This window comes from Hyaena hyaena, unplaced genomic scaffold (genome assembly GCF_003009895.1).
Source record: "Hyaena hyaena isolate Hyena2069 unplaced genomic scaffold, ASM300989v1 scaffold_310, whole genome shotgun sequence".
Taxonomy (NCBI): domain Eukaryota; kingdom Metazoa; phylum Chordata; class Mammalia; order Carnivora; family Hyaenidae; genus Hyaena; species Hyaena hyaena.
In genome coordinates this window covers 212,318-284,406 of record NW_024080940.1, presented here as the reverse complement: position 1 = coordinate 284,406, position 72,089 = coordinate 212,318, and the positions used below count along the sequence as shown (strand labels likewise).

General features: G+C 39.5%; 1 protein-coding gene across 1 annotated transcript; it reads right to left on the bottom strand.

The window, feature by feature from the left end:
* Positions 1 to 24,751: 24,751 nt before the first annotated feature.
* Positions 24,752 to 50,927, bottom strand: TARS1 (threonyl-tRNA synthetase 1). Its single transcript, XM_039248275.1, has 19 exons — positions 50,765 to 50,927; positions 45,566 to 45,646; positions 43,586 to 43,776; positions 40,619 to 40,742; positions 38,719 to 38,840; positions 38,113 to 38,230; positions 37,783 to 37,847; positions 37,621 to 37,699; positions 36,477 to 36,623; positions 35,052 to 35,150; positions 33,905 to 34,071; positions 32,874 to 33,036; positions 32,646 to 32,783; positions 31,908 to 31,985; positions 31,569 to 31,669; positions 31,374 to 31,478; positions 29,476 to 29,548; positions 26,235 to 26,349; positions 24,752 to 25,272 (listed from the first exon to the last, which is right to left on the bottom strand). The coding sequence occupies exons 1-19, from the start codon at positions 50,819 to 50,821 to the stop codon at positions 25,124 to 25,126; spliced, it is 2,172 nt and encodes a 723-aa protein (XP_039104206.1). The 5' UTR covers positions 50,822 to 50,927; the 3' UTR covers positions 24,752 to 25,123.
* Between the last annotated feature and the right edge of the window lie 21,162 nt (positions 50,928 to 72,089).

The window sequence follows — 72,089 nt, the reverse complement described above, 5'->3', positions numbered from 1 at the left end:
TGGGCAGGATGCCAAGTAAAACAGTAGTACCCTTCCAGTTTCAACCCATAGCAGCAAATTGCTGAGTGTTCTTCAGACCATAACTCTGAGGATGGAATGAGCAATCCATCCCAGACACTTCATCCAGCTGGTTAGTTTACCCTGGTCAGAGGCAGGAGGCTGGGGGCCCCTCCTGCCAGAGGGGATCAACGGCAATCTTCCAGTTACTATTGCTGCATCCCAAGCTTCCCCCAAACTTATGGTGTAAGAACAACCACCATTTTATTGTGCTCACAGATTCTGTGGGTCAGAGACTCAGCATGCAGCCTCACAGAGGATTAATTCGTCTCTTCTCCATGATGTTGAGAACTGCAAAAACTCTGCTCGAATGAGTCTGTCCAAAGCTATACATGTAGGGGCTTGACCAAATGGACCAGACGTTAGCATGGATTCTAGCAGTTTAAGGCCTTGTCCCTGGGACAACCCACCCTACCCTCACCTCCCATCCCACCCCAGTTGAGTTTCTACCTGGAAAAGCTTAAGTGTGTGGAAAGAATTTAGCATTTGTTCCAGCCAACATTTGAGGATAGGCCCCTGACATCCCTTTTCTTAGAGTATTTATTAAAAATTTATTATAAACTCTTTCTCCATCCCTTTGAGGCATGTATGTATCTCCTACAGCCTAGGAGTGTCCTTCTCCAGGACTGAAAGCCATTCCTTTGAAATATAATCATCAGGAAGGGTAGGGTGCCTGTTTCTCAGTCTCTGTGGGAGGATAGAAACCTCATTTTGAGAGAGATGACCTAATCACATTGACATTAACCACCTCTCTAACCCAATTTTAGTAACTTTTCACTCTACTACTCTGCTTAAGCCCCCACCCACTTCTTCTCCCCCTCTCTTGCTCTCCCTTAAAAACATTGGTCACTTCTGCACAAACTGGAGCCGAGTTCACAGCAGTGAGGTCTCTTCCTACATTCAAGGGCAGAGGACATAGCCCCACCTCTCACTGGAGCAGGCGCCGAATAACTGGGGCTTTGCTCAGAAACTACCACATGCACCAAGTTCCAAGTTCCCTATTCAGTAGAACTTCACCATTCGCAGATTCGTACTATTTGCGAATTTGCTATTTGTTAAAATGTAGTCATAACTCCAAAATCAATAGTAGCAACCCTCTCGTGGTACATGCTGCTTGTGCATGTTCTCAGCTGAGGTTGAACAAGACAATGCTCTGCCTTCTTGTTTCAGCTCTCGTGTAGTAAACAAGTGTTCTTTTCATGGTCTCTTTAGTGCCACGTTTTTTACAGTTTAGTGTTTTCTGGTGATTTCACTGGTTAAAATGAAGTAATGTCTCATGCTTATAGATGCAGGAAGGCTGTGACGGGCATGCCAACGTCTGAGAGAATATTAGATTAGAATGACCTCCACAGGTCATGGCATTCCAGGACTATGAAGGTCAAGGTAAAGCACTCATATGGTATTCCATTATCATTAATCTGCAAGAACTACACTCTGGCCCTAAAATCTTGCACAAGAATGCTGATACAGCTTTATTCAAAATAGTCAAAACTCTGGAAACTGGCTCTGGTGTCCATCAACAACAGAAATGATAAGCAAACTGATATATCATGAAACACTACTCTGCAACAAAAAGGAATAAATTCTAGATATGCAACAATATGCAAGAACCTCAAGACGTATGCTGAGTACAAAAAGCTGTATCCAAAAGAAGACATACTATATAACTCTTTTCTACAATAAAATTTGAAAACAGGCACAACCAATATACACTGGAAAAAAATCAGGGTAGTAGTTGCCTCTAGGGGTTGGACAAAAGGGGAGGTTGACTAGAAAGGGCCATATGAAATATTGTTGGGCTCTGTGCCCAGAATTTCTGATTTGGGACCAAGAATTTACATTTCTAATAAGTTTCCAGCAGCTAGTCTTGGAAATCATACTTTGAGAACCAGTGCTCCAACCTGGCCTTGCTTGATTGATACAGCAGACACCCCTGGTACCCATGTCACATTTCCAAGGCCCTATTTTCTTTCTGTATGAGCTGAGAGTCATCTTGCTTCAAGCACATGATGTACATCCGGCTGCTTTCTGCTCCAGAGCACCCTCACGTACATGCAGCTCAGAAAGGCAGAGGAGCTAAGACTACAACTAAGAGTTGGGGGCAACTCTCAACTAATGGGGGTAGACATCGTGGGTAAATGTTCCTGACAAATCTGGAGGGCCCTGTGTGTTTCACAAGAGGGGCTAGCATTGTTGCCCATAGCAGCAAACTCTATAACACACCCTGAGGTTGGCTATTCCTCCTCCCCTCCTCCCTCACTTCTGTTTCCTGAAACCACCCTCCATATAAGCTATTCTCATCTAAGTCCTTGTCTCAGGTTCTGGGGGGAGCCAAAACAAAGATAACTGGTGAATACTGGGAGATGAAACAATGCTGAAAATGATCACAGGGTGGCACCTGACATTACCATAGAAAAGAAAGATAGTGGACCATGTCCATCACTTTGAATGTGCTGCCTCCTTATCAAATCTAGTGCTCCACATTTCCCATTTGAACCTCCAGTGCCTATTCCATTCTTCTGTGGACAAGATCTACCTGCCCTCACAGTCTGGCCTTGGCTGGGGCAGAACCCAGGGTGGTGGCTTGGTGTCACAGGGATGAGTACAATTGGCTCACTATAAAGCACCATTTTTCCTGCTGGTCAGTCATGCCTGTTTCTCAGGACACTCCCTGGATTCTGACCTCTAGGTCTCCAGATGTCCTGCCTGATCTCTGAGCCCCTTGAGAGTCTCCTGATCACAAATTTACTGCCTCACACTTCATCAGTAGATCCTGCTTCCTTAGAAATAGGTCACTTTGCCCTGGTGCTTATCTGTCAGGAGAAACACTAGTTAGAACAGCATGTATGAAACATAGGTAGATGATCGTATATGCATGGCCCATTGCAGCAAACTGTGAGGCCACCAGCATCCAAACATGACAGGCCTGGCTACTATAGCACTACTACTATAGTGTATAAGCTACTAGACCACTCTGAAACTTACAGCCCCCAGACCCCAAAATATTAAACATGGAAACAATCAATATTGGCAGCAACAAGAACAGCAACTCTCTGGAATCCAGGGAATGAAACATTATTAACCCATAATGAGGAGGTACTTGGGGACTGCAAGCCCAGCCTTGGGTGTCCTTCAATCTCTCATGTCCCAGGCAGCCAGCCTAATGAGTTCACTTCTCCACTCCCACACAGCTTCTTCATGATGCATCTCTGGAGACTGATTCTAGAGATCTCCAGTGCAAGGGTAATTCCCTTGGTCTCCTAACTGACTTTCTCTCCCAAACCTCTCCCAGTGTTGCCTCATCTCGGACCTGCACATCCATGGTCATAGGTCATCCTTACTTCCTCTGACACAAACCCCGGGCTTAGTCATGCGTGGGCTGCCCCCTGGTGGCTGTCTTCAGGAAGAGAAAAGTTGCACCAACATACATGGCCAACACTCAAAGGTGGTATTTCTTTCCCATTTAAAATCGACACCGATTTTCAACAGGAAAGAAAGCCCTTTGTGAGAAGAAATTAGAGTGGTAGACAGTAGTGGTGCCAATCAGCTAATAAATAGGAACACCTTTCTCCAACTTGGTGGAAATAATTGTTAATGGAGTCCAATGCGTGGAGCCGCAGGGGACCAGCTTAAAACTATAGCTGCACAAAATGGCAATTTGTTTTCGGCTGATTGTCCTTGCATCTGTTTTTGATTTCACACAACAGATAAGCTAATGAAGCATGAGATTAAATTAGCTCTCCTTGACCCTCGTGGACTGAGAAATGAATTTGTTACATATTGCTGGGAAGCCAATTGCCCTTTATTGCCTTTGTGAGCCACCAAAGAGCAAGATATTAGGAAAACTGTCCTTCGTTTGTGTTTGGGCACATGGGCATCCAACACCATCTGAATGGGCATCTGAACCTCAGAGAGGAAGGAAGGAAGGAAGGAAGATGCAGGCTGACAAACACTTCTTACTTAGGGAATTACAACCTGGGAGCAAGAGGATTACTTTTAAATTAAAATTACCAGATTAAAATTAAATTGTCAGTTAAAATTAATTGTCAGATTCCTTCCTCCCACTCCCAGAAGGGGAGGTGGTGCAGCTGTGAGCTCCAGTCTAGGAATTTTCTTTTGCAAGATATTCACCAAAATGAAATCTTGCCAGCAACTCATTTGTACCATAGTATTCCTAAGACATTTTCACAACACAATTCCAAAGGCCAGCTTCCTCCAAGAGGCATTGCTAGGCTATCGTATATGTCCTCTGAGGTCCATAGTAGAAGAAAATATCCACTCTAGCCAAGTAAACAAGGATCTTCCGGGCCTCCTTAGCAGATTACTTAGCAAATACACCTCTGGGCCATGTCTCATTTGACATGATCTTGTCCAGGGTCTTTGGTGAATAAGAGGGGTCCTCCTGACATGAAAGGCTGTATAGGTAAGAAAGTAGAAAGCTGGTGTTAGTATCATTGCAGCATTCACTTGTTCATTAAGGATTTTATTAACTGCCCATTAGACAACAAGCACTGTGCTTTAACCTATGATCAATTCAAAGAAGAATCAAGACAAGTCTCCATCTTAAAGGAATTTGCCATCCAGCAGAGAGCTAACCTAAGCATCTAAAAAGAAAAAACCAAAAAGCAAAGTACAGTGAAAAGGAATAAAGCAAAAGATACCACAAAGCAGAATAGCTAGTGCATAGGGAATCAGAATAACCAGCCATCAGAGTCAGGAAAAATCACCCACAGGGAGAGAAGTCATCTGAGTAGCTCAATTTAAGTACAATGTCTCACTGAAAGAAATATGGTCCCACAACCAAAAGGCAAGTGGAAAGTATTTCCAAACTTTGCTAGCTTCTCCCAAAGAACATGAAGGAATGCAATTCTAAACCTACAGCTATCTTTTCTTTAAACTTTTACTTCTCCCATCTACTTGTCCCACATTTAGAGAGGCCAATTTTCTCCAACCCTAATTCTTCTCACAGTTGTCAGAAAGCCCCAATCCTCCTTACTCGTCCAACTTCTCCAGACTGGAGTCTAGCTAACTGCTCTCCTCAGCTGGCAGCATAAAACCCAGGAATGTGCTGGTCAATGACAGGACCATCCTCAGAGTGTCAGGAAAGAAGGGAAGCTGGGAGGCAAGAACAAAACACAAATTCCTTCCAGCAGGCTGTTGGTTTAGGGTGGAATAAGGACGAGGTTGCACAGCAGCACTGATAAACTTTGTTCCCACCACCAGTAAGATCGCCAGATGAATGGAAACTGCCCTCAGAAGTCGCCTCGGGCTTTGCAATATCGAATGTGGCCAGGGAGACAAGACATTGGCAGTGATGCCTCTTAGAGGAATATTGTGAGATATTAATAGTTCATTCCAACATTTGAACTGTGATTTAGCCAAACCACCCTAAATCTACTTATATTTATTTAACAGGCTTAGGAATGTTAATTCAATTCAGTGCATACTCTGTAACATATGTTATACAAATTACACATACACATGTGGTCTATGAAGCAGAAGAATCATCTGTTATTATGTATTTGCTCCATATTCATTTGTTTTGGCTTCTGCTAATCTTTCCTTGCAAAGAAGGAATAGTGGTCATTAATGTCTCAAGGAAAAAGTGTTGGAAAAAAATTTCTAAAAGTTTCCTACTTTCACTTATTCACTTTTAATTGGAGAAAGGCTCACCAGTATCTAACTTTGGGTGTGAGTTCATGGAACACTGACTAAGTTTGTGGTCATTCCCCTAATCAAAGCAGTAAGCGTTGGAACCAGAAATCTAGTCTAGCTACACCAATGTGTGAAAGTCAGCTGAGGCTCAACTGACACGATCGATTTATTTCAGGGGAAAACATGGGGAAAGCAGTCCGTGGCTCTTCACAGAGCCTACAGGAGGCAAACAAAGATCAAAATTTGCATGTGCTTTCCCACCACTTTCCAAAATATAGAGTCATTCACCACCCAATACAACCATCACCTTTAACTGGTAAAGTACCCCTGGAAATATAATAAATTGACATTCTAGTTTATCCATCAATTTCCCGTGCGCTTGGTTAATATAAGACAATTCCTCTAAATCAGACAAAATTCAGTTTCTAAAGCTGTCAAGCTGAAGTTCAGAACTCAGATTAGGATTGAGCCATCTCCTCAAAATGCTACATTCTGAGGTACAGTGTAAGTAGTCAGGACCACTCACTGTGGCATCTAAACCTCTGCTCTTCTTGATCTCACTCAGCAAGGGAGTGATAGAGGCAATGTGTTCTGAGAATCCCAATGTCTGGCATAGCACCTGCCACCTAGTAAGAACTTATTAACTTGTGGAAATCATCTTTTCTTTTGTTCATTGATTCCTAGGAGAGATGTGTGGTCAAGAAGTTGGAACATAGGGGAGGAGGCAGCAAATACAAGGCTAGAGGAGAGGAAGGAGGCAGAGGTGAAAAGACACAAGTCAAGCTCTAGGACATGAAAGCAGCCTGTCTGCGGTGGGGATGGAGCGGTGTGTGAGTCTGTGGGCGCCCAGGAACAGAGCTGAGGAACGGAGGCAGAAGAAGCTGAACCAAAGAGAAGGGAAGGTTTCCTGCCCTATTCACGCACCTCGGCAGGAGACCTGGGGCACAGCCGGGGCCATCGCAGAGGGCACTGGACTTTCCTCCAGATCCTCACACTAACCTGAACCCTCCTCCTGTCCTGACCGGACCAGCAGCTGAGCATGTGCTGGCTTTCTCTAAAGCTGCTGGAGGTTTTTCCACCAGGCAAACGTTGGCACCCACCCTACCCTGCCCATTCTGGGCCCCAAGAGATGCTTGCTTTAGCCTTGCCCCCTGCATCTGTGGGGCCCAGAGTAACAATACAGTTGAGAGTCCACATACCAAATGTTTTAATGTGTAAAGGTTATCAAACAAGCTACATCTTCAGCCCAGTCCGGGTTTCCATCCAGCATCCGACAGCCCTCTCTCCTTGTGGCTGAGAAGCTTGTGATTGATGAACTATCCCTGAGCCGGCCCTGCCTCCTGAGAACCTGGCCCAGACCCAGGACTGAACCCAAGTTCCTGATGGAGAAGGACCTGGCCAAGCTCCCCAGGACAGGAAGTTCCCCTCCCCCAGGCCTCCCTTTTCCAGCTCAGAATCTGCAGGCAGTCCTGAACACCTCCCCAAATCACAGGTTCCAGGCAGAGGAGGGGAGAGCACAGTTATCTGGGGAATGCGCTCTGCTCCGCACCCCTGCACATTTGCCTTGGGGACTTTGGGGTGGCCACCTTCAGGCAGGAGCAGTCACACTCTGTCCGATTTCCTTGCATCTATGCTGTGGTTCCATGTCCTCAGTCTGCTCTCACACATCCTCAGACCCAAAGGCAGCTCTGCCCTGTGCATATCTCAAGCATAAATAACAAAACCAAAACGTAAGAACATATTTGGTGTATACCCCCGGTTCCACAGTCAGTTTGTTTGAGGCATTTCAAACCAGGATCCACAGCCAGGGCTTGTAATTGCAAAGGGTAATAGAGGATTGCAAGTAACTCTAAATGGAGAGAACTGCCCTTTGCTACAGCGTCTGCTGTGTGTAACCAAGGCATTCTGGAAGAAAGCATCTTACATTCATAATCTAGAGTAATTCTCATGATAACTCGAGCAGCGAGTACTAGGGAGAACATGCTATAGGATGTCTCTCTCATGTGACCGTGCTCGAGAGAGCTGAAAACAGGACAGAGCGACACAAGGAGAGGGAGGAAAACGAGACAGATGTGGTGGCTTTCCTGCTGGAAGCTGAGCTTAAGTCCTCCAATGAACTGCCACAAACGTGATGGCTTAAAACAACACGCGTTTATTATTGTATAGTTCTGTAGGTTAGACGTCCAGTACAGGCCTCGCAGGGTTAAAATCAAGGTGTTGACAGAACCAGGCCCCCTGTGGAGCTATATCAGGGAATTTTCTTCCTTGTCTCTTACAGCTTCTGGAAGCTTCCCATTCCTTGACTCGTGGTTCCTATCCTGTCTTCAAAGCCAGCACCAGCTGGTCAAGTCCTTATCATATGGCATCCCTCTGGCTCTTCTTTCGTCTCCTTTGACTTTCGATAAGCCTTGTGATTACATTGAACCCACCAGGATAATCCAGAAGGCTCTCCCTGCTTTAGCGTGAGCTGATTAGCAGCCTTAATTCCCTCTGCAATGTTAATTCTCCTTTGCCATGAACCTAACCCATCCACAGGTTCTGGGGAATAGGACATGGGAAGATTTGAGGGACCATTACTATGCTGAGTGTAGAGGGTAACATTACAAAGGGCCTTGCCACCTTGTGGAAGACTTTTTACTCTGGCCTAAAGATAGAAGGGGACCATCAAAGAGTTTTAAGCATATGATCGCACTGTGCTGTAAGGTAAACTGTTGTATTCTTTTTTTTCTCTGTAGTTGGGAATGGGGACTGGACCAAATGGAACTCCAGCCCTAAAATGGCTGATGCGAGGTCTTGGAGAAATACCCATCTAGGGAATAGAGTAGAAATTATAGATGCAGGTGGATACTTGGAGCCCAGTTCTCAAACCTCATCCTCATCCAGTCTATACCTAAGACACTGAGAGTCCCTCTAATGAGATACTGCTACCTGCAGTCACCTCTACCTCGTTATGGAGTCAGGTGGGATCAGAGAGCATATTGTGAGGAAGCCAGAGAGCTGCAAGCCAAAGTGGGGAAACATGCGTGCACGTGCGCGCGCACACACACACACACACACACACACACATACACACAGGCCTTACCCTCCTCTTGGTTTCTTTCACCTCCCTACATTTGGCAGGAAGAGCTTGAATAGCATTGCCTGTTTCTAAATCAGACTCCTTTCTGATAAGACAATTCAGGAAATATACTCTTTCACCTATTTATCTGCTTTATCATAGAGAAGATGTTTCCAAATCCTTAAGGTCTTATTTAAGTCACACAAGTAAAATAAAATGTTAAGGAAATTTGATTCTCTTTCCATTAAAACACTACTGTAAAAGAGGAACTTTCTAGAATGCTCTAGAAATACTTAACAGGAGCCAAGCCTCCCTTCTAAATGACATCGGCAGCACTTCTTGACAAAGTGCTGACGTCACAGCTTGAGGAAGCATCTCTTTCAACTACATGTGGTTAATTAGCCCCATTGTTCTGCTAGCTACAATCAACTGTCCACATTAGCCATTTGGTTCACATAATAAAACGCGATGCTTTGCACACTTCACTGTTTATCTTCTGGTTGAAATATATAGTCAACATTGAGCAACAGGGGCCTGTCGATTCTCAGGCCTCCCTTACCCCCAGGACTAGGGGCTGGGACCCCACCATTAGTTCTTTAGTTTTACCCATACCTGTTATTTATGTTTCATTAAAATCATTTGATTTTGGCCATTTCATTCATTTTACCCATTCCTAGATGACACAGACCACTCCAGCTCATGTTAATTCCATCCCATACCCTTTCCACAGCCTCCTGATCATTAGCTGACTCCACTCTGGGTCTCCAAGATAGGGAAAACCTACCTGGCACATCTCTCCTTCCCTCCACAGCACGCGATCTCAAGGCCTGGATCCCAAAACTCTGACACTTACTAGTTGCCTTCACTAGTTGTATAATAATAATCCTGTCCTTACAGAGTTATCATGAGAACTTAATCAGTTCATACATGTAGAAACATGTAGGAAAAGGCTATTCTAAGTGTACTTGATGGACCGATATAGGCCACAGATTTCTTGCTCCCGGTCAGCAACTAGACCAATCCGAAGTGTGGGAGAACTTGCTTTGAAACTTGTCAAGCAAATCTCATAGGATCAATGAGTTTAAAAAGCAGAAAGAAAGCTCATTTGTCACATTACAAACTTTAAGTATCGATGTATATGTATTTATTCAAGATGTGCATAAAGAATCTTAAGAATTGCTATTTCACTCATAACTATTTGTGAACTTTTAATTGTGAAATAACAAGTTATTAGTATAATAATAATTCTCTATATTAATCGTACATACCCTTTCCATGGAAAGCAGTACAAGTTTCATAGTTCTTTTTTTCCTTTTTCCTATGGAATTTTCCATTCATTCCCTTTTACATATCTTGCAAAAACACTAGTCTGTGAAAAACTGGAAATTAAAGGAAAAAAGTAATCATTTGTCACAGAGAGTTTGGGGAGCACTGAAATTCTCCAGAAATTATCTGGTATGCTGCAATGTACAGCACATTAAAAAGTGCCAAAGAGGGGAGCCCGGGTGGGTCCGTCAGTTAAACTTCCGATTTCGGGTCAGGTCATGAGCTCACGGTTTGGAAGTTCGAGTCCCACGTTGGGCTCTGTGCTGACAGCTCAGAACCTGGAGCCTGCTTCAGATTCTGTGTCTCACCTTTTTTTTGCCCCTCCCATGCTCTGTCTCTCAATAATAAATAAGAACATTAAAAAAAATTTTTTTTTAAAGAAAAAAGTGCCAAAGAGTAAGTGTGCAGTTAGCGTTGGTTATCGTTATTGTCATTTTCTACATGAAGACTCTCAGGCAGAGAGAGCAAGAGGTTCAGCATTTTACCCAGCATCCTAGGTCCATGGCCATGGTCTGCTTGAGGCAGGCTGCCCAGGACCTGGAAGTTTCTGCCTGTCTGCCTGGGGGAAATTGCCAGGTCTTATCTTCATTGGAAGAAACTCTTGCAGGACAAAAAGCAGAACCTGGAGCGAAATAGGAACCTTTCAGCAAGTTGATGTTGATGCCAGCAGTCACTGAGTTGAAATCAGATAGCCTAGAAAGCACCCCTTGGTGCATTGCCCAAGGAATAGTTAACAACCCTGAGTAATACCCATTCAGATATTGGCACAGGAGACCAGCAAGTTCCCTAGTAACTCGGTGGAAAAGAAACATCCAGAAACCAGATCCACTAGACAGCACCAGATCTCTAGAGTTCCCTGGGGACCCCAACTTGTCCCCAAAGCCATAAGGACAAGTAAGCTATTATCCTTCAATATCACACACAGTCTTAGGAGAGAGGTAAAGGAAGAGATGCTCTTTGAGGGACTGCTTATTCTTAACCGAAGTGGACTCCCACTTAAAGGGAATAAGCTTTAGAGCGGAGTGGAGATGCAATTGATTTTCACCTCGCAGCCCACAAAAGACGGCTGGAGAGAAACAATCTCCTTTTCCCTGCACCTCTGAGTTATGACAAGACTTGAATTTTTCTGTCTTGCTTCAAGGACCTCAGGGGAAAGCTAGAGAAGGAATTCAGCGATCTCTGACTCCTGTGATCAGTGATCTCTTCTCGACCCCTCCCCTCCAAGGCTCTGTGAGATCTGAGCCCCAGCACACAGCACCCCAGTCTCTTCTGTCATCTGAGCAAGTGTGAGACTGTGCTCCACAGCCCATCAGCCAAACATGAGGGCAAGGGGAAGTTAAGTGCCACAGCCCACCATGGAGCACGTAGGTATAGTTCATGAACTGGGAAGCATGACACTTCGAGGAAGGTGCCTGTGACAGCTGTGCAGACAGTGGGGCAGGTGGGCAGGTCTTCTTCCTGTGATTGATGAGACTTTTCCTGGCAGAAGCACGTCCCCTACCCACACTGCGCTAATTCCACCTTTACGGGAGAAAAAGAGGAAATGCAAGCATTTTCTTCAGTGAAAGGTCTTATTTCGTGTCTCTTTGCTTGTTTGATTGTACAACTTTAAACTTTTTTTTAAGTCAAACATCACTTCATATTACCGTTGATATCTAAATATTTGAAGAAGTGTAAGAACAGGTTTGACATTTATACCTGTAAAATAAAAGCATCTCTAAACACCCAACTAATTCCTGGACAGTTTAAAAATAAGAAACATCCACAATTAAGGTGGTGGCAGCTGCTGCTGCTGCTGCTGCTGCTGCTGCTGCTTCTTCTTCTTCTTCTTCTTCTTCTTCTTCTTCTTCTTCTTCCCACAGTTAAGGTTCCAAATGCTATTTGTAGTGATTACATTACTGTATATGTTTGTCAAAATTCATTGAACTAAACCACCAAAAAGGCTGAATTTTCAGTATGTAACTTAATTTTTTAAGTTAGTAATTTCTTAAATCCCAAAAGCAATGTTAAGGAAATACATAAATATTTTAATAGATTTTTAAAAAATAATATTAAACTTACAGAAGAGTTTCAAGAATAGTACAAAGAACTTTTTCCCCTCAACCCATTGTCTCATCACCTCTGAATACTTATTTCCTATAAATAAGGGCATTCTCCTATGCAAAGCAACCATAAAAGTCAAGGAATCAACACTGATACATATCCAGCCTCCAATCCATAGACACTATCCAAGTTTCGCCAATTGTTCCAATAATGTCCTTTATAGGAAAAGGATAAAACCTAGAATGACACATGGCATTTAGTTTTCTTCTTCTTCTGTCTAGTATAATTCTTCAGTCTTCCCTTGACTTTTATGGCCTTGACATGATTGGGGATTACATGCCAGTTGTTTTGTAGAATGTCTGAGTTTTGTCTGGACTTATCTGATATTTTCCATGATTAGATTCAGTTTATAGTTTGAGGTGGGAACATCACAGAAGCGAAGGTACGTTCTTCTCAGTGAATCCCATCGGGTGGCACACGATATCAAAGTTTCCCATCACTAGTCATGTTATTTTGATCATTTGTTTGAGGTGGAGTCTGTGTGAGTATGTGTGTATACACAAACTTTTATATCTATGCTTATTTTCATACCTATCTATATTTACTGAAAATCAGGAATCCACACTGCTATCTCCAATTCCAAATGAATATCCTAGGGCTTATGTGAGTTTTCTTATTTCTTGGACTGTGAGAAACCTGGCTCCCCCCATCCTCCATCAGATTATCTCCCATCACCCCCACCCCCACCTTCACACAGATGCCTCCTTAGCTCACAGCCCTCCTGTTCAGGGCCACCACCACCACCCCTACTCGATGCCCTCTTCACCCAGGGATGCTGGGCCACTCACCCACACAGGTATCCGCCTTAATGTGGGAAATAAAGGCAGAAGGAAATGGCAGATGAAATTAAATTTTCTTATAACCTGCAGCCTATTGGCAGATAGTGGAGGCAGGCAGAGTAAAACATTTCTCCAGGAACTTCCTACTGTCTTAGTATTAATGCTTTGCTAGAGGGAAAAATAACCTTTGCTTGATGATAGCTAGGCCTCCAGTATCCTGGGAATCTTCTTTAGCATATGAAAATCCCTGTGGAAACTTCCCCTTGACCTTACCTCCTCCAACTCCCATGTATATAACCAGTGTCTCTTCACGGTCCTGGGGCAGCTCTTTCTGCCCACGGCCCTGTCCCTGTGCTTTAATAAAATCACCTTTTTGCACCAAAGATGTCTTCAAGAATTCTTTCTTAGTCGTTAGCTCCAGACCCCATGAGCCCCCCATCACTTCAAAAACCTTACCACTCCTCACCCTCTTCAAGTTCTGACACCCAGCACTAATTCTGCCTCTCACCCCCTACGAAAAATGCCTATTTTGCTCAGTCCCACCACGTGATTATGTGGGCTGAGTTTTTCAGGAAAGGAAGCGAGGAATCCAAGGAAGGAGAGAGAGAAAACTTATCCAATGTGCCATTGGGAAAGGGGCACTGCTCCCTGAGGCCTCTCCAATGCTAAAGAGTGGGCCTATTACTCCCTTTCCCAAGGCCACCTCTCATACGTGAGAGCGCCTAGTTATGAGAGGACAGGTGTCGTTCCAATGGCACATCTCCACCGCAGGTAAGGAGAAGCTCCACTGGCCTGACAGGCAGCTCTGTTGTTCTCACCTGAGCTTTGCTGCCGGCCACCTGCACTTAGAGCTATTTTCCAAGGCCCCCTAAGAACCAGGCATGAGTTCCATCCATCCTTGGGTGCACTAAAACTGCTGTTGGTGACTGCTGTCACCCTCCCACGACTATCCCAAGTGATCTCAAGGAGAAAACTAAGCCAAGAAGAACCAGAAGACCATTTAAGCAGAGGCATGCAGGCAGTATTTTTGACCAGATATGATAGAAACACCGTGTATTAAGATGACCTAAGGGTCTTTAATCTGTCCATGTGGAAAAAAGTAAACCTTCATTTTTACAACCGAACAAATTATACTTCATGACACACAATTATACTTTGGGGGACTTCTCACAAGCAAGTACATATACTTTGTCGGCTTTTTTGCATATGACCCCCTGCAAACTGACAAGCTTTGGAGCAGTTCTTTTTTTTTTTTTTTTTTTTAATTTCTAGGAGAGAGAGATAGAGAGATAGCGTGAGCAGGGGAGGGTCAGAGAGAGAGGGAGACACAGACTCTGAAACAGCCTCCAGGCTCTGAGCTGGCAGCCAGCACAGAGCCCGACGCGGGGCTCGAACCCACGAACCGCGAGATCATGACCTAAGCAAAAGCCGGACGCTTAACCGACTAAGCCACCCAGGCGTCCCTGGAGCAGTTCTTTAGAGCAATCTGAAAAACTACCTCCCAGCCTATTCTCCTCAGTAAGACAATAAACGAAGCATTTATTAAACTATATTGAAGTTGGGTTTTTGTTTTGTTTTGTTTTTGGTCTATGCTCACTGGTAACTGCTCAAGGCTTTCAGGCCGTGTTCTTGGGCAAACCAACGTCTCTGACCTTCAGTTTCTTTAAATGGGGCTGATAATAATAATGCCTTCCTCACAGAGTTGTTGTAAGGAGTAAGCACAAGTGTTAAGCTCTTCAAAGCAGTTACATTATATCTTTGCCAGAGAAAATGTTTGGCGTTCTAAGGAACAGGTTGCCATGCTGGAGATCCATCATCTCTCCCTTTAATTTGTCTTCCATGACATCAACAAGAGCAAGTTCACCTGCCAAGTCCTTCATTAAGATACTGATGGCACAAGCCATGCCAACAGCATGAACCGCAACAACTGTAATCTTATTCTAGGAGGTATAGTCTTCATTAAGAAGATACTGAATCAGCTGATCCTTGAGAGTTGCCATCTTGGACTTAGAGCCAAAAGGAATCAGAAGTGCATGTCGGGCAGAGGGGTGGGCATCCGTGGCACATGGCGTTGGGTCGGGACTTGGGAGCAGCGGCTCCCGTCCCCAGATGGAGATTTTAGAATCCTTAAAATAAGTTAATCTTCTGTTAACATATAAGAAGTTGCTGAGAATTGCTGGTGTATGGAAGCTATTCATTCCAGATCACATAAACAAAGCCCCTGGGCCTCTGTCTATGCAGTCAGCTGTGAGCAGGTGAGGTTCCAAACAGCAGGTACTTTTGAAAATAGTGGCTACAGAAAGAAATTCAGAGTCCCATTTACATTTCAGAGAAGAGGTCGGGTCTGAAGCTTTGATCTTTGCAGCCTAAACACCCACACGGGCGTTACCTGGGCATTCCTAGTGGCTGGAGCATTTCTGAATAAGAGTAAGAGTCTGAACCACTGTTGATAGAATGTTATTCCCTCCTCCTATTTAGACTCAGTCCTCTGCTTCCTCTCTTCAGCATCAGCTTGAGCATCAGCTGGGCTTCCATTTGTGCTTCTCCTTTTCCATGTTTGGGCACGAGGAAGGGGCCCCCATGAGGCAAAGATGGCTGTCCATGGTGTGCAGGGCAGCAGGATGGAAAGCCCATCCTGGGGTCACAGCCAGGTGGGGACAGATGCGCGCACAGCATAATCCACTGCTACCCTGCCTGGCAGCAAATTCATTTTACACTTCATCAAACTCCATATTGGAGGTAATGCACGTATCCCTGTCATTCAACAGGTTAATCTTATATCCTAGTACTAGGAGAAACAAAATCATTGAATAATGAGTTTGCACTTTTTGCCCTTCACATTGGCAAACTTGTCCTTCTTTGTTACGTAAGTGATTATTTCTTGTGATCATGAAGTTTCCATCAGTAAGAGAATCTCTGATAAAGTTGTGAGAAAGTCATATAATGAAATTGTAAATAGTGCTTTTAAAAGATAAAATGGAACTATACCTGTTGGCCTGGAGGTTTGCCACTGTATACTGTTAGTCAAGATAATCTTATCTATAGGTCTAATTATGTGGATGGATATACAAGAAAGTATAATGGTAATTATCTATGCTATGAAATTATGAGTCTTTTATTCGTTATTTGTATTTTGCAGTTTTTCTTTTTCTTTTTCTTTTTTTTTTTTGTTTATTTAATTTTGAGAGAGAGAGTGAGGGCACATGAGAGAGAGTACACAAGTAGGGGAGGCGGCGAGACAGAGGGAGACAGAATCCAAAACAGGGTCCAGGCTCTGAACTGTCAGCACAGAGCCCAGTGTGGGGCTGGGACCCACAAACTGTGAGATCATGACCTGAGCTAAAGTTGAGCGGATGCTTAACCAACTGAGCTGCCTAGGTGCCCCGTGTATTTTCTAATTTTTCTAAATTAGTTTGTATATAACTTATAATAATAATTATTTACAAACATGAAACATAATCGTATATGGTTATAATGAGGAGCATCTGAGAATGACCAGTGCAAGGTCCCATTTTAAGATGTAAGCATAATCAACTGTTGGTGGGAATGTAAACTGGTGTTTGAAAACAGTGTAGAGGTTCCTCAAAAAGTTATCAGTAGAACTCACCTATGATCCAGCAATAGCACTGCTAGGAATTTACCCAAGGGATACAGGAGTGCTGATGCATAGGGGCACATGTACCCCAGTGTTCATAGCAGCACTCTCAACAATAGCCAAATCATGGAAAGAGCCTAAATGTCCATCAACTGACCAATGGATCAAGAAGATATGGTTTATATATACGATGGAATACTACAGGGCAATAAGAAAGAATGAAATCTGACCATTTGTAGCAACATGAATGGAACTCGAGAGTATTATGCTAAGTGAAATAAGTCAGGCAGAGAAAGACAGATACCATACATTTTCACTCATATGTGGAATAGGAGAAACTTAACAGAGGACCATGGGGGAGGGGAAGAGGAAGAATAGTTAAGGAGGCGGGGCGGGGGGGGGGCGAACCATAAGAGACTCTTAAATACTGAGAACAAACTGAGGATTGATGGGGGTGGAGGAGAGGGGAAAATGGGTGATGGGCATGGAAGAGGGTACTTGGGATGAGCACCGGGTGTTATATGGAAACCAACTGGACAATAAACTATAATAAAAAAATAAAATTTAAAAAAGAAAAATATAAACATAATCAGAGAATGCTGTTTGATTTCATTACCCTTCCCAGGTAAGCAGGCAACTCAGAAAGGTATCTCCACCTGAGTTTGTTTTGGAACCTCGGTGGGCTCCTCATTCCAACAATTCTCACAGCCTATTTTCAGCAATAATGGAGATAAACTTGGGATGTAACCATGGAGGAAGTAGAAGAATCTCCCCTTAAAGTTCAAACTGGCACTAAGGTCGTTTTAACAGATTTTACTTTAACTTTGTCTGAAGCGCCTATCAATCTGGATAAGGAGGGCAACATTGCCCTCTGCTGCCTGGAATTAAAATAGCCTTCATTTTTCATGACTACAGGGACTCCTAGATGGGGCTTTCCCAGAGGGAATTGAATTTCTCACCTTATACTAGTAGCCAGAGGTGAGTCCTCTTTGATAAAAGGGGTTCTGGCATCACTGGAGATGTATTATGCACTCTGAGAAGTCACGCCACGAAAAAACTGCTTTACCTAAGTCTCTCCCAGATTGAATATTGTTAAGAGCCTAGAGAAAGCACATGACTTCATAGTTTCAAAGTTGACAAATAAATGTCACTTCAACAAAAGTATATTTTTATTGACTAATGCCCATTGCTTCTGCTCTGTGTGAGTTATGTACATTCAGAATCAGTAGCCTCTGTTTCTCTAAGTAATTTACCTTTTATTCTAGTATTGCATTCATATAATTAAATTAAAAATATGTACTTATTTGAGAAAAGGATTTCTAGTGTTAAGGTATTAATTTGAATACTTTGGGAAGACTGTACAAAAATTAGTTACTTTATAAAAGGCTTGTCAAACAGATGTGGATGAGATGATTATGCAATCTTTTGGAAAATAATAAAAATGTAGAATTATACCTTAAAAAAAATAAATAAATGTCACTTCAAGCAGATCATTGTAAGTCTAGATATAATGATCTCTCCCTCCTGGGACACCACCACCTCCCAGTCACTCAACCTCGATTCTGTCCTTCAGTCATCCCGCCCTCAAGTCCACAGAACCCCTGCCTCCTAGTCCCCACTGCTTCTCTCCCCATCCTCCTCCCAAGCCTGGTCACTTCCTTCCTGATAACTCTTCAGTTCCTTCCTCTCCTTCTCCATAGCCCCTCACTTCATTCAGGACTGCATTCTTTTTTTTTTTTTTTAATGTTTATTTATTTTTTTAAGAGAGAGAGAGAGGGACAGAGTGCAAACTGGGGAGGGGCAGAAAGAAAGGGAGACACAGAATCCAAAGCAGGCTCCAGGCTCTGAGGTGTCAGCACAGAGCCTGACATGGGGCTCAAACCCATGAACCATGAGATCATAACCTGAGCTGAAGTCAGATGCTTAACTGACTGAGCCACCCAGGCGCCCCAAGGGCCTTCATTCTTGACCGGCCTTTCACCACAGCAGATTATGCCTGCTTTCCTCATGCTACAGTATGCAGCAGAACGGCAAGTATTTGATTTCTTCCTCTCCTGCTAGACTGTAAACTGCATGGGGACAGGGATCTTGTCCTCCTTGATCTCTGCCTAATGAAGTCCCAGTTCCATAGTTGGATCTCAATGGGTTTTTTTCTCCCTTGAACACATGAATTTCTTCAGAGAGAGAGTTGTTGCAGCAAAGTGCTGGAGGAAATGAGAATAACATTACTTTTCTTACACTTCATGAAAGAGGCATCATCTACGTTTTATAGATAAGAAAAGAGGCTCAGAGAAATTAAATAAATTTGCCTAACTGGTAAGTGACAGAGTTAGGATATTAATCCAACTGTCTGGCTCCAAAACTCATACCTTTGCCTCTATACCATACTTTCTCCCATGGGACCAAGATCTCCAGTAGAATGGTTGTCCTCAAAGGAGAAGGAAGAAGACCCCATTCACTGGGGAGAAGGAGGAAAGCACTGATATGGGTTTTCAGATTTCATGAAGCAGGAAGAGAGCTAGTAGTCTCTGGAGAGTGAGGGGAAGGGGGGGATGTAGATGAGGTGTGAAGTGACATTAGAAAACATAAAGTCATATGATTTCCACAGTCTATTAGATAGATTTAATCTGAGATCAAGATGTAGCAGATTAGAAGAAAGAAGAAAGTAGTGACAGTTACTGAAGGATTGAATATAGAATAAAGAAACTCCTCATAAGGATAAATGATTGTGCATCTGAGTTGTAGATCATGAACTGGAGGAAGCACCAGTTCTAACAGTTCTGTACTTTTTTTTAATAGTGCTCAGTCTTTTGGCTGTAGGAATGGAGAAATGTTAAGTATTTGTCTAATGGGTCAAAGTGAACAAGGGGGGCTCCTGGGTGGCTTAGTCGGTTTTGCGTCCGACTTTTGCTTAGGTCATGATCTCTTGGTTCGTGGGTTCGAGCCCTGCGTTGGGCTCTGTGCTGACTGCCAGCTCAGAGCCTGGAGCCTGTTTCAGAGTCTATGTCTCCCTCTCTCTCTGACCCTCCCCTGCTCACGCTGTCTCTCTCTCTCTCCGAAGTAAATAAAATATTAAAAAAAAAAGTGAACAAGGATGCTTGAACGTTGAGAGTGTAAAGAAAAAGAAATTTGACTGATCAGCTATGGAAGTCAAGCCTTGGTGAGAAGAAGAGCAAAAGGCATTCTGGGACAGAGGTGGAAAAAAAGAATTGGAAGACTAGACTCCTGTGAGATCCTAAAGTAGATAGAAACGACATAGGATTTTCAATCCTGTTTGCTCAAATAAGCTTGAAACGATGATTGAAACACATGTCTATCTTTGATGAAAGGAACTGTATGAGTTGGAGATTACTTTGGCTATAATGAACCAGAAATGTGACCATAGTAATTTAATCAAATGTCTTTGATTAAGCACACGTATCAGCAGATCCACCATGTCACCAATGAGCTGAATTCCTTCTGTTATTCTGTTCTTCACTATGAAGAACATGTGGCTTTCATTCTCATGGTCACCTTGTTGGTGCAAAATGGCTGTCATTTTGCCTTCCAAGAAGAAAGAGGACACAAGAATTGATAAGAAGGACAGGAAAGGGCAAAGTATTGTCCCCTATAGCAAGCTCCCAAGAACTACCACCCAGGACTTCCATTCTTATCTCAGTGGACAGATCTATCTCATGAGCATTCCTAGTGAAGCAAAACAAAACAAACAAACAAATAAAAAACTCTGGGAAGCTGAGCATCTTAAAAAGGGTACACTGACTTCAGCAAAATCTGAGTTCAGGAGTTTGAAGTTGGACAGGAAATTAGCAGTCTGACCCAGGAGGAGACATCTGAAACCTAAAACCAACGTCTGAAGATGGAGGGTAAATGGGGCATTGGAAAATGACACAGCAGGGAAAAGAAAGGTCAAATTTAAGTATTTGGGAAGGGTAGGAGTAGCAAGTCTATTTCAACCCAGAAGGTTCAGGAACAAGGCATCAGGTGCAAGGGAAGAAAGCAGACTACAGATAAAGGCCTTGTTTGAAAGTGCAGAGAGAGCAGTCAGGTGACTGTTCCATCCTGCACAGAAGACTGTTGGGTTTATTACTTAGAGAACAGAGAGACTGCAGGGACAGCAGAGTCAGGAAGGCCTGTTCTGAACACAAGGGAATAAGTGAAGGTCTGCATATTGGCTGGTAAGACTTCTTCCCAGCTCCCTTCCCCAATGCAACACCAAAATGACACAGGCTTACCTCGCAGGAAGACTGGAAGAAAGTTCTCTGAAGAAACTTAATGCCCTCTACAGGATACTACAATATAAGGAAAGAGGATAAGAACAAGGAAGAACTTTGACAACTTGAAAAGTGACAATTGAAATATTTTTTTTAAAAAAGTCAGTAGAATAAACGAGAAAATAAAGTTAAGAGGAACTCTTAGAGGAAGATTATCTAAATAATAGAAGTTCCACTAAGAACAGAACAGAATGAAAAAATAATTTGCCCACCAAATCTTAATTCAGTAGAATCTTCCAGCCAATAACCACCTTCTGTAACACACACATGCATGTACTTCTGATATATGTTTTTAGTCCTTCATGCTTCAACATGATCTCTGGTAGTTGGTATGATTCCAATATGGCAGAGACCACAATACAAACATATAAATTTAGAAGAAAGTAGAGATAATACAGCATGCTAAACAAATACCCTATGATAAGAAAAGAAATTGAATTCAAGGAACGAGCATAGGATGCTTTAATATAAGGAATAAAATGAGAACAAGAACTTTTGAAAAAAAACCCAACAACTAAATAATAAAATAATAGATGGTCCATTAAGAACAGAAAATGGGGAAGAAAACCATCAAAGACAACACAAGAAAGCATTTCCCAGAACTGAAGGATACAAATCTCTAGAATGAAAAGGCCGCTCTCTACCATGAAATTTCAGAATAAGGCTAAAAATAAAGAGATCTAAAACATTTCAGAGAAAATTACAGGTGACATACAAAGGAATTGGACTAGGAATGGACTCCTCATAAAAACACTAGAAGGCAGAGGAAAATGGGACCAAGGTCTTTCCAATTCTGAGAAAAAAAATTATTTTCGACCAAGAATCCTATACGTCTTTCTTTGAAAAGCAACCACTAACACGAAGTAGTTAACACAGATAAAAGAAGACACGGAATCCAGGAAAGAGGCCCAAACATGGTGGAGAGGTGGGGGCTGCCACAGGGAGGGCTGCCACGAGCCCGAGTTGGAGCAGGAGACAGGATTCTCGAAGGGTTTTGTCTCAGAAGATAAGTGGAACCAGTGAATTGTCTGTCAGATTTGACATTTAGATCATAATTATGTGAGGGGACAGCTGAAGGTGTAAACTAATCTCACTGTGATCATTATTTTGCAATCTGTATGCGTATCAAAATCCCTACATTGTACTCCTCAAAGTTACATACATTAAGTGTCAATAGTATCTCAGTAAAGCTGGAAAAATTTTGACTTTTGGGAAAACTGAAGTGAAAGGAAAAAAACAGAGCTGGCCAGATACTCAAAGAAAACATTTTAAAAGAGATAAAACTCCAATAAACAATTAAAATAATTGTACGAGAAGAAAATGTAATTATAGAAGACTATTTAGTCTATTAGAACAATAGCATTTATGAACACAGAAACACCTAATACGGATTTACCAAAAAGTTGAGGTACGGGAAGGATGGAGGGAGAAGATGAAGGAAGAGGGACTAATCTTCATCTTTTGAGACAGGAAGTCAATAGAAGGGTTCTAAAAGTGATGAACAAAGAGGGGGCAGAGTTCTTAGAGACAGGAACAGGGGCTACCAGTGGCTGCCTGGGGGCGTGGGAGCAGGCGAGGGTCAAAGGGACAAGAGGCTGGTTTCCTTATAACCCTTTTATTACTGTTTGCCTTTTTTTTGTTTGTTTTTAAGGTAGAATTGAGTAAGACCATTCAGAATGGGAAGTGAGAGCTTTCTCCTCAAAGTGTGCTTCTCAGCACCAGCCGGGAGCTTGTTAGATGCAGTATCTCGGTACCCAGCGCAGATCTACAGAGTAAGTCTGTCTTTCATGCCTCGTCCCAGAGACTCACAGGCCTGCAGTCTGACAAGCACTGGTCTACCCGTCATGGTGCAGGGCCTGAAGCGAGACATGGGGGCCCCTCGCCGTAACAAGGGGGAAGTGAGGCAAAGGAACTCATTGGGCACACGAGTCATCAGAGAGTGCGTGTGAACTCAGTTCACCACTCTAGGTCCTTGACCTTTTCCACTGCCTCTGCCTCCCTAACCTGTTAGGTGCCCCAATTTTACACATTTTGGAACCAGTTTTGTTTGGGGTACCTAGTTTACTTCACAAAATTGGTCTTTACAGAGCTAGTTATGTGATAGTTGCCACTGTGCTCTGTCACTGTTCTAAAATTGTTCCTGCATATTTGATTACCAAGATCATCTAACTCTAAATAGACTAGAATCTTGATAAAAGCTTGGCAACTTAGCTCCTTCAAGTCCTCAAGTTAAACACCAGAATAGAACAGATGGATACAACAGTGAATACAACAGTCTCTGCACTCCAGGGAAGAACAAAACAAAAGGAACTACAGACTTGAAGAGCTTTGATGGGATAAGCCTAGTTCTACAAGCTCTTAGAGGCCCCTCCCCTATTGTTTCCACTGCAACCAAGGACTAAGCTGTTAGTTACAAGGAGGATTCTTTCCGGCACCTGGGTGGCTCAGTCAGTTGTGTCCAACTTCAGCCCAGGTCATGATCTCACAGTTTGTGGAGTTTGAGCCCCGCATCGGGCTCTGTGCTGGCAGCTCAGAGCCTGGAACCTGCTTCAGATTCTGTGTCTCCCTCCCTCTCCCCCACTTGCACCCTGTCTCTTTCTCAAAAATAAATAAGCATTGAAAAATTTTACAAAGAGGATTCTCTGATTCCTGGTCCTGTCAACCTGTCTTTATTATATATACTTTTATATCTTAAGTTCTGGAAAGTTTATAAAGCTGCTTTAAACATTTCAAGATTACTAACACCTAACCCATTTGTTGCTTTGTGTAAAATAAGTACTGAAAAAAACCTGGTTAAACCATAGTTGATTTTGGGACAATGTATTATGGAAACCATTTTAAATGATTCTGTAATATGGATTTTTTTCAAACTGAAGAAAAATCAAAATAAGAGACTATGAATTGTAAAGAAATAAAAATCAAATGAATCAAATTTTGGTGTCATGATTTAGGAATGCAGAGTTCTGGTTCAAATATACAATTAGTTTTCTTCAAGATACATATAAAAGCTCATCACAAACCTGTCAAAGGTGAAATCTTAAGACATTTATAAGCCAGACTTAATTATAAAGTTTCAAATCAAAAATCCCTCTGCTTAAAGGTCTTATCTCCTTTATTAAAGTGAGGATATAATCTATGCAAAGTGGCTGTGCTCAAAGAGACTCTGCTATGGGCGCCTGGGTGGCTCAGTCAGTTAAGCGTCCGACTTCGGCTCAGGTCATGATCTCACGGTCCGTGGGTTTGAGCCCCATGTCAGGCTCTGTGCTGACAACTCAGAGCCTGGAGCCTGTTTCAGATTCTGTGTCTCCCTCCTTCTCTCTCTCTCTCTGCCCCTCCCTAGCTCATGCTCTGTCTCAAAAATAAACAAGCGTTTAAAAAAAATTAAAAAAAAAAAAAAGAGACTCTGCTAAACAAGCTGTTGGGGTTATTAGAGTATGAACAGGCTGTTGCCTTTTTACGATGACTGTATTAAGAGGAATCAATATGCTGTATACCCACATAAAGAATCCTTATTCTGTGCTGCTCTCCCAATCACTAGTCACTCGCAGCAAATTCAGAACTTCTTTGTGAGAGGACAGGGGATTTGTGTAACCAGGGATGCTATGGCCCTGGGCAGTCTGCAGGCCACATGTCTTTCTTTAGAAACTCATCATCATAAAATTTGTGCAAATCTACTTTATATTAAAGCAAGGGTTGGTTTTAATTGTCTACATCCAAAAAGAAGTGACACTCCTAAAAGATGCCGCCCTCTGCCAGAGAAGGCACCTAGCTCATCGCCCAGTTTAAGAACAGCCCAACTGACACCGTATTAGAAAACATTAAAGATAAATACTGAATCATACAATTTGTTCCAAGTAGGCATATGTGTACGTGAAGGACAAAGCATTGAAACTTGGGTGAATTAAAGTTTTTATTTTTACAACACAATCCATTTCTAGTCTTTCTTTTAATCAAATTTGAAAATTTTTATTTTTCAAGCGCATTAAATTTATAAAAACCTCCTCCCACATTAAAGCATTCCTCATGTTTTATTTCCAGTACTCCAGTGTTCATTTAACAAGTAAAATCACTTTAATGTCATCTCCTTTAATGACCTCCTCCAAATACCATTGTCTAACACCTGTCGTGGTCAAAAAATAGGTTGATCCTGTAGTCACCTACGCAGACTCTGCTAAACTATTCCAAATTCAGTATGAATCGATGTTTTCTAGAGTATAAAATTAATGGTATGGAAACCCTGCCCATCCGTCCTGCTGAGAAAATCCGGGTAAACTCTTCATCAGAACTCCTCCTCTGCCTGCTTGCTGCGTGACTGCTTGAGCTGCTGCAACCGCTCAATGGTCTCAGAAATTGTACGCTCTCCATGCACCTTATTATCTCTTGTACGGATATTAACAGTGCCACTGGCTTTCTCTTTTTCACCAATAACTAAAACAAAAGCACAAAGCTTTGTCAGATGGAAAGGTTTTTACTGAACATTCGAACAGAAATGATCCTAGGACCCAAAAGCCCCCATGCAGCTTTTGATTCATTAAAATGCTCAAATGAGCTATCAAGCTCAAGATAGATAGGAATCTTACTTAAATGCATATTACTTGCTGAAAGAAGCCAATGTAAAACAACTATATAACTGTATGATTCCAACTATATGAGATTCTGAAAAAGGTAAAACTATGGAAAAGGTAAAAAAAAAAAAATCAGTGGTTGCCTATGGTTAGGAAAGAGAGTGTTTAATACGTGGAGCACAGAAGATTTGGAGGCAGTAAAACAATTCAGTATGATGCCACAATGGTGGATACATGTCATTATTTATTTGTCCAAATGCACAGAATGTACAAAACTAACAGTGAACAAACTGTGGCCTTTGTAAAAAAGACAGCAGTCTGGTGCAAGATGCTGGTAGTAGGGTGGGTGTTGGGGGTGCTGTGTCTGTTTTGGGCAAGAGGTATATGGGAGAGCTCTGTACTTTCTGCTCAATCTTGCTTTGAACTTAAAGTGCTCTAAAAAAAAAGTCTATTTAAGAAAAAAATAAAACATTCAGGTGACCATGTATAGTTGGATGACCAATTTAAAAATCTTTTCATTAAAAAAAAGTATCACTTTGCAATGCTTCAAACCACTGTATTCAGTCACTTAAACCAGCCAATTTAATAAAAACTTACTATATGAAGGAATAGGAGATAAAGGAAAGAAAGTTTTTAAACAAACCTTTAAAGATTATTCCTTTTCACACCAAAATTTCCCTTTATTATAACAACTGAAACAACTTCATAGTTTAAGCGTCTAGAGTGAACTAAACTGATGACCACAATTCTCTTAAGGTTGAGTCTCAAGATTTCAGTGTTCTCTGATAATTTGGCAGATTTTCTTAGGTAAGTTTCCTTTCTTACCTAGGATGAAGTTATATTGTGCCAACTGTGCATTTCTGATCTTCTTATTTAATGTACAGCCCGGATCCAGATCAATGTCTACCATGAATTTAGCATCATGAAATTGTTGCCGTACCTATTGAAACAGATATGGAATTCTTCAGATCTAAAGAACTGTATTTTGATCTTAAATGATTTAACCTATGATTTGGATAATCATACAAATATTTAAAAAAGAATGCTAATAGATATACTGAAGTTAATTCGTGACTTGGGACTACATTTTCAAAAATTAAATTGACATATTTTGCTCTTGAGAGATAAATGTTTTAGAAAATCCTTAAAAATCAGAATTCAGGCAATCAACTGAATTTAATTAGCTCTGTTCAAACACATTACAAAAGAAAAAAAACTTTTGCAAACATGTCTTGTTTCCTACCTAGTTGTCAGGAAACAATTATTAATCAGTCTCCATATTAATATACAATGATAGATGTCCAGTCTAATATGAGAATGTAATATTTCTGGTCCCTCAAAGAGGCAGTAGTTGGTAGCAGGAATCCAGCCACTGCCATCATTTGCATATGCCACATTTTTAAATAAAATGTTGACAGCATAAACAACAGGCTAAAAGCATCTTAACTACTTTTATGTTTTTAGAGAATGGAATAAAAGCCATCACATAAAATTGTCTTTTGGCACTAATTATTTCTTTCTTTCTTTCTTTTTTTTTTTTACAAATAGTTTATTGTCAAGTTGGTTTCCATATAACACCCAGTGCTCATCCCCACAAGTGCCCTCCCCCATGCCCACCACCCCCTTCCCCTCCCCCCCACCCTCATCAGTCCTCAGTATGTTTCTCAGCATTCAAGAGTCTCTCATGGTTTGCCTCTCTCCCTTTCCCCCACCATTTCCCCCCTTCTTCTCCCCCATGGTCCTCCGTTAAGTTCCTCCTACTCCTCCTAAACGTGACACTAATTATTTCTTTAATATCTTTGTGTATATGACCTAAGTAAACAGAACTCTACAAGAATAATTTAAATATCAATTTTGAGAAATATTAAAAAGTAATTTTTTCTTTCTAAACAGTGATTTTCTTTTTGATTAAAAGGAAGCTATTAAATAAAGGAGTCAGAGGCAAAGATCAAATTGGGATTTCTTGAAATAAACTTCCAGGAATCTAGCAAGCTACATTACAGATTATCATTCTGTGCCTTTTTATCTTCCTCAGAAATACCAGTTCCACTGTACCATCTTAAGTTTTTGCATATTAAATAGTAAACAATGTTTTCAATATTTTTCCTTTCCAAAAAAAAGCAACACTATATTAAATTTTATTAACTTTAAGTTAAATTAAACCAGATTAAAATTCTCATCTACCTGATAAACAATCAGCACTAATATGACAAAAAGATCTGAATAAACCATTTATATTTCACTAATAGGTTGTTATGTGTAAGTGATCATTAATTAGTGAACCTGCTGGGATTGTGTAAGTACACAAATTCCAGAAGGGTTCTTGCAGTTTATCAGAGTGCCAGAAGAAAACTACACTTTCGACTGTAACATGTTTTAAAGAATAAAGCACAAGTGTTTTAGTTTTTTTGCAGGGCTTGAACTCATGACCGTAAGATCAAGACTTGAGCTGAGATAAAGAGTCAGATGCTGAACCAACTGAGCCACCCAGGTGGCCCAAAGCACTGGTGTTTTAGTTTCTTAACACGGGCCCTTGCGTGTACGTGAGTTGGGCTATTCTATAACTGGGGAAGTGGCCTGATAATCTCAGACTGTTTAGCATCTCTGGTCTCCAGTCATTCAGTATCAGTAGTAGTGCTTCCCAACCCTTGTCAACTCAATATAACCAAAAACTCCACCCCATATAATTCTAAACGCTTCCCACCACCACTGATGGAACAGAGTCTGTATTGTCTCCAGTTGAGAAATGAGTTATTTAGTTACAGACCTTTCTCCTACCATGTGAACTTTCACAATGCAAATAAGATAAAGTACAATCAGTTAACTATGCAACATAACTGATTTTCATCATTTGTAACTAAAACTACTGTGTGCAGTAACAGAAATATAGTATGTCTGAATGGTTTGCTTTTCAGCTGATCTATTGTTCATTTATATTTTTAAAGACAGTGAAGACCTGAGTGCAATTTATTCTGAAGATCTGGAAACATGATGGTATTAATATTACAATATTGTTCACTGATATTCAGATTTGTCTGTATTAATTTATTACTTTAGCTTGCAATTACAAAACAATGCTTATTTATAACACAACTTTTACTGCTTTGAAATTTCTTAGTATAAAATTGTCCCTATAACTGAACAAAGTGTTGTATTTTTTCTTAATGTTTTATTTATTTTTGAGAAAGAGAGACAGAGACAGCATGAACAGGAGAGGGTCAGAGAAAGAGGGAGATACAGAATCTGAAGACAGGCTCCAGGCTCTGAGCTGTCAGCACAGAGCCCGACGCGGGGCTTGAACCCACGAACTGTGAGATCAAGACCTGAGCCAAGGCTCAATGCTCAACCGAATAAGCCACCCAGGCGCCCCTAAACAAAGTGTTGTTAAGATATGAAGTATGAATGGATAGTTATACATCTGTTAGTAAGGTAGTTTCTTGGTGGCTAGGGCACAACATTGGTCTGGCATGCCATTAACTTTAAAAAAATTTACAAATAACTGAAGAAATATGCATTAAAAATTGGGGCACCTGGGTGGCTCAGTTGGTTAAGCATGAGTCTTGATTTCAGCTCAAGTCATGATCTCAGGGTTCATGAGTTCAAGCTCTGCCATCAGGCTCTGAGCTGCCAGTGCAGAGCCTCCTTGGGATTCTCCCTCTCCCCCTCTCTCTGACCATCTCCCACTTGCACACATGCATGCATGTGTGCTCTCTCTCAAAATAAATAAATAAGCTTAAAAAAAAAAGGAAGTGAAGCAAAATTACTCTTTGAGTCAAAGAGCAGCTTAAAATGCATTATGCATCTGAATGTACACATCATCCTGAGGCATTTACTATTTCCTAATACTGAACACTAAAAAAACAAGAATATATAAAACACTATCTAAATTACATTTTCTGATCATGAAACCACGTAGGAAAGTATTAAAGAGGTAACGTAATCTATTCAGGCTTATCACAGATTGAAAACAGTAACATTTCTCTATACCACAAGCAGGTTGGTCTACCAAGGATATGCAGCTGAATGACAGATAGGAAATTAAAGATAAGTCGTATTAAAGGATTACCTTTTGGGCATATTCATCACATGTTGGTCCCACTGGAATAACCATTACTTGGCGAGGAGACAGCCAGAAGGGCCTTTAGAAGAAATTAAAAATATTTAATGTGAATTGGGTCCCTTTCATAAACAACAATGGCACATTTCTTAGTCTACTTTTTAATATCTTTTCCTGAAATACGTAAAGGCCACTTAAAAAAAAACTACCCTCTTCCTCCTCTGCAATATGCAGTAAATACTAAACAGAAGAGATTCAGGAGCAGAAAAGTAACCTTAAATCAGGAAAATTCGTAACTAAGGTTTGATTTGCTAAGCAGATGGCAAAGCACATTGGGGGAAGGGACTATGCCTCACACTTCATCGTATCAGGTAATAGAGCGCCATGCACCTGCTGCCAGAGGGGTTAACAAAGAATTATTTAGTGATTTATTGTTTGACATTATTTTATTGATTATTCTTCATGGAATACATGGATCAGACCATGCCTTCACTTATTCAAGATCTATTCTGCAGGATTTAGCAAACTGTAACTGATAATAACTGGTGATGGTATTTGACAAAAATGACTGTTTTCACATCTATTTTTTGAAAGGCAGACTGCCACCTGTAATGCCTTGTTTGACGTGTCTTAGAAGCCTGGGCACCCTATGTTCTCCCAGGTTTTCACTTCTTATTAAAAACTGACCATTTGTAATTCTACCTTTGGAGTATTTCAGGTGTCAAATCCTCCCCATGCTGTAGACCTCAGACTAAGTGTTTCTCTTAATCACTCCTCTACTTGCAGCTGCTTTATTTCAACAGGGAAATGGCTAGAATCCCACCTCTCACAGGCTTGATGGAGCCATCAGCTGAGGACCGCCCTATTCTCTAGAAACCATGTAGGGTTTCCTATATTTGATCGAATTTTGTGAAACAGAACTGAAAACAGACGATCTCCTTTCACTTACAAGTATGACAAACTCCCCTTGATGTCTGAACCAAATTACAAATAAAACTGAAATGACTACAGTATGTAAGATAAAACAGGTTTACATTTTATAAAAGTTTTGCATCAGTACAACTAATAGGGCACACTCTACAGAAGGGTCTTGACAACCCTGTGCTGCTTTCAACCGCCTTCACACACTGTGGGCCCAGAGAAAATTGCTTAAAAACAAAATGAAAGCGTGCACTCAGATCTCACCAGCAAAAGCATAACCTCACAGAAACAAGACAAAAATTGTTGATCAGTTTGCAGTCCTTCCAATTAAAAAACAAGTGGCTTCTTAAGGATGTCAAAATACATGTTTACTATGATCAGCAACACTGAGTGACTTAAGCCCAAAGCCTACTCTTGTTCACTCAGACAAAGGAACCAAACCATATTAATCCTCAAAGATACTGGAGAAGCAATCAAAACAACAAATGTGCTTCTCAGTGTATAATAACTCCTAATTAGAAAGTATTCTGTAACATTCCAACAAATCAAGTTGTGAATTAAAAATAATTACAACTAATAATTATTCTTAAAGGGGGCACCTGGGTGGCTCAATTGGTTAAGCATACGGCTTTGGCTGAGGTCATGATCCCACAGTTCGTGAGATCAAGCCCTGCATTGGGCTATGTGCTGACAGCTCAGAGCCTGGGGCCTGCTTCAGATTCTGTGACTCCCTCTCTCTCTCTGCCCCTCCCCTGCTCTTGTTGTCTCTCTCTCTCTCTCTCAAAAATAAATAAACATTAAGAAAATGAAAAAATATATTCTTAAAAATAAAAATTTGGGTTTAGATTGTGATTCCTTAGTGTACACCTGTCATTAATTAGAAGTCACCAATCAGAATCATTCTCTTCCACTGCATCACTAAACTGGACAGGAGACATTTCTTAGTCAATTTACATTCTCCAGACAAAAACAAGGACAAAAATTACCATTTGCCGCCAAAGTTTTCAGTGAGAATAGCAATCATTCTTTCCACTGACCCCAAGATGGCTCTATGGACAATCACTGGCCTTTTCTTATCATCACCATCATGGCTAGGTAGGAAAAAAAATATGTTTTACTTTATATATATTCCTTTATATTCCCCTAAAAATAAATATTCAGAGCAGACACCAGAAACTCACCTTACAAAAGTAAGATTAAATCTGATGGGCAACTGAAAATCCAACTGGATTGTTGCACACTGGTGGTACCGACCAATTGCATCTTTAATCTGTATATCAATCTGAGAAGTAGACTCTGGGTTATTTTAAGATGCTGTTGACATTAAAGCTGAACTCAGCAGTTGTAACAGGGCTGGCTCTCTTTTCCTTCCTTCCTTCCTCCCTCCCTTCCTTTCTTTCTTTTTCTCTTCCTTTCATTTCTTTCCTTCCTCCCTCCCTCCTTTGTTTCTTATTTTAAAGTAATCTCTTCTTCACTCCAAAATAAAAATCATATTACTCAAATAGACTTTTCATACTGACCTTTGGGCCATAAAAAGCTCCATCTCCAGGATTTAACTCCCACTTTTCACCAAATTCATTCAGACTGTTTTCAAGTTGCTAAGGGCAAAGCAAAATCATTTTTATTTTTGTTCATCTGCAACTTCCCTTCTTCCAGCCTAATCTGAGACTAAAAATACTGTAATTACTTTCACGAATCCCTATTCTCTGCTTTAGAAATCTGTCCACCTAAAATACACACAAATCCCCTTTTCTGAGAAATATTGACACACATCACTGTATAAGTTTAAGAAGTATAGCATGATGGTTTGATTTACATAGACTGCAAAATGATTTCCATATTAGATTTAGCAAACAACTATCATCTCATACAGATACAATTAAAAAAAGAAAAAAGAAAAAACTCTTCTCCCTGTGATGAGAACTCTAGGATTTACTCTCTTAACAACCTTCCTGTATATCATACAGCAGTGTTAGCTACAGGCGCCACCATGTGTATTATATCCCTAGTACCTGCTTATCTTATAGCAGGAAGTTTTCATCTTTTGACTACCTTCCCCCATAAGTTACAGCTTGATGACTGAAAAAATATTCAACCATTTCTAATATAAAATCATACATTAAAAAAACTAGTTTACTCTACCTATGAACCATTTCAAATTTCTCCTTTGCTTTTTATCCATTTAAAGAGGCTTGGGTTTCCTGGAACAAGTTCATTTCAGTCAAATAGCATTCAGGCATGCTGAAAAACACACTTACTTTCTCAGCTTGGTTCCATACTTCGATATCTCCAAGGAACTTTTCTGGGCGAGTAGACAGGTTCAGTTTAAAAGAAAATCCAAATATGCTATATACTGTACGCAGAAAATCCAAACAGCCTTTTATTTCATCCTCAATCTTAAAACAAAACAAAAACAGACAGTGGTCATTTTCCTTGACTTTCTTCACGATTCTTTTAGAGTATCTCACCCCAGAGCCTCAGCATACCTGCTCTATGGCACAGAATATGTGGGCATCATCCTGCTGGAATCTCCGTACCCTCGTGAGTCCCGTGAGTGCTCCCGACAACTCATTCCTGTGAAGCACCCCGAAATCGGCTACCCGGAGAGGCAACTCTCGCCAGGACCTTGGCCGATGATCAAACATAAGGCTGAAGAAAACAGAAAATTAAAACCCACTGATATTTAATTTCACAAGAACAAAACTGCTTTTCTAATATACAAAAGGCTGTCCATGCAGGCAACATTTCTTAAATTCTGGACTTCACACCACAATGTAAGCACTGCATGAATAAAACAGCAAATAAATTATAATATGACCATCCACAGCCAAGAATAAAAATTTATTCTCATGAGTCTGGAGTCACATCCTTATGCTAAACATTTCCATTCATTTGAGAACTGCCTTTAATGCTCATAAAAAAAAAAAAAAAAAAAAAGACTTAGCTCCATACAAATCATTTAACATACTGAAAGCTAAAGACCGTGCTTTCTCATCAGTCCTGAAACTGCTTCAGCCTAAAGGTGCTTCAGCAGCGTTAGAGAATCTGGGAGAACTAAGAACAAACCCAGTTCCCTCATAGAGAGTCCACTCTCCCCTCACCCTCGAGGCCCTGCCGCCTACCTAGTCTTCCCCTGAGTCACCCACTCTTTACCTAGCTTTCAAGGGTAGAAAGTGAAACAGCGGCAAAGCAAGGAAGATTTCTCAGTTCATTAACAGTAGGTTTTAACAGAACATCTTTAAGGAAAAAAAAAAATCTAGAGAACTTGCTATTCTCTAGTCTCTCTTTTATATTCTTCTGTCTGTTCACTGCTATTACCCCTGTGCCATTCTCAAATGTCTGCATATCTGAGCATCTAACTGGGCATGGAGGAGATTATAACGTCACAGTAATGTTGTATTTAAATATTTTTCTGATTGCACAATTTGCTTTAAACAAAACTTCTTTCAAAGGAGAGAGCAATCCGACAAAAGCACCGTGGGAAAGTCTTTGATAGAAAGTCAAATCTGCTCAATACCAGTGTCCTGGGCAGTTCATGGGTTTCAGAGCAAACAGCTCCTTCTCCACCTCAAAGGAGAACATGTTCTCTCTATAGTGTTGCCAGTGGCCCGAGGTCACCCAGAGTCGGCTGTTGTAGATGTTTGGGGTCACCACTTCCTGAAACCCTCGTTTCCGATATTCACTCTGTTAGAAAACAGACACAATACACATGTAGGAAACAGAAGTTCATACTTTTGGTGGGACTAAAACTTAAAGAGCAATTTTATAGTATCTAGTGAAGTTCAGGATGCACATATGCTGTAATCTAGAAATTCCATTTGGACGTATATACCAAAGAAACTCCTGCACACGTTCATAAGGAGGCCTATCAAGACAGTGACTTGTAATATGAGAAAATTAGAACTTATATCAGTGTCCACCAATAAAGAAATGGGTAGAGTGTGGTGGTTTAGAGAATAGTAAGTAACAAGTGAAACTAAACTGGATTTAAAAAGTCCTAATGCTGACACAATGGGACTTCTCATACGTAAATGTGAACTACACAGACACAAATAATCTAAGGTACACGTGTATGGGGGGGTATTAAATATCATGGATCCACGCTAACTTCAAATAACAGTTTCTTCTTCTACGCAAGGAGGGAAATGATTCAGAAAGGGGTCCCAAAAGGGAGCTTTTTGCTTTACTCTGTATTCATTTACTTTAATAAAAAGTCTGAAGCAAATATAGCCCAATGTACATATGTGGTACCTTAGGTGGTGAGTATGCAGATGTTGGTGGTATTATCCTCTATAAACCTATGCTTGAAAGACTTCTTATTTTATAAAGGATTAAAAAACAGTGGAAAAATTAACTGGTGTTTGTTTGTTTGTTTGAGGAAAATACAAATGGTCAAAGAGCATTCCGAGCTCCCAGGTAAAGGGTTCCAGATCCCACCTCAAGTTCACCAGCCTCTCTGTTGTGAACATACTCATGTACATGGATGAAACAACGTATCAAGAAAAAGAAACTTCTTAAACATTCTGTGAAAACTCAGACTTGCGGTTTTATTCTTCTAAATGTTTCTTCTCAAATACCAGATTATCTTTCCTTTTAGCAGATCTTATTTAATAAAATCAACTTATATCCTAAATTTACAGAAGAAAATAGTGAATATGGTTTACCCTGATGAATTCAATAAGTGTATTATAAATGTATGCTCCTTTCGGCAGGAAAAAGCAACTTCCAGGGCTGAGTTCATGAAAGAAATATAGTTCTTGGTCCTGAGTAAAAGAAAAGCAAAAGAATGTTTATACATGCATATTAATGTCAACATAAACTCATGTGCTCCTAAATTCAGATTATGACCACGGTATCCTATATTTTAATGTAAGCCATTCTCGAATCAAAGCATGTCAACATTTCTGGTATATTCAAGAGGATAGAATTGCAGCTGATTTACAACTTAGCACAAGTACGTTTTCCGCCTGTTCTATTCCTAAATCCAGTCAAGTTTACCCAAGAAAGACATGAAGCAGGGGTCTTAGTTCTCTTATTATTCAGTGAAGCTCTCACAGTTTTAGTTTCTCAAAGCTCCAAGAAGTGACTATTATTTCCTTTTGGTTTTCAAAGTAGGAGTGGCAGGAAGAAGGCTAGAAAAAGGACAGTGATGTGAAGGAGAAGATGTAGATGAAGTTGGCTGACCCTGGGTCTTGGTGAAAGAAGCACACCCCCCTACCTTCTTGCCTCTCTCTTCCCCCCAAAATGCCCAGGATCCTTGGAGAGCCCCCTCACCAACTGTTGGTGCTTTCTTACTGCTGGGATTTATTTCCGACCATCAAGAGAGCAGATCAGCAGATGGCAAAGAGAACACAATTTTAGAAAGGCATATTTTAACCAAATATGAATCTCTAGTTCAGAGAATACTCAGGGGTAGACGAATAATGACACGGTAGTGTCCACTGGTGACTTGCTATGTCACCTTGGGAAACAAGTAGATTAATTTTAGGGGAAATCAGTTTTCATATATTTAAAATACGTCAGTGAGACCAGGAAACTTTGAAAGCATCTCCCAGCTGTATAAAACATCACTATATGGGCACCTGGGTGGCTCAGTCAGTTGAGCGTCTGACTTCGGCTCAGGTCATGATCTCGCAGTTTGTGGGTTCAAGCCCCACATCGAGCTTTGTGCTGACAGCTAGCTCAGAGCCTGGAGCCTGCTTCGGATTCTGTATCTCCCTCTCTCTCTGACCCTCCCCTGCTCACACTCTCTCTTTCAGAAATAAATAAAACATTAAAAAAAAAAAAAGTCACTATATTGCTTTTACAGAAAACTGTGGGTCATCAGCATTTGTTCTCAAAAAAAGGAAAACTTAAAATGACTGCGTGGCACCGAGCACACCCTAGGAAGATAATGTGGAGAGTAAACAATAAGATAACAGTAAGATAATTAGGAAGTAATTTATGGATTATATAGGACACAGTATAGTAACTACTGGAAAGCCACAGCGTCTTTTCCAAAGAAAATTCCTAGTACTTAAAACAGCTAAGTTTCAAATGAAAATAAAGAAAATTCGGTCTAGAAACGTTATTATTTGTTTTTAACATACCCTTCCAATTTTCCTATGATCTCGGTTTTTAGCTTCCTCTTGGAACTTCTCCCATTCTTTCAACATTTTAGGATCTGGGAATGAAATGCCATAAATTCTCTGGAGAGTCTCCATATCTGCTTTGCCTTCCCAGTATGTGGAGGAATTCTGAAAGCAAAGACAAATCATGAAACAATATTAAAATCTGTTAATATCTCACTTATTTTGAGTTAGATGTAATTTCTCATAGTCACCTAGGAGTCAAATTCATAACAGTCCTTATGACAAAAATAGTGGTATAAAAAGTGCACACATAGCAAATATCTCCCAGTTGCTCTGAGGCCGAGCTAGAGTACATGGCTGGCTGTTTAATTCCCTAAAAATACCTCCCTCTCAACTACCCATTCAAACCACAATTCCATGAGTGAAATGCAAGGACATCTCCCATAAGATGGTTAAACAAAAATGGAAAATATATCAACAAAAAAAATCTTGAAATGATTCCATTTTTCTTATGATTTAAAGTGCATTTGGGGGCGCCTGGGTGGCTCAGTCGGTTAAGCTTCCAACTTCAGCTCAGGTCATGATCTCACGGTTCGTGGGTTCGGCCCCATGTTGGGCTCTGTGCTGACAGCCAGCTCAGAGCCTGGAGTCTGCTTCAGATTCTGTGTTTCCCTCTCACTCTGATCCTCCCCTGTTCATACTGTCTCTCTCTCTCTCTCAAAAATAAATAATAAAATATTTTTTTTAAAAAAAGTGCATTTGAAAAATCACCCATAAAATATTTACTAACTGATAAAAACTGGCAGGACTAGTTTGGTTAAAAAGCACAAATAAAATAATTATTACTTTAGACAGATGAAGGGCAAAAGCACATACTAACAGTGAGTTTTAAAACTCGTAGAAGCATGACTGTGTGACTTCTGCAAACCCCCTAAAGCTCCATCCCCACGTGCTCTGCTGAAGAAGGGTGGGTCAGTCACTGTTGGACATTTTCAGCTAAAAAAGACTAGTGGCATGCAGCAGTAGACAGCATGAGAAAAAAATTCCACCCTTACATATGCAACAGAAAAACAGGCAGAAAGAGAAACCAATAGAAGGTTAAACATATACCTATTGTAGATAAATACATTATATAGAGAGTCTTTAAAGTTACAATGCTTACTTTGTGTATTTTCAAAGTCTTAATTTTGCCAGTGTGTCTGACGTGAGGACCGCGGCAGAGATCTATCAAGGGGCCACACCTAGAGATAAAATGAAAGCAATTTTAACAAATACTTAAAATGACATCTGTACCAGTTATACTTAATGACACTTGGTATCTCACCTATAGACTGTGGTAGTTGGAGTATTCACTTTTTCATTCAATATCCGGCATTTGAACTTGTTGTACTAAGAATAGGAAAAATTATTTTTAAAAAAATCCTCCTTTAATATTTACCTCTAAACACTACAGCTAAAACCTAACTTGAATTCATCTTATTGAAGCATTGTAGGAAAATAAATATGTCAATACTTCATGTTTTGCAAATATTGTTACATTTTTCTAAAAAACAGAACAGGCTTCAACTTATTACATTAAACCCCAGTGTGACAACTTAACGTAACATTAAAGAGTGATATAAAAGTGGAAGCCATATATTATAGCTCAATTTACCTTAAACATTTCTAGTAAAGTTTCTTTCTTAACTTCCAATCTTTCAAAAGCTTGTTTTTCTTTAATGATTTTCTTACATAAAGCCTCCAAAGAAGAGAAATCATTGCTGGACACACCCCTGAAGGAAAAAGAAGTATAATTAATCTTGTTCCACTCTATTCTACTCACATCATTAGGTTGGAGGAATGTTTCTTTAAAACAAAGTGAAGAGTTTTAATATACAAAAAGTAGACTCATATCATATACTAGAATCTTAAACTAGGTATTATTATCATTTTTATATTTTATATTTTCAGAGGCTTCTATCTTGGTCATCATGAAGACTATTCCCACAGTGAACCCTCCCTCCACTTCTATGACCAGCTTCATTTTATTTCCCAACATAGTTTAAGGCTATACCTCCATCAATCTACAACAGAGTTCTCATAAATTACCACCACTTCAAAAGTTACTATAAGATTTCAAGTTTTGATAGTGGAAATATCTGTTGACTATTAAGCAATAAGCTTGAATATCATTCCTTCCTTCTTGAGAACGCTTTAAAAATAATATATGGACCCTTAGTAATTCAGAATTTATCTTTCTTTATTCAGTTTAATAACTTACCCTTCTTCAAGGTACATGTCATAATAGAATCCATTTTCTATTGGTGGACCGTAACATAAACATCCACCATAGACTCTTTCCATGGCTTCACCCATTATGTGAGCGCTTGAATGCCAGTATACCTGAAAACGCAAAGAAAAATGGGATGATTGGAGTCTGAGCATGTATGTTGTAAATTAATGTGGCTGTCTTGAAAATGATATTTAAAATTTACTATAAATAAACTCAAGACACAAAAAAATCAAAATTTATGAATGTATAAACAGTGGTGAGATTCTATGCAGGACCAAAATAATTTAAAAGGATTCTAATTACTAAGTTGTATTTGTACCTTAGAAATCATCTGGTTTAGTTGTTTTCAAACTAATTAAATTCAAATTAGCATCATTAATTTAAATCGGATGGATTCTGTTACCTAAAAAAAATCACCACTCACAATGTCACTGTCTTATTGACCAGAATGGCCCAGGATCTTTTGAGTCAATGTGCCCATATCCCACATCCTATGTCCTATACCGTGGCCTTTACTGAGCTGTGGAACATCACTTAAGAATTACATTTTCTTTTTCTTTATTGGCTTCAAACAACTAAGGTGCTAGAGTTTGTCCCCACAACACAATTATAAAACACAAGAACAAATATATGGTGGCTAAAATCAGGTGGCAGTGCAGCTAACCCTTGAACAATGCAGGGGTTAGGGATGCTGACCTTCCATGTAGTCAAAAATCTTAGTATGATTCTTGACTCTCCAAAAAGCTAACTACTAACAGCCTACTGTTAACCAGAAGCTTTACTGATAACATAAAGTCAATTAACACATATTTTGTATGATGTATGTATCATATACTGTCTTCTTACAATAAAGCTAGAAAAAAAATGTTATTAAGAAAATCAAATGGAAAATACATTTATCAAAAAATACTCACAGATAATTATTTATAGAAAAACAATCTGTATATTAATAGGCTCATGCATTTCAAACCCATATTGTTCAAGGGTCACCTAAGGTGGTCAGATGAGTCCGAATATACCCAAAGATTTGTTTGTGAGGTACGGTACCAAAATAACTTTTTTAAAATAAAGTTTATTTATTTATTTTGAGACAGACAGAAAACATGAGTGAGGGAGGGGCCGAGAGAGAGGGAGAGACTGAGAATCCCAAGCATGCTTTACACTGTCAGCACAGAGCCTGACGTAGGGCTTGAACCCATGACTGTGAGATTATGACCTGTGATGAAGTCAGGCACTTAACTGACTGAGCCATCCAGGCGCCCTCCAAAAACATTTTCATAAAAACCTTAAGGACTTCAGAATACATCTAAAAACCACTGATACACACACACACACACACACACACACACACACACACACACGTAAACTATCATAATAAAAATAATATTTTATTTCCTTTTATATGGTATGCCATCAGGGAGAAATAAGAAAACCATAATATCAAATGCAGCTTGATTTTTATAGTGCTTTCAGCAAATCTGCATTTTAAGATGAGGAAAATATGGAAATTAATTGTCCAATTAGGGAAGTAGTTTAAGGAAATGTTCAATTTTATTTGTAACATCTATATACCTTGCTTAAACAATGACTGATAAGGTAGAAGCAATTTTTACTTGCTTTATCAATTTTCAACAAAAACTTAATAAAAATCCCAGAACATATTTCCCACTGAAGTATCTAGTAATGAAAATAAATTTATTCAAGTTCACTTCTTAAATTTATAAGGCAAGCTCTGTCATGATCCACCTTAAATGAAAGACAAAATGAAGATTTCAAATACGACAATAAGTCACTAATAAACTCTAAACCCATGGACAGTGTGAGCAGGAAGAGAATGGAAATGGGAACCTTGATCCTGAAATTCAGTAACTACTGAATAAAAACTTACTGCCTGAGCTTCCTCATCCTCAAATTTGAGAAGCTCCAAGGTACAATCTTCCTCCAGAGGACGGTCTAGGTCCCAAACAACTTGATTGACTTTAGCAATAACAGTGTTGTCAGCCAGGCCTTGACTTAAAAAAATATACACACATGCATATATATAAACAAAAGAATGTAAAAAAGAATCTTCTGTAGCACAACACTTAATCTGAGAATAGGAAAATAAACATTACATATATTCTGTAATAACACATGTATTATTTATAGTTTATGTATTATAGCTTTCTGAATTAAAATGGAAAAAGCAACAAACCCCTCCAAAATGTACTCAAGTATAACTAGAGGACCCTGAAAACCCAGAACATCATTATTTCACATTTAATGCATCTTATTAAAGCAGACATAACAACTGTGATAAACAGTTTTCAGTGGTTTGACTAATCTTTCAATTTTTCCAAATGGAAGTTTCCCACAAAGCCAAGCTATTTAGACTCCAAAACCAAAAAAGAGGGGCTACTGAGTAACTCCTGCTTTTCCTCTTACTTGATATCTGTGATGTTTTCTCTGTGAGGTAATGCTAACTTCAGAATAAATTCTGTAAATGCCAAAGACGGTATGACTTATGACAAGCATACTGGTAAAATAAAGGACTATTCAATAAAATTTTTATAATATGGATTTAAAAGTCAGACACACAGCACAGAGTACACAATATAAAGGATCACCAAGTGGCTAAGACCACACCATGAGACCACACCAACGGTAAGCCACAGGCATTTTGAGGACTGGAAAGCAGCAAAGGTCAGATGGCCTGGACAGGGTTTGAGGATAAAGAAATCAGGGGCTGAAGGATCAGAAGAACTAACAGAAGGCAAACCATAAATTCCTAATGCAATTTTCAAATTCACTGAATTTCCCACAGATTATATCCCATGTTTTCTTTCCTTTGGAGATCATATAAAGTTTCAAAGACATAACATGGGTCTGGCAGAGAGAAATGCATTTTACCATATTCGTGTAAAATAGTTTTCAGAGATTAAAGAATTGATGAAAGGCAACTAATATCCTCTGTATTCTTTGGGAAAAAAATGGTTTTTATTTTAGGGCCCAAAATGGTGTCTTAAGATACTAACAGCAGAATTACTTTGAAAATGTAGATATGCACAGACTGCATTAGATCATTTCAGTTCTCCAAAGAAGGGACAAAATAATCTAAACTTTTAGATTTAAAAAAAAACAAAACTTCAAAGAAAAGCCTTCAAAAGTAAGCCGAGCATGCTTTTTTTTTTTTTTTTTTTGTATTCACAACTGATCATCCAAACCTTTCAACAGTCTGTTACTCATGCTAAAATTTTTCACACAACAGCAAGAATTCTGGACTTTGGAAACAATGTCATAAAGCACCCTCACTTCCCAATCAGTTACTTAACTCCAGTCCTAAGGCTCAACAACACTTTATGTAAATTTTTGTAGTTCTCAAAAAAATATTTCCTAATTGGTTATTTGAAAAATTACAATGTAATCTGGAGGACAATACTGTAGAATGTAGAGAAAAAGTTCCTGGACTAATGGGAGCTTGAATTTTAATACCAACACAGATGGGTATTTAGAAGTCTACCCAGTTATTTATGATCTCACATGGAAATCTGCTTGATATCAAAATTATCTTTCTTACTTCCTTTGGAATAAGCTAGAAGTGCTTTAGGTAGAAGCAATGGTCAAATTAATGGAAACACTCCATTTTCTTTGTAAAAAATGCTAATCAGTGTCCATGGCACAATAAAGACTCATGGCTCATAGGTCAACTGCTTCTGCGCTCACCAGCTGCATAGTGGGCTTACCAGTGACAAGCTAGGTTGGTTCCCAAACCTCTTTATGTATTTGTTCTTTGGGGCCTTAGTATCAACAATAGGAAATTGATGACAATCAACCATTTTTGACAATTATATGGTGATTGCATGTGGCTCAACTCAACATACAATGAAACAGTAAAAATAACTAGAAATAGGGGCGCCTGGCTGGCTCAGTCGGTTAAGCGTCCAACTTCCGCTCAGTCATGATGTCACAGTTTGTGAGTTCAACCCCTGTGTCAGGCTCTGTGCTGACAGTTCAGAGCCTGGAGCCTGCTTCAGATCCTATGTCTCCCTCTCTCTCTGCCCCTCCCCAACTCGCTCTCTGTTTCTTGTCTCTCAAAAATAAAATAAAAAGATATTAAAAAGAATAACTAGAAATATTACATACTTATATATAGGGTGAAAGAATGAATAAGCATGTATTTACATGTTTTAAGTTAAAATGTTTAAGACAGAAATTGACAAACTTTTTCGTAAAGGGCTATATAAATATTTCAGAATGGGCCACACATGGCCTCTGTCACATATTCTTCTTAGTTTTCTTATTTTTTTTTCCAATTCATTTTAAGAACGCTTCTTAGCTCATGGGCTGTACAAAGCAGGTTTGTACTACACCTGGTATTATATATATGCATCAATTTATGCTTTTCTGTCTTTATCATTTCCTATAAACTGACCAACTATATATCCCCCACATATCAGAAAAAGAAAGCTTGACTCTACTACAAAGTTTATACACCTAATTTTCAGTTATTTCTTCCCAAGCAAATAAAGGTTTTTAAGATCAAACATAGTCCGTACATTATTTTCATGTGTTTATTAGTTTAAGTTTTTTTAATGTCAGTTTAGGTTTTCAGTGTGAGATGTTCTATCTTCATTTTTAACTTCAAAACAGACATTTAAGTCAAAATAGGTAAAACACTGTCTACTCTCAGAAATTAACTTTAAATCTTGAATATAAAACTCCCCATCATTTTGATTTTTAAAAATCCCAAACAATATAAATTAAACATTAAAACACAAACAATAACATAAAAATATTACGAGGATAAAACTTGACAAAATAATTTTAAAATGTTTAGTTACAAACAACAGAAGGAGAAGACAGGTGTAGCTTATACCTAATTCCACAAGCAATCTGATATGGTGTAGTTTTCCAGGATTCTGCATTGACCTGTTTACCATCAGGAAGAGTGACTTTAATTGGCTTGCTATCTTTTTCTGCCTTTTCCGCCAGAATGGAATCATGTTCTGCTTTTAGTTTATTATACATCTCAAGACGTGTGTTAATATATTCAGGCCAAGGATTCAACTGTTAAGACAAGTGAGGAAATAAATGATCAGTAAATACTTGCTTTCCTTTTTAGAAAAAGGGAAGAAATATTAAAGATAATATAAAAATTAGGATTACTAATTCAATATGGTAAAAGGATTTCACAAAGCACTGATTTAACCTTGTCTGAAATTAAGGTAAAAAAAGGAATTAAATACTGTCTTCTTATAATTTTTATTGTGTGAATGTTTTTAAAAATAGAAAAGTATAAATAAAAATAGACATGTGGGCCGTCAATATCTTAAATGGACAATTATTACCATTTGCTATTTGCACAAAGTGATTTTTTTTCTTTTTAAGATACTCTCTTAAGGTCTTTTCTGACTAAATGATCTTACAAGTATAGCTGTAAACAATACTAGAAATAAAAAGTAGCTGGCTTTTCCATTTTGTTTCCATCTTGTTTAGGGATGGTCTGTGCAGCTGGTCAGGCTGTATGTCCACTTACAATTCTTAACTAACCAACTACAAATTTATTTGATGTAAGGGCTCCCATTCAAGGAAAGTACTTGCTGGATTCAAAGGGAAGAATAAAATCTGCATTCTGCCCTCAGTAGGGAATAAGACAAGTACATAACGATGGGAGTACAGAAGAGGAGGAAAGGTCTTGGACATCTCACTGTGAACTTTTTTCCAGACTGATACTGAAGATATATATACTCACATTTTGTACTTAAAATACTCTGTTCAGAAGGGTCCTCTAATTGTACCTTTTGTTTCCCACCTGCAGACTAATATCTAAGCTGTGATGGAATACCATGTACTACTATATTCAGAGTATGAAAAACAAATGAGGAAACATATGCATTTTTCTACTTCCTTGCAAATTTTTAAAATTCACAATCAACAATTTCCCCCACAACTGCCGTGGAATACAATGGACAAAATGTAAGAGAAATGGTTAGGTAGGGCTCTAAGCAACACTGAGCAGTTCTCGATCACCTACAAACTGGCCCTTAAATAAATGAAAGCACTATAAATTTAGCAACACAGCATTAATAAAGGCAGCTCTTTAAAGCCAGTTTACTGTGCTACAGTATCCTTCTAAAAGTCTGTTCCTTTGTGCTTCTGTATTCTGGTAGCTTTCTAAGGAGTCTCTAATAAAATGATTGCAATGACTAAAGCAAAAAATGAAGCAGAGTTTACAACAGTTCAACTCATAAAGTAGGAAGACAAGCTTAATAGCCTCCTAAAGTAGAATACTCAGAAACCAAGTTGATTCTAGGCTGACTTTTTAAATGTCACCTCCTTTTAGTGTGAGCTGGGGGAACTGTGAGCATTTTCTTTACAGTGGAGAGGCCTCAAGGAGATCTGTCTGGCTTAAAACCAAACCCTAGTGACAAGCCTTCATGGAAATAACGTGAAGGGTCAAGGAATTGGGGCTTCTTTGTCTTCTGTTGCATTTAGTGTAAACTCAAACATTAAATCCTGTAACATCTCATTGAATGAAATGATCAGACTTTTGGCATCCAATCTAGCAACTGATTAATTACTAGGCCCCTTCTTTCCAATTTTTTTCCTATGATTTTCATATCTAACCCCACGGCATATCTTGTAATCGTACTTCAACGCTGTTTTCCTTTTTCAATTACAAATAGCTTCAAATCCTTTTTCCCCCTCAGACTTTCCTTTCCTATTTTTCTTCCTGAATGTTCTGCCTTGTGCCATCTCACAGTCCCATGTAAACGATTAGTATCTTACACAGAATAAGTCTGAGACAGCTCCTACCACCTTTCAATCTTTGATAACAGAGCTCTAAAACATTTACCTCTGCTCGACCTCCATCTCCAGATCCTTCTTTGTTCTTCTTCTTGCCTCCTTCCTTTCGCTTCTCCTCCCCAGCACCTATCTATACAAGCAAATAAAAACTAAGATTTTATATTTTAATCTAGTTTGACACTCCTCCATGTTGCACCCAGAAAAGTTTTAAGGATATTACTTTAAGCAGGTATTTTAAAAAAAGACCAGGAAATCTGATTTTGAAAGACTAAAAATATTTCACCACTCTGAAAGACAAAATAACAACTGACAATAAAGACAAATCTTTAAAAAAATTTTTTTTAATGTTTATTTATTCTTGAGAGAGAGAGAGAGATAAAGAAAGACAGAGTGTGAGCAGGGGAAGGGCAGAGAGAGAGGGAGGAGAGAGGGAGGAGAGAGGGAGACACAGAATCCAAAGCAAGCCCCAGGCTCCAAGCTGTCAGCACAGACCCAATGTGGGGCTTGAACTCACGAAGTGCTAGATCCTGACCTGAGCCAAAGTCAGACATTACTGAGCCGCCCAGGCGCTCCAGGACAAATCTTTAAAAGGAAAGAGGAGTTACTTGATCAAGTTCAAGTCCTCAAATTTCATTTATTTTGTTTTTTCTTGTGACTCTCGCTTCAGGTTTGCCTGGATATATACTCAACATATAGCCACAAAAAAGCATGCAATTTTAGTGTAAGTATGCAGTAACAGTATTTGTAAAAAACAAAAAAACAAAACAAAACTAACGCAATATATATCCATCCCACAAGTACTACTGAGACTGTGCTCATAGGATTTTAACCCCAGGAAAGAAGCAAAGATAAGACCCAAATCCTACAATGAGCAAACTTAATCTCTTTAGGGAAACTGAGGCACACACAGGTGAGAAATTTCCAGAGGAAGGAAGTATACAGCTGCAGCACTATGATTAGATGTCAAATAAATTAGGACAATAAATTAGGACAATTTACTTTAAAGGATGAAGATTTCAATAGGCTGTATTTTGAAAATGGAGGAAATACATTGTTGGAAATAGAAAGAGAGAGCGAGGAAGAAAATAAGAAAAAAATGAGGGAGAGAGAGAGAGAACGAAAAAAACAAGCTGACTAAAACAGATGGTTTCAGGGGGCCCCTGGGTGGCTCAATAGGTTAAGCATCTGCCTCTTGATTTCAGCTCAGGTCATGATCTCATGGTTCATGAGTTTGAACCCCGCATGAGATTCTCTCTGCCTTCCTTTCTCTCTGCCCCACCCTTGCTCCTGTGTGTTATCTCTCTTTCAAAATAATAAAATAAAATAAAATAACAACAACAACAACACGCTTTAGGAAATCATGTCAGTTAAGACAGACTAGGGCTCAGACAAAAGCAAGCACTAAAGGTTATGGGGTTACCATAAGGAATGTGGACTTTAATTAGAAGTACATGAAGGCAGAGAAAGTTTTAAAGTAGTAAGTCCTGTGTAAAAATAACCAAGGTAGAGTTGGTTCATACTGGTGGTTGTCAACCAGAAGCAATTTTGCTCCCTAGCAGATATCTAGCAATGTCGGCTGACATTTTTGGTTGTCACAACTGGAAGGTACAATTGGCATATAGTGGGTAGAGACCAGGGATGTTATTAAAAATCCCGTAATGCACAGGTCAGCCTTCCCAAACAAAGAATTCTTCAGTCCACAATGTCAAGAAACTCTGAACAGCATTATGGGATACTGTGAAGAGTATCTTCACAGAAATGAATTACCTCACTGTGACTGCTCACAAAGAAACACCCTAATGCAAGTTGCACTACACAAAGTTTTGCGATTTACAAAGTTTCTCCACAATCACATCTAGTTCTCAGCAACCCTGTGAGACTGCTATTATTATCGTTCCCATTCAACAGATAATAAAGATTAAATTGGAAAAAGGTAGATGCTTTTTCTAGGTTCACACATTAAGTAACAGGAAAGACACCCATGCAGGTGTTGACAGTGGTCAACTTTAAGGAGGGAAGTGATCATCAGTAGTCTTTTGAGAAGTTTGAGGGTAGAACTGGGAATATGAAGGGAGACTGTATTGTAGTTTTGTGTATGTTTGTGGTCTTTGATTTTTTCCTAACAGTTTTATTGAGATATTTTCCTACACCATACAATTTATCTACATAAAGTACACAATTCAATGGTTTTAATATATTCATTTAACTATCCCTACAATGAATTTTAAGACATTTTCATCACCCCAAAAGGAAACCCTGTATCCATTAGTGGTCACTCTGTTTTCCCTTCTCCCCAGTACTTAGTAACCACTTTTGTAGACAGAGATCTACGTTGTCTCTATATATCTACCAATTCTGGGCATTTCATACAAATGGAAGCATACAATATGTAGTTTTTTGTGACTGGTTTCTTTCACTTAGCATGATTTCAAGATCATTCACATTACATGTTAGGACTTCATTCTTTTTTTACTGCCAAATAGTATTCCATTGTTTATCCATTTAATGGTTGGAGATTTTTGGTGATTCTTTTGAATCTTATAAAATATATTACCTGTATAATTTAAAAAATAAACTAAATAAAACAGATGCCTTCTAAATTCAGGCTGTGTTAAAACTTCCCCCACTCCAGGATTCTGGATTTCATACAACTTTTAAGGTTCATTTATAGTCAAGAGACAAATAATGAACATAACTTAAGTCTATTCTAATCAATAAAATACTAACCAACAGGGTTACAACAGAAATAATGATGTACCAGTATTTCTGGTAAGAAGAGGAATAAAAATTAATTACAGGTCTGTGCAGATTTAAGATGGAGAAAGAAAGAGATACTTCTACTTTGTTGATTATGTTTTTGGTTTCGGTCACATGGATATTTCCCAAACAAATAGGAGTCATGGAAAAGAGGGAGAGAATTAACACAAAAGTTTTCCGTGTTCTGGGGCGCCTGGGTGGCTTAGTCGGTTAAGCGTCCGACTTTCGCTTAGGTCATGATCTCGCAGTTCATGGGTTCGAGCCCCGTGTCGGGCTCTGTGCTGACTGCCAGCTCAGAGCCTGGAGCCTGTTTCAGTCTGTGACTCCCTCTCTCTCTGACCCTCCCCTGCTCACGCTGTCTCTCTCTCTCTCTCTCCTAGAAATAAATAAAACATTTAAAAAAAAAAAAAAGTTTTCCGTGTTCTAAATACCTCTCTTTTTACAAATGAGAATACTGGCCCAAGGAATATAAAGCATTTTGCCCATCTGTATACAGCTAATAAAGAGTAGAGCCAGGACATTAAAACAGGTTTCTCTAGAACCCTCAGGTCCATTCCATCTTTACTACAACAATTAGGAAGATGTTGGGCAACTGTTCTCTATTTCTAATGAAAACAGAACAAAAATATGTGAGTTTATGTATCATGTATTTACATATAATCAATCTAAAACTTCAACCGAAAAGTTAGAACACAGGACTATGAAGGGAAGCTACAGAATGACTTTCTTCAGGGATATTTAGGAGTTTAAGGAAAAGTATCTACAGAGTGTAGTTTAATTAAATTTCACCCCCAGAGACTGGGGCAGCTGGGATAGGTATGTCCTGGGAGTCCTATAGTTTGATGGATTATCCATCCCTGACTCATACCCAGGCAGGTGATGGGAGGCAGGACAGCACTAGGGTTATGAGCAATGGCTACAGAATACTGGGTTTGAGCAAGGTACTTACTGTTCTTTGCCTGTTTCCTCATCTTATAATGAAGATAATAAGAGAACCCAGTTCATAGTTATTATAAGGATTGAAACAGTTGAGTTAATGCATCATATAGTACCAGACCCACAAATATTAGGTATTGTATAGTTGTTATTATTATTATGGAAGGGAGAAATAATATATTTGTTAGCTATACATAACCTCCAATTAAGAATGGCATAGCATTGTATTTATGGACATGGAAAATTTTTGACTATAGACTATTAAGCAAAAATGTAAACAAGTTACAGAACAATAAAGATATCATTTTTTAGTTGAAAAATATAGATGGTGAAAACTCTATGGATTGGCATTTATCACCTTAAATTTAATCCACATAGTTCAGAATATGCACATATGTATTTTCCCCATTCTATCCTGGAGTTAGAGGACATCTTCATTTTACTGATGAGAAAATGGTGGCTTTTACACAATTTATCCCATCAGAGAGTTAGGGCTGAGGCTGCTTTAGCTGAAGACATCACCACTTCTCACTTGGACTACTGCAATGGCCTCCTCTTTCCAACACACCTTCCATCCCAATGCCATAGTGATCTTTAAAACTACTCTAAGAGCTGTAGGCCCCCTTCAGGCTTATCCCTAGCAACAACTCTATAGATACTTCTAGGTGTGCCTTTTCACTGCCCTCCCTACCTTTACCTGGGAAGCACGGCCCTGCCAGACTTACCTGGTGAACTTAGACTCATTCCTCAAACAAGCTCTTCCCTCCTAAGCAGAGTTAGGCACTCCCTCTCTCTGTGATCCCACAGGGTTGTATCATGACTGTTGTCCCACCTCACACACCAGGCTTTGAAGCTTTCAGAGTCAGGCACTGGGTCCTTTACACCTTCCTAGCTGCATCTCCGAGCAGTGCCTGGCAGAATAAATACCTGACATTTGTTGACCATAGAAAAAGCTCTACCTGGTGGTGTGAAAGTGACCTGGGATTTGTTCCTAAGCAATGGATGACATCGAAGGCCTACAGCAGCAGGCAGGGGAAGTGTGTAACCTGTCTATGGTTTGTTAGCGGGGATCATACAGCTTCCACCACTTATTATAAACCACCCAAACTTCGGTAAATTGGGTCAGATCTCAGGGGCTCGGTTTTCATTTCCTTAAACTGAAGCTCTTTACCCCTAAAGGCTTTTAGGATTAAATAAGGGTCTGTAGTGTTCTTCCCGCCTAAGGTGAGTCAAAACATTACTCTGGGAGTCCGGAGTCCTAGATTCTAATTCTGTCTAGGCTTCTAATTAGATGTATGGCTCTAAGCTAGTCACTCACTCAGGGTCTCAGTTTCCTCATCTGCAAAAAGCGGACAGACCTAGAGATGACCTGCAAGGCTACGCCCTACTCTATAAATGGACGATCTGTCCCTAAAAAGAGGCTCTGACTCATCCAGCAGCTCCATCGTCCCCCTCGGGTCTCTCCGCCCCACACGGCCGGGGCTGCTTCCTCCTTCCCTCCTGGTCGGGCACCGTGGCCACCAAGCAGCCTCTGGGTCCCACTCAGTTCGCTCACCGCCTTCTCCTCGCCTCCCATCTTCCCTGAAGGGCTTCTGTCCTTCTCCTCCGACATCAACACACCACGAAAGTCTTGAAGACGGAACCCAAAAGCGACGGTCTGGAGAAGAGAACCGAGGCCAGCCAGAAGTGGGCTGACGCGCCGAGGACACTGCGCTTGCGCCACGTGGCCCGGAAAGGACCAGCTGATGCAATCTGAAAGCGCCCTTGCCCCGCCCACCAATCCTCTGGGAGAATGGGTGGCCAATGGACAACGGGGGAAGGCGGGTCCTCCCTTATCTAAACCAATGGAAGAACTTGTTGGGTGACAGCTCATTAGGAAACCAAGCTGCCGCGGTCTGGTAGACTGATCCGCGGCGCTAAACCCGTACTCTCTGCTGGCTCTGGATTAACCCCTCCCGGAGCCAAGAAGTCTTCAATGCACATGCGCCTTCATGCACGCAAAGTTGGCCTGTTAGTCAAGGACCTCTCAGCCACCGTAGTGATTGGGAGGGGCTTGTTCTGAGCCTCCAGGAAGTCTCCTGCGACTGGAATACAGACTCTATCACTGAGACGAATTCCGGAATAGAGTCCAGGGTTTCCTAAGTCTTCTTCTCTGCCTGACCTGGTGTGACTGCCGAGTTCTGGGGCCTTCCCAGGGCTTTCTCTTTGTAGCGGTGGATGGATCTCTCCTCATGGTAGTCCAGGCTTCCCAAGACCCGAGGCTTAATGATCCAAGGACGAGCCCGTTTCCTCGGACATTCCATAATACATGCTTCCGCCAATCTGTAATGCGTTAGAGAGCATTTCCTTGGGCGCATGAAAATACAGTGAAACCTTTACCTAAGGAAATAAGCACCCTGACTCCACGGATGGAGCATAAACCCGTGTTTGGAATGGAACGGGCCTATTTTCATTTATTTTACCAGCCTATTTAAAACAATTACTAACTTGAAATCAGAAGTGCACTGAGCTCGTTCATAGTTTATGTGCTTCATCACCTTGTTGCCTGGGTTTTACTTTCTAAAAGTCACCTCTTGACAACCCGCCACCTACAGGGTCATCCTTCCACCAAGAACAACAGCTTTCTAGCCTCAAGTTTTGTTTCTCACGTCGCGTCAGGACAGTCTTCAAATTTAAATGTGATCATGGCAACATTCTGTTCAAATACATGGTTTTCAGTCCCTGATTGCCTAACTTTCTCGCCCCTTCACTATACACTGAACTGGAATTTCAGTAAACCTTTTCCCCTTAGCTCCACTCCCACAATTTTTTTTTTTTTACGTGCGGAGATTATTCTCCCCATCCTTGTCTCTATTTGCTCCCACACATTTTTTACCTGTGGAGCCCCTACTTATTTGTCCGATCTCGAGAATCATTTTCTTAGGGGGACTATTTCTTGACCACCCTTAACTGGATGGAGCAAATTTCTCTGTTAATCTGCTGGTGGTTTCAAGTAGCTCTCAGTAGCACCTACCAGTTCAATTTCACAATTAAAAAAAAATCAAAACATTTTTATTGTCTCCTAGATTGAAAACTTCAGGAAGCACAACTTGTGTGTTTTTTGCCAGGATCTATCATACGTATTGAGACAAACCTTATTTGAAAAATTACCTCTTAATCTGTATTGTGAAAGAAAGAGGCCAAACTCCCTAAATTAACTCGATCTAGGATGTTTATAGTAAGAGTAGATAATTGGTAGTACTTGGTGAGTATTTTCCTTGAGAAGTTACAGGAGTGGGGCGCCTGGGTGGCTCAGCTGGTTGAGCATCTGACTTCGGCTCAGGTCATGATCTTAAGGTTGGTGGGTTCAAGCCCCGCATCAGACTCTGTGCTGACAGCTCAGAGCCCGGAGCCAGCTTCAGATTCTGTGTCTCCCTCTCTCTGCCCCTCCCCTGCTCATGCTCTGTCTTTCAAAAAGGAGAAAAAGTAAAAAAAAAAAAAAAAAAAAAGTTCCAGGAGTTACATAGAACTTTAACAGGCTTAAGTAGACCAATCTGACTTCTATTTAAATTAGAATGAGAATTAACAAGATTTTATTTCCAATGTAAAACAATTTAGGTACTTACTGTATATATGTGCCTGAATTGTATCCTAATTTTATTTATTTATTTATTTATTTATTTATTTTTGTATCCTAATTTTAAATAAGGATAAAGACCAGAAAGATTGTGATTGCTGAATCTGCTAAGAGGAAGAATAGTATAGGCTAACAATTGCAAATTCCTTTAGTGCTATGCAACTTGGCCTCTAGCAGCTTCTTTTAAGCCCTTATTCTCATTCAACCTCAGAACCAGTCCTGGTGAAAGGATGGCAAAAAGCAAAAAGCAGAAGGCTTTTCTGAAAGGTGGAATGTGCTACAGGAATGTAGGAGAGGCTGTAAAAATTAGCTCCCAGTGTGAGACCCTCTCAGGGAGAGAGCCCAATGACATAGTGCCCTCTGGTGTTAGGAAGAGATTTTTTTACCCATTATATGTGCATTTAGGGCTAAGCAAAGATAGTGGGAGCTTCCAACAATCCCAGATCCAGAACACAACATGCTGTTTTTCAACTTTTGTCGATTTACTAACAAGAAAACTGTTGATTGACATCCAGTGTTATAAATGATGCCTTCCATCTTGAGTACTTTTTAGGACAGTGACTCAACAGCTCTGCCTTGAGAAGTGAAACAAAATTATTTATGAACTATACTGCAAATAGTGTTACAAATAACAGAAGATTGCACATAATCAACTTTTTAAAAATATGAATTAGAGAAGATTCAAACTTATCTCTAATAATTTTTTATTCATTCATGTAAAAATATTTTTTAAAAAGGGAAGTACAGAGTGTGCAACAATGGAAGATATGGCTGGAAAGTTCTGCTTTGGTGATAGTACATCTCAGAAAAACACTCAGCTGGGACATGGCCAGGTAAGTATAAATCTGATTCCATGAAGAATGGGGAGAGGTGCTCTTTTTGTTGCAAGAAATGGTCATTTGGTGATTTTGACAAGCGGGGAATGTACTCTAAAAACTACATGAAGTAGAAAAGGAAACAGGAATCTCCTCTATGTAGCCAGGCCATGAGAGTTGCAGGGAAAACTGAACAATTGGGCCTCATGTGAGGCTGCGGGGACTGTAGTTTGGTGACTAATCAAACTCCAAGGTCCTCTATAGTAACAAGGAGTTGTGACTTTAAGCACTAGTACTCCACTATTAACATGATTCCGTTAATCTTTTCTCTTGCTCCTCCTCCTTTTACCAGCTGACCAATTTACTGTATATATCATGGTTCAAATTCCCAAGGAGGAGAATCAGAGAGGCTGTGTAATTACCAAGCCACATCATAAGTCACAGGCCAGCTTATGGATTGGTAGGTTGTTCTTTAAGGTCAGGTGCTTCCCCTAGTCTACTCAGCAGTGGCCGAGGGGCTGGTCATGTGGTATAGCCATCATGGTGCAGGAACCAGATGCTTTCCTCAGTATGGAGCATGGGCACCTTTAAAAGGGGATGCTGAGCATGACAGATGCTATGAGTAATATCTATAAGGCAAAATGTGTTTGTGATTCATTTGGCAGTATCTTCACTATAAAAAATTTTGGTGCTATTTCACTTAAAAAGAAGTTTTTGTGGGAGTTATTTGTGAGGAGAGGAGGCAGGGATGCTGAACTTCTAACAGTATGTGACAGAAATAGTTGTTTTGTGAATGCTTTTTGGAAAATGTGACACTACACTTATAAGGTGTTCATTGTTATGGTAAAAACTACCATCAATCACACTTGGGGTGATAGTGCTTTCCAAATAATTGGTTTATGTTTTAGTGTAAAATCTTTAGAGCTATCAGACATGTGGTCGCTACTGATGTGAATTTTTTCCTTTTGATTTCCTTACAATTAATCTAAAAAAATAATTAAAATTGTGAACGCCATTAGAAATGACACCAACTATCACATTCATACCATACAAAATACATCTGTATAGACAATAGCACAGAAGATAATGCTGATGCAATTTTAGAAAATGATGTTCATTCTAGACACAGGTGTAATAACTGTCAACTTGAAACTCACTCACTAATTCTTGGAACTGAATAATTAATCAGGTCATCAGACCATGACCTGAGCCAAAGTCGGATGCCTAACCGACTGAGCCACCCAGGCGCCCCTGAATTCTCTTTTCTTGTAGGTGAGTTATTCTGGTTTGTTTAGAGACCTTGCTTTCCATCCTCTGTTAGATTTGATTTCAGTAGATCTTAGTTATTAGTTATTGTTCTAATCTAATAACATCGAACACCCCCGCCCCCGCTTTCTCCTACCTTTTTGAAAAATATCTTACTGTACTACATTTTGAAGTTACCCCATTTTATATATATTTATTCTTTCCTTAAAGATATCATTTTTCTTCTCTTTCCTCTGATATAATACTTTTTAAGGGAACCTCTGTCTTCCTCCAGCATAATTAGCCTTTCTTCTTTTATTTTGCTTTCAGTTGTCCACTGCTCATTTTTAATAAGTAAAACAGGTATATTTTCCAAGCTACTGTCATTTCTCCTGGATCTCCTAAGAATACCTGCTACCTGAGACTGGGAATTCAGATACGTATCTTTTTAAAAATTTAATTACTTTCTTTACCTTTGGGTTTGCAATACTTTAATTGAATGTTTTCTCTACTTCAGTCCCCCAGAAGATCCTATTCTGTCTATAATAAAGGCCTCTGTTCTTTTTTGTTGTTGTCAATAACAACTACCAATTTTTTAAAAATCTTCTTAACTCTCAAGAACCTACTTAAAGCCATTGGCTTATCAAACCTCTGAACAAACCAGAAAAGTCACAAAAGTTAGTATCCTCAGGCTTCTGCCTTTGCCTTTAAATATAGTTCCAAAACCATGTAAGCAGGCATGGGATTTGGGGCAGTTGATCTAGCCCTGGATACCTAGATGTAGTACTAAAGCTAGAACTAGTACTAGTACTATCATACAGCACTACTCCATAGCCCATGTGTATCTTAGCTGACTTTGTATTTCATCGTTCTGAACATTGACTGAAAAACACTGTGAAAGAACAAATATCAATTTTTTTTAACAATACCTAACAGGATACCCCAGCCTAGTGTTTAGTGCAAGGAAAAACTGACACAGCCATTCTTGGAGGCCCATACAACCTGCTCATAAGGATAGGTGCCTGGCTTGCTCCAGTGAAATGCAAATTACAGCTACTGTAAAAAATCAGCTCCTGGTCACAATATAAACAGATACAAAACTATTCAGGAATTTGGTAGGTCAGTTGTTAAGCATAGCCATGGTTAAAAATTAAATTATATTAAATGCAGTGTGGTATCCTGAATTGGATTCTGGTACAGAGGGGGAAAGATTTAGTGAAAAAGACTGATGAAATTCAAATAAAGTCTGCAATTTAGTTTGTATATTGCACTAGTATCAATTTCTTAGCTTTCATAAACGTACCACAGGCACGTGAGATGGTAATATTAGAGGAATCTGGGTGAAGGGCATATGGGAACTCTGAACTGTCTTTGCAATTCTTATGTGAATGCAAGTTTATTTCAACGTAAAAGTTTAGAAACTTTATTCTGAAATAATTTTGCATTTTGGCTACATACACACATATATGTTTATAATTTATAGTTATTATGTAAATTTATAATTAAGTATATTTTAAAAGAGAATAAATATTTAAAACTTACCACTTCCTAATTATCTTACTACATTAAATATTGTCTATGTTCTTGAGCTCATTTTTGTCTATTTTATCAGTGTGGTAAAGTACTATATACTGCATATCTGTTCCCAACTCAGTGTTTGGACATTAGTAGCTTGAAATTAGCCATAGTGGGAATATACACACCTCAGAACTGGCAAATCCTATAAATCAGTGCTTATTGTTTTCCCAGGGAGCTGGTTGTTAAACATTTACCAGTATACCATTGGGTATATTCCCTAAACTTTTGCCATTATATAGGGCTTTTGATTCTATGCCCAGAATTCATGAGTTGAAGGACAAAGGAGAGATTTTTCTCATTCTTAACCCTTAATAACTCATCTGAAGAATTTTTGCTTCTGGTTCTTACAACTTTGGGCTGGATCATTTTGAAGGTCCTAGTCCCTAAGGAGGTGCAGTCATGATTCAGATGAATTGGTTGGGACTGCACCCTGACCTTTGGGGCTCTGCAGGTTGCTGTACCTATAGGCAGAATTGGAGGTTGCTGTTCAAGCCAGAATAACTGGTCCTGATTAGTAGAGGGCAAATAGTTTCTGCTACATAAAGGAGGATTTTGTCAGGAATCCAGGATATTGACAAGCCATTTTATTTTACTTACTTACCTAATGTTTTACTCACTGGAAAACCCCGTAAAAGCAAGCAAGGAAGGTTTGGGTCATCTGTTTTTACCTAGTAGTAAAGAACCCTGTCTAGCCAAATTCCAACAAAAGGTAAGGTAAATTGAATAGATGCTATAAAAAGGAAGCTATGCAGGATTGGCTACATAATTTGTAGAACCCAGGGCAAAATAAAACTGTGGGGCCCCTTGCTCAAATATTATCAAGAACTTCAATATATCAACAGGAGAGTATTAACTAATTACAGGACTTTTCTAAATTTAGGGCTCCATTTGGCCACGCAGGATATACACCCATGATGCTGGTTCTGGTGCTGTGATTACCAACTTAGCTTTCATGATCAGGAAGAAGCATGGATTGTAGCAATTATGCTTTACAACACTTCTTCCTTTTTTTTCCCCTTCCCCTGCCTTTTTCTTCTTTCACATATGAAGAATACAAGGGGTAGCTAACATTTTAGGTATCATGAGGGAATATTGAACCAAGATCACTGCATGTTGACACACAGTCTTAGGGGATTACATATGTCTTTTGTGTTAAGGGCATAAACTTTTCATATGTAGGGGAGATTAGAGAAGCTGTTGAGGGGGAAAAGGTTTGGCTTCTATAAATAGGCTCCTGGGTCATTAGCTTCTAGTTGCCTCCAATTTATAGGACCCTCAACAGGAGCTAGGAGGGCAGAGAACAAAACCATGGTATCTATTCCCCCAGCACCTCCATGAGAGGAGGTTGCCTTAGCCTGTTGATGTTTTACTGCCAAAGGTCACTGCTCATGCCATGGCAATCCTTTCTACACGACTCTTTCCTTGTGGGTTCCAGTACAGCTGGCTTTCTTCACTCTTCCTGGCCTAGGAGTGCTTATAGATTTCCCACTATTACCGGTCCCAGGTTCTCTACACTTCCACTATCCCTTTATAACCCTTTGTAGATAAACACTTTAAATTACTCTAATTCAAGTTTGCCATCTGTTTCCTGGTGGGACCCTGTGTAATGTATTTGTGTTTTTCATCTATAAAATAAGGATAAGAATAACACACGATTCTGGAATTTGTTGTGATAGTTGAATGAAAGTAGATATATGAAAAGTACTTTGCAAACTCTAAAGGGCTTCACAAGTGAATTATGTTTGGGGAAATGAATGTTCTAGCTAATGACCCTCTCAGACTTATTCTACTTTCATTAGGAACAATCCTGAAATATCCCCTTGAATGAATCTTCACTTTTGTCCTCTCTCTTCTCTGCTGAGAACCTTACAATGGTCTTTCATTGCCTTGAGCAATGGTTGTCTTTATCCTAGCATTAAAACATCTTCACAGCTTAGATCCTAATCACTTTCCAGGTTATCTTTCTTCTCTGCCCTTTGATTTCCAAGAAAACTGATGTATTGTTTTTCTGTGCCCTGGCCTTTGCTCACTTGGTCATGTACTTACCCCTCAGATCCGTCTAAATCTTGCCATTTCTCAATGCCTAGCGTAAGACCTTATTAGCAAACTCATAGTTACCATTTATATCTAGAGCATATATTGGGTACACGGTTCCCTTGGAAATCAAGCAAATATTGAAGACCTTAATATGCCTCATGGCAGTTAAGTGGCACATTTTCAGTTTCTCACCTCACCCTTTCTCTGAGCAGACCTATAGATAGGACCAATGTGTGTCCCATTACTCTTAAGATGCCAGAAGCCACTTTTTTCCCAGAGACTTTTCTCCCTCCAAGGTAGACAGAGATGGGACTCTTTTCTCTTTGGTTCCTCACCAGTCAGGGGCCTCTATTTACCAGATAGTCATTTACATTTCTGGTGTGTTAAAGAACAAAAATCCAGCTGAGTAGTTTTGAAGATTTAATAGACTTTATTAAGCTATTCATGAATCTGTCATCATCCCATCTAGCAAGCAGAGGGGAGCTTCCAGAGGAGTAGAACAAAATGGAAAAGTTTCTATGGGAAGAATGGTGTGACAAGAAGTCATTAGCAAAAAGAAGTGTTTCAGCCAAGGTTACTTTCCCTGAAAATCTGGGGGGTGGGGGCTCTGAGGGGTCTTATCATGCAGATTGGCTCATCTTCTTTTAGGGGATGGAGAGGCCCTGCCTGGCAGATGACCTCATTGGGGCTGACCAGAAAATTCCTGACTGTTCTGTTTAAACAACATTTCTGAAGGAGGTTGAAACTGCAATTAGATTAAGTATTAAGCCCTGGTTTGGGGACTTGGTGTAGCAAAAGTGACCCTATCTTGGACCTGTATTTTTCTTTTTAACAGGGTTCCAGCCTAGGTGTCTTTCATTTAAATATCTGTGTTCAAGGTAGAAATTTCATCTTAATAACAACAACTACTTTTGAGCTACTCATTTAATCCTCATAATTATTCTGCATAGTACTGCATCATTGAGGAAACATTTAGGAAAGTTAAGTGGTTTGTTCATTATAAGTTAGTAAAATCAGGGCTAGAAATGGACTACAGGTCCATTTGTCTCCAAAATGTGTGTTTCTTCTGTTCACAAACTGCATTACCCCAATGTTAAGTTAATTCCTGGCAACCGTAGACGATCATATGCAAGTGTATGAAGGCCCTTCAGTTTTATTTTAATCTTAGTGTTTGTATCTTTTATCATTTTTAGTTTTTATTTTAATGTTTAAAAATACTGTCTCCATGTTATCTATAAAGATAACTGAAGATGGAAGCATTGTTTTATGTGATTGCATTAGCCATTACACCTTCACCAAGGGTTGAATACACAACATGTGCTTACCATATATTTATTGGTTAATTGTTCCAGAAAGGTTTTCAAGAACAAACAGGTTATGTTGCCTGTTTTCTTTTTATATATACTGTAACTGGGATCATAATTCTAATTTTTCTTTGCTGAATGACAGTCTTGCAAGTGAAGAATAATCTCAGCACATGGAAAGCAACAAAACAAAACTGAAAGATGTTTAAAATTGTGTGTCTGTAGGGGACCACATAGAAATGGGGTAGTGGTAAGAGAAGGTTCTGGACAGAGAGGGAGAATTTAGAGATGATGGCCAATATATAAAGAATTTAGACTTTTTACCAGGTGCAATGAAGAACAACAGTAAGAAGGAATGGACCTAGCAGATTTGTTTTAGGGTTTTCATTCTGTCCCAAAGAGAGTGGATTGTAGTGCTATGGAGTGGAGGCAGAAGGAAATGGCCTTTCTTCTCTGGGATCTAGCTTTACTTCCTCACCTTTTCCACACCTCCCTGTACTAGCCAGGGTGCCTAATACTGTTAATCAGTAGGAAATTGGGTTTCTACTCTACAGTGGATATGGGAAAGATTATGTTTAGAATCCAGAGAATCACTAGAGCACCTCATGATACTGCCACAGCAGATAGTCCTGTTCAGTGTCAAACTGTGGCAATCCAATAAAGACAAGGTCAGCAAAGGCTTATACCATGGGAATAAATTATTTGGATCTCCCTAACAACTAAAGAATTCAGCTGAGATGCTATCAGAGGGTAAAAGGACATTGAAATAAGTGGGGGAAGAAGACAGCCATGATTACCAGCTTTAGACTAGTGAACAGCTCTAGACGTAAGAACTGTAGCAGCTGTGCTAAATGTTATTTGTTTCTTTTTATCATTATTTCCACCCTCATAATATGAAGAATAATAATGCTAGCTAACATTTAGTTTTCAGGTGAGAACGTGAATGAATAGATATCAATCAGAATAAAATGGTTGACATGTGTTTGCGACACAAAGTTTTCATTTGAATTAAGGACAAAAATGCATGCTGAAGATCACAGTGGAAGGACCATGTTGTAGAGTGTCTTGATTTTTTCCTCCAGATCTGCTTCCTACTCTTCCCCTGGGTCTGACATGGAGACTGACTATTGTAGACTGAATATTTGTGTCTCCCCAACAATTCATACGTTGAAATCCTAGCCACCAATATGATGATATTAGGAAGTGAGACCCTTGTGTGGTGATTATGTTTTGAGAATGGAGGCCTCATAAGTCGAATTAGTATCCTCATAAAGGAGACTGCAAAGAGCTCCCTCACCCCTTCCCCCATGACACAGCATGAAGACATCCATCTATAAACCAGGAAATGGCTCTTACCAGACATCACATCTGCTGGTGCCTTGATCTTGGACTTCTCAGCCTCCAGACTATGAGAAATAAATTCCTATTGTTTATTAGCCATCTACCTAGTCTTTGGTATTCTGTTACAGCAGCCCAAATGGATTCAGACGTGACCTTCATTAAATGATCCTCTTTTTTTCTCAATGCCCATTGGATTTTGTCAGTGAGAAACACCAGCAGGTGATCAGAAGGAGCGAGGGGAGTGAGATGAATATATTTATTTCTCAGCTTCCTTTAGGGTCTTCATGGCCTGGCTGCATCCCTTGATTGAATGTCATAGCCCTCATTAGGTTGTCCTTCCTAAGCAGCTCTCTGAATCCAGTGGTTAGAAAAATATTCCCTCCTAATACCCCTTCAGGATTAAAGGTGGTATTATTAGTCGAAAGTAGTGCACTGTCTCCTGAGCTTTCCCTATATCATGCCCATACTGTTGAAAATGGTCCTTTTATGAAAGTTTCTTGAAATTACCCAGTTTGAGGGGCCCCTGGGTGGCTCAGTCAGTTGAGCGTCGGCTTCAGCTCAGGTCATGATCTCACGGTTCATGCTGACCGCTCAGAGCCTAGAGCCTGTCTTCGGATTCTGTGTCTCCCTCTTTCTCTGACCCTCCCTTGCTCATGCTGTCTGTCTGTCTGTCTCTGTCTCTCTCTCTCTCTTAAAAATAAAAAAAACATTAAAAAAAAAAAGAAATTACCTAGTTTGTGAATTTCAGCTGTTCTTGCCAGGATCCTGGTAATACATGAAGCTTGGAGTTAAGCTGACTTAAATTAAGCCAGGTCTTAAAAAGTAGTTTCCAGAGTGCCCTCTTGGGGTAGGAGGGAGGGTTCAATGCCTGGTGTCTGGCCAGGGCTTAGAGACACTGGTCTAGAGACACAGCTTGGGCATTGATTCTTTGCTTATTTTAACTCTTAGTATTCTGCTTAGTTTTGTCAGAAAGGAACCAATGAGTTCTTTTAGAAACAAAAGCTCAAGTTTGAGGCACACAAGAAATCATATGTTCCCTGCCTCCTAGGAACACATTTGAATACCTTTTTGGAGTTTCTGGACCTTATCTCCAAAGGGCATGCTTTCCTCTAAAGTCAGTTGTAAATTTGTAAATGTGTGTAATTTGTCCTTGGTGTTTCTCCCTTCTCATTTCTTTGTGGGGTACCTCTGCCATTCCCTAAAGGTACTCAAGAACCTCACATTTTTCTACATGCACTTTTCTCCATGAAAGCCAGCTTCCAGGAAAGGCTCTGAATTAATTTTCACTAAATAAATGACTGTTTGACTTTGATATGTTATCTTGCTCAGCTAGCACAATCTTTTGTCTAAAGCAGGGTTTTCTCAACTTCAGTGCTACAGACATTTTGGGCCAAATAATTCTTTGTTGGTGAGGGGGAGGGGCCTGTTCTATGCGTTGTAGGGTGATTAGCTGTATCCCTGGCAGCATCCTACAAGATGCCAGTAACACCCTTCTCCTGGTTGTGACAACCCAAATTGTCTCCAGACCTTGCCAGATGTCTTGTGGGGGCAAAATCACACCCAGCTGAGAACACTGGTCTGAAAGGATGAAGTTCCACCTGTGCAATCCTTGGATGTTATCAAACCTAAAGGAAAATTGTGTATTAGGGCAATAACCTAGAAGTGCTTCTGAAAATGTTGACTTTGAGTGCTTATTGGTACAGGACCACCTGGTTTTCTAACTGAATGACATGGCCAGCTCATTTTTCTTTCAAACAAATCTGTACACACACACACACACACACACACACACAATCTGCACATATCCATATTTCCCCTTACCATTTATTACCTAGTGGTGCAATTATGATGACTTGTGATTATGAATAAAAACATATTTTCTGCTCCTGTTTTGTGTAGGAATATATGGGTGATTAACATATGTATTTGAAATATCCTTTGTGGTAGGTTCTTCAGAGAAACAGAACTAAGAGGGTGTGTGTGTGTGTGTGTGTGTGTGTGTGTTTGTGTGTGTGTGTGTGTGTGTGTGTAGAGTGAGAGAGAGAGAGACTGAGAGATTAGTTTCTTATCAGGATATCGGGAATTGGCTCATGTAGTTATGGAGGCTGAGAAGTCCCAACATCTGGACTCAGAAAGCAGGAAATCCAGGAGAGCAGTGGTGTAAGCTCTAGTCTGAAAGCCAGAAGGAGAGTTTCTGACCCAAGAGGAGCTGGTGTTTCAGTTGGAGTCTGAAGGCAGGAAAAGACCGATGTCCCAGCTCAAATATCAGGCAAGAAGAGTTCCCTCTAACTCAACCTTTTTGTTCTGTTCAGGCCTTCAACTGATTAGATGAGGCCTACCTACATTAGGGAGAGTAACCTGCTTTTTTTGTCTACTCACTGAAATGTTTTTCTTACTTAGAAACACGCTCACAGACACAGCCCCCAAAATGTTTTACCAATGCCTGGACACCCCATGCCCTAGTGAAGTTGGCACACAAAATTAACTATTATATCTTCCCATTGACTTTTAGGACAATCTTTATTCATATTCCTAAGAACTGCCTTGGCAGGGTTGATACTGGGATTTCATTCTGAGCCACTGAGTTAGTTTGAGGACCTATAGAGTTGGCTGAATTCTTCTCATCTTGGAGGGTTAATTAAAGTGGAGCTCCCTGGTGGTATAACCTCCCCGGAACCAAATGGACCATGGTGGAACATTTATGCTTTCCCCTGGCCATAGTGAGTCCCTAGTCTGGCAACTTTTTCTGAAAGAGCCAGATAGTATATATTGTAGGCTTGCAGGCCAATACAGTATTTATTGTAGCTACTCAACTCTGTCACTGTAGTGCAAAAGCAGCTATAAACACCATGTGAACAAATGGACTAGCTGTGTTCCAATCATATTTTATTTACAAAAAAACAGGTGGCTGGTCTGTGGACTATAGTTTACTGACTCTTGGCCTAGAGCATTGTTCTCATCTGCATGGGTTGCTGGCACTTCTGTATTTCAATGTACAAAAAAAGGAAAAAGATAATGAAATTGCTCAAGCTAAATTTTGTAAGGTTCAGGCTCAGAAGTGGCACATCATCACCTCTGTTCATATCCCATTGGTCCAATCTTAGTTACACAGCTGCTAGAGAGGCTGGGGAATTCAGTCTCTACCTGGATAGTCATGTATCTGGCTTAATCTCTGTTGGGAAGAACTAATTTTAGTGGGAAACTAGCAGCCACAGCCATGTGAGATGAACCACTTAGGAGGCAATTCTGCAAATTACATAATCAGTCTCTCTCTTATTGCAAGTTTTATTTAATTAGGAAATTCTTTTTTCTTCATTTGAAATAATTCTCAAAATATTTTCCGAGGATGTTATATATAACTGAATAGTTAAACACAATTTAGACCTTATATTCATTAAGAAATATTTACTAAGAGTTTGCTTTGTTTTTTTTAAACATTTTTTTAATGTTTATTTTTGAGAGAGAGAGAGTGCACGCACAAGTAGGGGAGGGGCAGAGAGAGAGGGAACAGATTCCAGGCTCTGAGCTGTCAGCACAGAGCCCAATGCAGGACTTAAACCCACAAACCATGAGATCATGATTTGAGCCGAAGTAGGACACTTGACAAACTGAGCCACCCAGGTGCCCTGCTTTGTTCTCAGCTATTCTGTGATTTGTACCTTTGGGGAGTTCACAATATCCTTAAAGAAATAAAATATCTCAACATAGAGGCTATCAATAAATATTCAATTATGGAATCGGGTAATGCATTCTATAGGCATTTGGAGGAAGAGGAAGAGATAATTCATATTTCATATCTAGTATATGGCTTTCTATCTTCACATCAAGTGGGTACTGTCGCCTTCTTTTACATAGAAACAGTTGGGAACTAAATTTGAAAGACTTGTCCTCAAAAAAATGCTTTTTGATTCATGTATTTTAGTATTATCAGCACCTATTTTCAAAGGACAAAAGCCCGCTTAAGATAGTTTAAGCAAAAAGAAAATAGATGTCCAGATTCAGGGTCTTTGAAAATGCCAGGCCACTGTCTCTATCTCTACTTTCCTTCATGTGCTCACTCTTTTTAGGAGAGCTTTTTCCATGTGGTAGGAAGAATGGTAGGAAGACTTGGCTATTATTCCAAGTCTATATCATCTTTACACATTTATAGCTCAAGCTTCCAGACAAAGAGGAGGCATTTTTCCCAGTGGCTTCAGCAGAAAAGTCCCCAAACCAGTCACTGGCTAGGGAGAAGACAAACAGGTACTGGCCAGCCCTTGATCATGAACCTCTGGGGCTGAGAAAGACTGGGTCAGCCTCATCTGACTGATGTGGAATAGAGATAGTTAGTTTTCCAGCAGAGAGTTGGGAAAAAATAGTTCAGGAAATTTGTCTTGTTTTTGGCCTCATGTAAAATACAGTTACATTCTTATTTTATAAAATTGCACACTCCTCACTGAATTTTAAAAAGAATTTATTGACAGTATGTTATCAAACCTTGGGTGATAGGTAGGTAGACAGATGAAAGATAATAGATAGACTTTAGCTTGAAGGTTCAGTATAACTCTAGGTGTGGGGGCTGCAAAAATGAGTCAGAACTGGGGTGTATAGCCTCAGAAACTCATGACTAATGAATGGGGTCAGTTAAACATGTAAACAAACATTATAAGAAAGTATGATAACCATAAACAGATAATGATCTTTCACAAAGGAATAAAATCTCCTTGGTCTTTTATGGTATTATTTCTTGCTTTTGTTGGCTTCTGTGGGGAACATAAAAGTGTAAAACACAAACACACCAGATTTAGAGTCAGTAGACTTTTTGGGTAACCTTTCACTGTATGTCTTTAAGCAAGGATATGGCCACTTTCGTTCTAAGTTGTTGTGAGTATAAAGTGAGGGGTTTGAACTAGATGATTTTCTAGATTCATGTATGTTTTAAAATTCTTAATATTGTAATGTGTGAGATTGTAGTAATCAGTGGTGACTTCATTGGAATTGTTAGTCAGCATATGTGTATGAACTAAGAACCACTAGATGTCACCCTCTTATCGATTTTGTACTATTCAGATAGTATTTTAAATGCCAGGATATCTGGGAGCTGAGTGGGACCTTAAAAATATTTGTTCAATCAAGTCAGTTAATTAAAAACAAAACAGACTGTTTGGTCTTAGTCAATTTCTTGACAAATGGCTTAGTCAATTTCTTGACATCTAGTCCAGCGGACTTTCCTCTCTTTAAACCAAACAATGCTTGGAAATGATGTTTTGGATCAGTTATCAACTTTCATAATGTTTTTTGTTTCTTTTTCTTCCTGAACTGTTACTCAAAGCAATTTGGGGCTAGATTGTTCAAATTTCTATGACTTAAAATTATACCAATAACACTGGAACAAAAGTAACATTACTCGGAGATTACTACTTTGTCTTAATTGTTAATAAATCACCGGAGAATGTAAGAAATTGGGTAGATGTGAATGGAAATGGAAATCAAAATTCACAAACACCTGGCGTATCTGAGGTTCAGACTTAGCAGCTTCAGGGTTTTCTTTCTTAACATGACCTTGAATAGAAAGTAAGTTGGAAAGGGCTTTCTTTGAAATGTGAAATAGCTTTTTTAAGGTCTCTGCATCAAATCCATTAACAGTAATTTCTATATCATTTTTTGAACCTTATCTAACATGAAATTCTTACTGAACATGGTAATCTGATTCTTGATTTAGATGACTCTGCAGGATTTGAAACAGAAATGGAACTATAAGAGGCAAGCCCACTAAGATAAGAAGCCGCAGCAGATAGCCTGATTAAAATCAGGAGGGAAAATGCTAGAGTAAAAAAAAAAAAAAACAAAAACAAAAAAATCAAAACTATATTATACGTCTTAAAAAAAAAGACAAGATCTTTATAATGACAACCTTGTGGCTTCAAAAAAAGTTAAATTAGGGGTACCTGGGTGGCTCAGTTGGTTAAGCATCCTACTTTGGCTCAGGTCATGATCCCATTGCTTGTGAGTTTGAGCCCCATATTGGGCTCTGTGCTGACAGCTCAAAGCCTGGAGCCTGCTTTGGATTTTGTCTCCCTCTCTCAGCACCTTCCCTGCTCTCTCTCTTGCTCTCTCTTTGTTTCTCAAATTAAAAAAGAAAAAAAAAACACACATTAAATTTTTAAAAATAACTTAAAAAAATAAAAAAGGTTAAATTATATTGCTATCCTTTGTGACATATGAGCTTTTTTTTTTTTTTTTAAGTTGAAGTATATTGGGGCACCTGGGTGGCTTAGTTTGTTAAGCGTCCGACTTCAGCTCAGGTCGTGATCTCACAGTTCGTGGGTTCGAGCCGCGCATCAGGCTCTGTCCTGACAGCTAGCTCAGAGCCTGGAGCCTGTTTCAGATTCTGTATCTCCCTCTCTCTCTGACCCTCTCCTGCTCATGCTGTCTCTCTCTGTCTCTCTCTCTCTCAGAAATAAATTAAAAAAAATTTTTTTAAAGTTTAAGTATAGTTGACATACTGTTACATTAGTTTCAGGTATACAAATAGTGATTGGAAGACTCTATAGGTTATGCTGTGCTGACCATAAGTGAAGCTGCCATCTGTCAGCATACAGTACTCCCACAATACCACTGACTATATTCCCTATGCTGTAACTTTTATTCCCATGACTTATTCATTCCATAACTGGAAACCTGTGTCTCCTACTCCCCTTCACCCAGCCTCCTCCCCTCTGGCAACCATCAGTTTGTTCTCTGTATATTATGGGTCTGTTTCTACTTTGTTTTGTCTTTTAAATTCTACATATAAGTGAAATCATGTAGTGTTTGTCTTTTTCTCCTGACTTATTTCACTTAGCGTAACAGCCTCTACGTTCATCCATGTTGTCATGAATGACAAGATCTCACTTTTTTGTGGCTAAGTAGTATTCCTGTGTGTGTGTGTGTGTGTGCGCGCGCGTGTGCGCGCTCACATCACATCTCCTTTTTCCATTCAACAATGGACACTTATGTTGTTTCCATATCTTAGCTATTGCAAATAATGTTGCATATATATTGTATATATTTTTTTCAAATTAGTGTTTTAGTTTTTTTGGGGGGGAGGGTAAATACCTAGTAATGGGGTTACTAGATCTTATGGTATTTCTATTTTTAATTTTTTTGAAGAATTTCCGTAGTGTTTTCCACAGCTACACCAATTACATGAGGGTTCTTTTTTTTTACCACATCCTTGCCAACATTATTATGTCTTCTTTTTTTATTATTAGCCATTCTGACAGGTTTAAGGTGATATCTCATTGTGGTTTTGATTTCTATTTCCCTGATGATGAGTTATGTTGAGTGTCTTTTCATGTGGCTGTTGGTCATCTGAATGTCTGGAAAAATGTCTATTTAGGTCCTCTGCCCATTTTTAATTGTGTTATTTGTTTTTTGGTATTGAGTTGTATAAGTTCTTTATATGCTTTGGATATTAACCCCTTATTAGATGTATCATTTGCAAATATCTTCTCCAATTCAGTAGGTTGTCTTTTTGTTTCCTTTGCTGTGCAAAAGCCCTTTATTTCGATGTAGTATAGCAAACAATAGTATATGTTTGCTTTTGTTTCTCTTGCCTGAGGAAACATATCTGGAAAAGTGTTGCTATGGCCAATGCCAAAGATATTATGGCCTATATTTTCTTCTAGGAATTTTATGGTTTCATGTCTCACTTTTAGGTCTTTAATTCATTTTGAATGATTTTTGTGTTTGGTGTAAGAAAATGGTCCTTTCATTCTTTGGCATGTAGCTGTCCAGTTTTTCCTATTCTTTGTGACATAGAAGCTTTTTTGAGAAGAATTTCCTACAAAATGGTTAAAATGAAGTTTTGGTGTCCAAAGGAAGAAGTTTTGCTTATATGGGAAAGTCATTTATGTAATACTGATGAATGTGAAGTCACAATAAATCCTTTTCTCAGGATAGGAGTGGAAATGGATCATGTATGTAAATAGTGAGTCTGTTAATACTGGCTTCATTTCCTGAGTAAACTGGGAATACTACTACTGTATCGGGGTGCTATGGGATGTTTGAAAGAGTGTAGAAAGTGGGAAATGCTATGTAATTGTAAGCTATCAAAATGATGACAATAAGGAAAAGTGAATGCATACACCCTCCCAAGAAAAGCTAAGAAAATTGAGGTGCTCAAAATTTAAAAGACAGAAGAAACAGAAAAGAAGGCCATGGGTTAACTTCTCTATTGATGGTGAAGTAGCAGGACCGGTCTACTTTCCAATAGAAAGTGGTAAGAGAGATGCTGCCTGGGATAGGAGATGGGGACATTCTGATCCAATACTAAGATGTGGCCCATCTCTTCATGAAAGCATGCAAAACTGTGGCTCTCCAACTGGGGTGGAGCTGTGTGAATCTGAGGGACCAGCTCTTATATCCTCATTTTTTTTTTCCTGTTCAATCCCATCATGAAGGAACACCACATCAGGACTTGCATTTAAGGCATTTTGTTTTATTTTATATCTGCCTTGGGTTGGACAAGTGGGGTGTTCTGCTGTTTTCCCTTCTTTATGTGGTTAGGCTTCAATATTTTTCTTCCTCTTCTAAATCCTCTTGATGAACCTATACTTAAAAAAATGAAAGTTGCTCTTTGTAGGAAGATTCCAGTTGGTTTCAATGAGGAAGCAAGACAAGTTGGCCATGACCTATGTCCAGATTTCTCATGCATGTGCTGATTGAATTTTTGCATTTCCTCAAGTCACCCTGTATTGTGCACAGTTGTTATGATGTCAGAATCCAATAAATAACCAGAAAATGTGCTCTATTTCAATGTGGCAATTTCATATCCTCTTGTATAATGTTGGAAAAAATGCATTTCTTGCATATTTTGATTACATTGTAGTGCTTCCAATCATGTTAGTGTGTTACAGTGGTATCAGCATTCCCATTATAAAGCTTGTCAGGCTTTTGTCACTTTGCTGTAAAATTCTGCCTCAAGTCTGACACTTGCTTTCAATGCCAGAACCATTTAGGAAAGAAGAAAACAAGTTATCTTAAATTGAATAAAATGTTAAAGAATCTAAATAACAGCCAAAACCTCCCATTGTTCAAATCTAGATGCTATTTTTCATCAACTCCAAATCCTAGAGCACATTTTTTGAATTCTGTACGTCTCTCCTTCTGTATGACTTTTAAGTGTAGTTACAAGTTCAGTTTTAGATCACAGAAGGACATTTTATCTCAACAAATAAACCAAGTCAACATCTGGGTGAGAAAATAGTTCTATTTCTAAAAACATTCTTGTTTTTAACAAAGTAGGTTTATAAAGGTTATACAGTGGAAACGCAGATGACATAAAGGCCCCAACGAACCATTTGTGTGTGTTCTGATGCTTTCTTCAACCTTCGAGATGAACCCACAGAAATCCTGTTTCACTTGCCTTTTCTCTCAAGTTATGTGTGGATTTTTTCCCTTTTTTAAAGGATCAGTTCAAATTCTACTTTGTATTTTAATATCAAGGGACTTCTGAGGGTAGAAGTAAACAGAACAGAGATGCACATCAAATTCACTTTATAAAAATGTCTCTTTATAGCTTATCAGTAAGTGAGCCAGGGTGTTGTGGAAGTAAAATGCTTTTTCAGTTGAACTGTCTTTCTGGAAAACTTTAAGTTTCAACTGCCAATTTGTCTGTATGTCTCAGTTTTTAATCCGCTGGCTCAATGATAACTTGGGTGACCCTGAGGCTTTTGTTGAACTTACTTTCAGAGATTAGGGCTCTAGTTGGGCACACTCCCCCACTGGGTATGTTTTCTGCTCTTACTGATTTCAAAGCAGACTGAGCACAGAGAGAGATAATAAGCATAGTGGAGACATCTGAGCCAAATTTGTGTCCAGAATATTTTGGGGGCAGGGTCCTTGGGATGAACTAGGCTCTGTACAACTTTTAATCACCTTCAAACCTGTGAATAATAATAGTTGGTTTCAGTAAGTTAAATTTAAATTGAAAACCAATCCGTTGAAAAACTAGCAGATGTATTATGAGGCCCTACACTAAATATACTTCCTGAAAAAATGACTTCATTCGAGATTCTACAAGCAGGGTAAGGAATATGGAATGGGAAAGGGAATGAGAAGCCGTCATCACCTTGCTGGGGGATTTTCACTAAGCTGCTACACTTCTCTGAAAGTCAGTTTCTTCCTACATAAAAAAAAGCAAGCTATCATAATAATAGTTTTTTATGGTATTGCAGATATTGATTTTTTTTTTCTGGAAAGGGTCAGATAGCAAATAATCAGCTTTACAAACCACATGGTTTGTACATACATGCACTATGTAAAGGAATAGGTGTAGCTGTGTTCTGATCAAGCTTTATTTACAAAAACTGGTGGCCTACAGGCCATAGTTTGCTGACTCCTCGTTTAATGCATGCTTGTATACTTCTGTGCCAGAAAGGTGTTAACTGCTTTACATATAGTAGTACACCTAATGAGGTAGATACTATTATTGTCATCAGTTTATGAATGAAGAAGCCAAAGCTCAGAGAAGTTAATTCACTTCCCCAAGAACCCAATGCTAGTAAATGGCAGAGCTACGTTTTGGCATCAAGTCCACGTGCCTTACCCTCACTCTTTTCTTTAGAGAGACTTGCCTTCTTACCTACGAGATCGTCCATAAGGGAACTGCTGAGCCCCAGCAGTGTAGACTAGGAAATATGACCTAAATCTTAATAACTCCAACTGATGAGTGCCACAAAATAGCATCAGATTAATTTGCCTCAGAACGTATTTTCCAGATGATTCTTAGAGTTTAGCTTGGTAATGTGGGTCAAAAATTTTTTTCTAATATACAACTATTCTTGTTTCACCCACATTTTAGCTTCAATGGGAAGGATTCTCCCTCTCTATGTATGTATTTAATATTTTTTCCACTTGTCTTCTCCCTTGAAAGCAAGAGAGGAACTATTAAGATATCTACTTAGTTCTGCATTTTTCTTT

What these genes read in the sequence shown, in the direction of transcription:
- TARS1 (XM_039248275.1), bottom strand. Translation starts at nt 50,821, where the DNA reads ATGTCGGAGGAGAAGGACAGAAGCCCTTCAGGGAAGATGGGAGGCGAG. An exon ending in CCAACTACCACAGTCTATAG is followed by an intron (nt 37,700 to 37,782) that starts GTGAGATACCAA and finishes TTTTATCTCTAG; the next exon opens with GTGTGGCCCCTTGATAGATC. An exon ending in GAAAACTTTGGCGGCAAATG is followed by an intron (nt 29,549 to 31,373) that starts GTAATTTTTGTC and finishes TTTCTTCTAAAG; the next exon opens with GCCCTTCTGGCTGTCTCCTC.